This window comes from Phragmites australis, chromosome 9 (assembly GCF_958298935.1).
Source record: "Phragmites australis chromosome 9, lpPhrAust1.1, whole genome shotgun sequence".
NCBI classification, from domain to species: Eukaryota; Viridiplantae; Streptophyta; class Magnoliopsida; order Poales; family Poaceae; genus Phragmites; species Phragmites australis.
This window is the reverse complement of record NC_084929.1, coordinates 16,653,493-16,725,581: the sequence shown is the minus strand read 5'-3', so window position 1 is coordinate 16,725,581 and position 72,089 is coordinate 16,653,493. Positions and strand designations below refer to the sequence as shown.

General features: G+C 44.2%; 1 protein-coding gene, 1 long non-coding RNA gene and 1 pseudogene across 2 annotated transcripts; 1 reads left to right on the top strand and 2 right to left on the bottom strand.

The window, feature by feature from the left end:
* Nucleotides 1–23,213: 23,213 nt before the first annotated feature.
* Nucleotides 23,214–24,197, top strand: LOC133929756 (uncharacterized). Its single transcript, XR_009911644.1, has 2 exons — nucleotides 23,214–23,555; nucleotides 23,720–24,197. It is a non-coding gene; the product is annotated as an uncharacterized LOC133929756 (long non-coding RNA).
* Nucleotides 24,198–48,877: 24,680 nt separating this feature from the next.
* On the bottom strand, nucleotides 48,878–49,531 carry LOC133928028 (kafirin PSKR2-like; annotated as a pseudogene).
* Nucleotides 49,532–50,744: 1,213 nt separating this feature from the next.
* On the bottom strand, nucleotides 50,745–51,281 carry LOC133928027 (glycine-rich RNA-binding protein 10-like). Its single transcript, XM_062374319.1, has 2 exons — nucleotides 50,910–51,281; nucleotides 50,745–50,762 (listed from the first exon to the last, which is right to left on the bottom strand). The coding sequence occupies exons 1-2, from the start codon at nucleotides 51,279–51,281 to the stop codon at nucleotides 50,745–50,747; spliced, it is 390 nt and encodes a 129-aa protein (XP_062230303.1).
* Between the last annotated feature and the right edge of the window lie 20,808 nt (nucleotides 51,282–72,089).

Genomic DNA, 72,089 nt, shown 5'->3' with positions numbered 1-72,089 from the left:
ATTGGGTTATCATATGTGCCACAGTATGCTTCCCACCAGTTCAAAGCTTGACCAGTGAGTTGGTGCGAAGCATAGAGAACCATCTCTCTATTAGAGCACTCTGCAACTTGTAGATTCCTTTCTATGTCCTTCTGCCAATCATCTGCATCCATAGGCTCCACTGCATGACTAAAGAGTGGGGGATGAGTTCTCTTGAATTCTCAAAGTCTTGATGGTTGATGGGGTTGAGGAAAATGAATTGGCTGCTGCTACTGCATCTGCACCATAGTTTGAGCTAAAGATTATAAGATATGAGTTTGCATGGCTATCTGTTCTTCTAAGGTCATTGGGGGAGGCGAGGTGGATTCTGATTGTTGTTGTCATCCTCATTAGTACCGGTGTTCGTTCTTGTGTTAATCATCTGATTAGGGTTGAAAAGAAAGATAGGAGTAGATAAGCAAGACTGGAAAGGATTTAACTAAGGGAACCCAACTATATTATATTATATAGATATTAAAGATGCAACTATGGATAAGGTGACAAAGCATTCCATAATCACATAGACACTCATACAGAAGATCCAAATCACACACTTAGCACCATAACAATTCTCACACTATCATTGTTATCCTTAATGATTACATCGGCACTTGATTCTAACAACTCTAAGACAATTTTACTAAAAGACTATACTACTGGGACTCCTCTCTAGTGTGGGATCCTAAGAAAGACTCGACTGATCCTTCTCCATCTATGGTGGGGGCGTTTGAGGCAGATTCTCTTGTGCGGGGGTGAGTGGATAGATAGGGCTTCTTCATCTTTTGCAGGTTCTTCTTGGTTGGTGCGTTGTTCATCCTTGTGAAGTGAAGTGACAAAATCGAGGTGACGATGAACATCTACAAGCTCTGATAGGGCGCAGTCCAACTCATCTTCCAAGGCCATAGTGAGCACCACTTGCTCATGTAGCTTGGAGCTTTCTTCAAAGGTGTGCTTCATGAATGGTTCATCACTTCCTGGAGTTCTCCGAGGGTAGTAAGCATATGGAGAGTTGACCATCTTGCTATAGTATTGATCTTGGATGCGGGATGCATATGGAGAGTTGACCATCTTGCTATTGTATTGATCTTGGATGCGAGATATGGCTTGGCATGCTACATCTCGAATACCAGCGGTGAAGGTTGCTCTTGGGGGTATTGCTGAATGAATGCCCACAACTCGACCAACATCCAGACCTTCATCATGGCTTCGCTCATAGTTGTAGATGGTGACTTCTACCTTCCATTCCACATATCTAGTTCGTTGCTTCTTAACTCCCCTGTAGATTGCCTTCTTTGTATGTCCAAGTCCAGAAAGTGTTCCTCATAGCACGCTAGGAAGGTGTCCGAATGAAGACCATCACTCTCGTAGACATCTGGAATGAGATCCATGATGCGGAAAGTGGGATCATGAATATTCTTTTTGATTGGAACATGTTGAAGAACGAGCAGACGGCCTCCAATTGACTTGGGAGCAGTGAGCAGTTGCCGAAACATCTATAAAGGAGAAGATAAGATATAAGAGATAGCCTAAAAGATAGCAAGAGATGAGAAAAGAACTAAGAAAAGCTTCTATGATTTCAGAAGAACTAGGGGAAACCTTATTGATGACCACTTTAACTAGGCTTGCGGTCCTATAATTAGTATGCCTCCGATATCACCTCTGTCACACCTAATTTTAACGGACAAAACTAAGTACAGCTTATGTGTGCCCAGGAAGTTTAACACACATAATGACATCACAGGTGAAGTAACAAAAGTAATACTTTAACTTACAACCATTTAACTCTTGACAAAAACTTCACCTAAACAACTCTATTATCTAAAAGATAGCAACTAAACAGCGACAATGGAACGAAAGCATCGGTGATCAAGCAACTCCACAGGCACCGACCGGAACACATGCTCCTAGTGCACCAGATCATCATCTTGAAAGTTTTGAATGTCTTCCACTGAGCAACATATGTATTGTAGGAGATAGCAAGGGTGAGTACATGAAGTACTCAGCAAGTGAGGGAAAATCATGATATAAATGCTTTAAAAAAAATAGGCTTAACACATGGTGTATTTGCATAAATATGAGTAAAGAAAGCATTAATGTAGTTCAAATGCATCATTAAACAGTTATTAAGTGATTGTAACGCGAATGACCCAACCATCATTAACCGAGGATAACCACATTGCAAACCATAACCAACTAACCATCACCAAAATCATAACCATCTAGTACTCTGTGTACTATAACCAAAACCATAATCATTTAATCATATGAAGATCTATGTCTCCGATAATCGCGAGCACGACTGTTATAATAGTTTTTTACATTATGCAGAGGTTGTCCAGCTTTCCCTATGAGTCGTGATTTCCATGTTGTCGTGTTAGCGAAACACTTAACACACGTCAATGGTGTGCCACTAGGAGATCACTACGAGACATTACCAATAACTAGAGCCTAATCCAGTATGTATTTTCCCACTAGGTTTCACCACCATGGTTTACGAAAGCGGACGCATCCCTCTACCCAAAAGCCCCCTTTTGTGCTGACATAACACACATTGGATAGAACTCTAACTAGTATGCCAAGAGTTAGTCTCGTGGTAGGTACGTTACTTTTTAGGTTGTCGCTCCACGAACCAGTCCTTACATAGGTTACTTGAGCAAAGACTAACCTACCAACATAACCATGACCATCACCAACACTCTTTGCTCAAGACCTAAGGTTACATGTTGCTATACCAAATTCATCATCATATTAACCATCATTGTTATATGTACATCAGTCAGGCATATGACTCTTCCCAACATACTAACAGCATGGCTAAGAAAATCTACCCAAAAGGCTCACACTAACTACCACTTAAGCTTCAAGGGATGTAAAGTAATAACTAGGTAAACCCTAACATAGGTGACTACCCATCTAGTTGACATTGCATACAATTTTGTAAAACAAAATATTTAAAAAAACATAGGTTCAGAATGATCAAGGACACATGCCTTCTGCTTGCTACTGCTCAGTGTACTCTAACTCTTGGTCTTGATGTTCCTCAGTTTGATCCAAGGCGTTGATGTTTAATCGCACCATTAAGAACAGAACACAAAATAGAAGAACAACAAGACAAACCTATCTATAAATATACAGCTCAGAAAAATGAATCTAACAGCGCAAGGATCGTTGAAACAGGAGCAAAGATGAATAGATTTACACTCTACAGAGGTTGTACACTGTACCCACACGATATGCTCAGCCTCCAACCATTACAAGCAGAGGAGCAAATCATACCAAGACACTCCAATCACCTTTCCTGCTGGGCTTTTCTATGAGATTTACCCTGAAGTACCAAAGGCCATGTACTCAAGGCCAGCCCTCTTTTTAAGCCTAGGCCGGTTCTAGCAACCTTCAAATAGATAGACAGATGGTCACTTGACTGCTCACTACTCTTAGCCTCCTAGTATGATACCCAACTCAATCCAGTGAAGGAGAAGTCAAGTCCTGCCCATTCAGGATGCATGGTTGCACGGGGGTGGCTAAGCATGATGGTGCAATGACTCAGTCCTTAAATGGCCTGGGCAGGTATCTTCTGACAATAAATACCACATATGTAACTCAAGCCCCCAAGAGCATCCTCGTCCCGAGTATTACTCCACCTGCCTCCACTAAAACAGTTTTCACCTATTTTTACATATCACCCTCCACATCCCACATGACATCAATGATTTCACAACCATCACGGATTCATGGTTTATAAGTTATCATGGATAACAGTAAATCTTATCTCCGAGGAGAGGTGTTTTAAAATTGATGAGTCCGAGGAGATGTATTCAATCCTAAGCATGCTAGATATCAAGTCGTCATCTATTATTAATATAGATACCAACATGTAATCATAGGGTTATATGTATTCTTATTGTAACAATTAAGCCATGAAAATTGTTTGATAGGACACTACATGAAAAATAGACATGCGTGATGGGTCATACCCATCATGGGTGATGGGTCCCGTACCCGTCACCCCAAATGCGACACTGATGACTAGTCATTGATGACGGGTAAGGACCTGTCACCAATGAGGTCATCGGTGACCGGTCATAACCTTGACCCGCCACCATTGAGCGTCTCGCATGTGCTTTGGTGGTAGACATAAGTGACGGATAAACTCTTCACCCGTCACTCATGTACCAATATAAGTGACGGGTGACCTAAGTTACCAGTCTGCCACACATGTGCTAGGTGGGAATACATAAGTGACGGGTAACCTAAGTTACCAATCACTTATATTTAACATAAGTAACGAGTAAATATGTTACCTGTCACTTATTTTTATGTTGTCCTACAAGATTGGCCTACTTTCTGGCTGCATCCTGGAGCGTAGCCATGATTTAGCAGTCGTCTTTTCCCTGCAAACAACAGCAACACATCCAAATTCTTAGCGACAAACACACTTATATAAGAAATCACTTCATCGTAGAATCACAAAGGTTACAAAGTTTCAATCTATTCATTACAGAATCACAAATATTACAAAGTTCTGATTAACTCATATTGCACAAGGCATCACAAACTAGGGATTCTGTAGTGGAACTCGTCATGTGGGATAATGACTTCAGACACCATGAACTCGGCGATCAATCGTTGAATCTCTGGAGTGCATCATTGTCGAAAAAAAGAGAGTCAAATCCCTAGCATAATTGACATGTAACCAATTTCATGTTACCATAGAATTAAACTAATTACTAAATTTAGTTACAAATCATCTCGTATTGAACTTAAATCTGGGGATTTGAGATCCTTCATGCTGAGCGTGAGGAGCATGTTCCACGCAACGTAGAATCCGCAGGCGTTACCTGGTGGTTGTTGGTGGTATTGCTGAACAGAAAATTTAGTATAAGATCAAAAGGAACAAAAAGGAATCAAGGTTACTACAAACTGCTTATGTTACTGTAAACTTGCACCTTAAGATGTCATCTCTCAAAAGAGGTGGCCGAGAAACACAAACAGATAAGCCGAATCAAGAAGTTCTGGTCATTGCAATCTTTCTATCCTAAGAATCATCATGATTGGGCCACACCATGGAAATTTAGTGATTAACTATCATAGGTAGCCGAATTAGAGTTCATATATATATAATAAGTGCATAAATATTAAAAATCCACAAATAACATTAAAAGAGCAAAACTGAACATATATCATATACATCATCATGGAAATATAAGAAGTCCTCACAAAAATAGATTGAGCAGCAATCATGTATAGATCGGGCAAACCTAGTATGAAATCTAACATAAATACAACTCACTTGTACTAAGATTTTGGATAAAGATGCAAAATGGCTAATTACAACTCAAAGCACAACAAATTAACCAAATAGGGATTAGAGGAGGAGGAAAGGAGGAGGAAAGGGGGAGATGCATGCCTTGAAGGACCTAGCACCAATTCAAACTTCCAATCAACAAGATATTAGAAAATCTCTAGTGGGTCCGGTGAAAATCGTCAGCACTGTGCGGACGGAACTGTTGAGTAAATGTTCACCCGTACAGTGGCTAGTGAGATCTTAAAACAGATCTAAGTAATAAGCGACAGGTGATAATAATACTCATCACTTATTATTTGTTATAAGTGATAGGTCATATTACGATTCGTTACTTATGACTGGCCCAGGGAGACTCGACACCTTTGCCAAGTCATAAGTGATGGGTTTAGTCATTACCCGTCACTAATGTTATAGGTGACGGGTAATATTATGATCTGTCACCTATTATCTATTATCTGTGATAGGTAAATACCCAGTCCTAACCTGAGGCGACATAAGTGACGAGTCGTGTAATGACCCGTCACTTATGTGTGTCTTCTTTGTCCTTTTTTATGTAGTGGGATTAACTTGTATAAGTAGTTGAAGAGCAAAATACATAGTACATGAGATAATAAGTTCAATTTTTAGTTGACCATGTAGATTATTTAAAAACATAGATTCAATATGATCAAGTAGATAGGACTTTCCTTCTCTGAAGTTTTCTTCAAGGTCTTCGTTGTAGTCAGGATCCTCCTCTCTCCAGACACTTCCTGCGCAACAGTATCTTGGTTGGGCTAAAATGGGCTGGGATTGAGCCTCGTCTGTGCATGGATGGGTCAGGCTGGGCTTGGTTTGCACAGTACTGGCACTACTCAGTTCGAGCCCACTAGCTCAAGGGCTATAGAGCTGGGCTAGCCCACTAGGGTTGGTCGGCTCAACTAGGCTGCGTAGGCGTGACAACGACATGACCACAAATGCACGTGCGAGTTGGCACACCGTCCTGAGCAGAGCGACGAAGGGGAGATTGATGGCGAGTGATTATGGGGGGGGGGGGCTTTACAATGGATGGTCGTCAGGATTCTACACGTCATGGCAAGTTCATTTGGGGGTTTATCGGTGGTGGGCTGGGGCCGGAGTGGCACCAGACATCGGCCGGACTATGTCTGAGCAGCGGCGCGAAAACTTGGTAGCATCTCCCCCGCTCTAGTGTCCTCTGGGCCACCTGCAAACCTATGGCTAGGCCCACGCGACTAACACGGCGTGAAAACCAGCTCAGAGAGGGCTAAGGGTCACCGGTGGCAAGGAATTATGATGGCGGTGAGGAAAACTCACGACCGCATGTGACTATGCGAAAAGAAGTCATAGGGATGGCTATATGCCAGCTAGAAGGATACGCAAGGGGACAGGGATTCTCACCAAGCTCAAGGCCGACGATAAGTTGCACGGCGGGCGGCGATGCAACGGAGCTGCTCGGCTACCAACGTGAGCGGGCTCTCGTCGGGCTTCTGGTCAATTGTTACACCCTGATTTTCAGAATTTACAATTTTTTAAAATTTTCCAGGATTATTGAATAGCTTCACCAGTAGTATAGGTTTAAAACCTATTTTCATTAACAATCAATCATTATACGTTATTATTTCTTATGTCTTGTATGCTGAGTTTTGTTAGGAGCCAAGTAAATGCATTAGATTCTTTTTCCTTTTCTTTCTCTTTGGTGTTTTGTGTGAAACAAGATTTTAAAAAAGTTTTTACAAAAGTCAATAGTGAATAAGTTAAGGATCTTAATGGTTGAAATTCAAAAATCTTGAACTCATCACCTATTCAATCCTTGATTATACCTGATCCTTCTCCAGTTCAATTCAAATAATATCCAAATCATTATATAAAGCCAATCTCTCCTCTTTCTCAAATTCTACCCAAATCCAAATTCAAATTCCTTATCTACTTCTATTCTTGTTCAACCTCATTTTTCGTTTCTCTTAAATTCACTCCAAACTCAATTCAAATTCTCACTCTATTCAAATTTCTCTGCAAAAGTTTCTTTTTTAAACCCTGGATATACCTAAAGTGTCTTTGATCTCAATCTTGCTCAAGTCCAAACTCGTAGCCAAGTCTTATAGATGGCTCAATAAAAGATCCACGAAATCTATAAATTTTCGCGGAGTCCTAGACAGCCTCATCTTCCCATGAAGTTTCGGAGTTCAAGATGGCCTGAAATGTAAATCTTGAAAATACCAAAGCTCTAGTTCTCGTCGACAGCTTTGATTTGAACCTCTGGAAGTCCTCTTTTGGATAATGGAGGTAGGAGTTATGGCCACCGAAATCAGTGCTGCGCAAATAAGTCCGAGTTTAAACAGTTTACTTTGTGGTGAATTTTTGGAAAACAAGATGGTGGTTTCAGAAGTTCCAGTGAATACCAATGTTGTAGATCTTTTCCATTACTACAATTTAGAGTCAAGAAACATCCAATTTAGAGTCCGGATAATGGAGATATCATCCTCGAAATAAAGAGCTGCGAAAAAGGAAACTATAACTGATTCGAACTCAAATCCAATTCGTGTTCGGCTTGGACTCCACCTCAACTAGCCGCCCCAAGCCCTATAGATATGACTTACATGCCCACTTCTACCCCTATTACAGGCCACCAAACCCTAGAAGTCACTTCTGCCCTGTCCGTGCGCCGCCATTCACCGGAGCTGCCATCGCTGCCGCCCGTGATGCGCTACCTCATCGTCTTCTCCGTGAATCCTCCTTCCTCAACCACCAAAGAAATGTGAGGACCCCTTCTTCTTCTCCCTTACTACTGTTTTAGCATCATAATAAGTCCCTAGCCAAGCCTTAGCCTCGGCCAAAGCCCGATCTACGCCTCCACGGTCGTCGCCATCGCGGACAGCCATGCTATAGCCTATTGGCATTTACGTTCCTGACCGACCAGAGGTCAAATCACCAAGCACTTTCACCGGTGCATGTCCCATGATGTTCCCCACTCCCTTACCAACCAGGTCAGCTAGTAGAGAAGCCAAACCATCAGAATCAAGGTCGACATGCCCGCTGTACGATTTCTGGATTCATTCTACGCGCGCACCGGATTTGCATTCGCGTTCCCCGTCAATCCAAAAGCCATATGGATGCACCAACCATGTCATGCATGTCCCATTGAGTGTTCTACGTGACCCTAGGAGACCATCCCCGTTTGTGCAGCGACACGACCAGGACGTCATTGCCAACCACAGCACGTCGCAGCCATCACTCGTCTCATCTCTGCTGATCGTTCTTCCTCTCAGTGGATGATCTACCAAAACCCATGCTGTAGTATTGTCTTCCTAGGATATATGAAAATCTCTGTTCAAACGGTTTCTCAAATTTCATAGCCAATCTCCTAGAACACGAGCATCTTCGTTGCTGTATCTGTTCACGATCACCACCAAATGTAGCAGCAGTCATTGCTATTTTGCCGCTACCTCGGATGACCCCTTCCAAAACCAACCATACCACTAAGTTAGTATTTCCGCGTTCTATGCTATGCTTCCCTCGTTTCACTGAAACACCACTGAAGCCCGACATCGATGTCAGTGGCCACGTGTTTGATCGCCATCTCCGATAAAACCCGAACCACCACCGCTACATAGAGTCACCAATAGTATTCTTAACCTAGAAGCGCAACCTTTGGCCTTTTTGATCCATCATAGGTGGTCAAGACTAGATCCCGCGTATCCCTTCTTTAATCCAAGATGGTACTTGCATAGCATGCCAAGTCAGCGCCACATCATTCTCCTTAGCCTAGTCAGCAAAGCCTATTCTTCCCTACACTTCTTGAATCTTGCGCAATAATGTTGTCAAACCTGACACATTGATTGTGCAATAAAGCCTTTCCCATAGGAAAATAGTTTCGGAAAATCAGCATTTCCTTTTCAGTCTAATCTATATCTCGAAAGCTGTTCTCTTTTCATCTTAACTCTGATTTAGGCGATTCTTGTGTATAAATGTTTCTAAAAATCATTCCTATACAACCATAGTATTTTTAAATTGTTTTGATGATGTTTGGTATGTTGTTCTTAGTATTTTCTTTTGTGTTGTTTGTCGGTAGTTCTCGCGATTAGTTGATAACGTTCCGGAGCAGTTCGAGGGACTTCAAGACCAAGATTTTGACAACACTAAGCAGCATTGGGTAAAAGGCAAGTGTCCTTGATCATCTTGAACCTATGTTTTTAAATGTTTTGTTTTATAAAATTGTATATAGTATCTATCAATATGATGGGTAGTCACCTATGTTAAGGTTTTCACTAGATTTTTCCTTCTCATCCTTAGAACCTAGATGGTTTATGGTTAGGTGTTTTTGTTGGGTAGATTACTTAGCCATGCTTTGGGATACTGGAAGTGTCATAAGCTTGACTAATGAACATATGCAACAATGGTGGTTAAATTGTTAATGGTCTAGCAACATGGAACCTTAGGCCTTGAGCATAGGGATATTGGTGATAGTGGTCATGGTTATGATGTTGATTTAGTGTTTGCTCAAGTAACCTAAGTAAGGACCGGTTCATGGAGTGACAACCTGAGAAGTTCCGTACAAACATGAGACTGATGTGGATAAGCTTAGCCGATTAATTAGGGTTCTTCCAGTATTGTGTGGGCCAGATGGGAGGTGTGGATGAGGGAAGGTAATTCTCATAAACCACATGGCACAAGAGGGGGCTTCTAGGTGGTAGCACCTAGCGGTGAAACCTGGAGTGTTGGTGACACATACTGGGAGGATTCTTTGTAAAGGCTTCGTAGTGATCTCCTGGCAACACATCACTGGCGTGTATATGGTGCTTGGCCGGCATTACAATATGGAGACTTCAGCATCTGCTTGCAGGTGATGAAATCACGACTCGTGGAAAAGTTGTACAACCTCTGCAGAGTGTAAAAATTGTTATAACAGCTATGCTCACGGTTATGACAGACTTGGATCCTCACATGATTAATGGGTTGTGGTTATGATTTTGGTTATAGTATAGGGAATACTAGACGGTTATGGTTTGCAAGGTGGGGATACTTGTATGCTGAATATTGGACTATATGGGTTACATTCAATTCATAATTGTTTAATTCTTTTGAGTCCAAATATCTTTTCAATACTCGCATTTACGTAAATAGACCATGTGTTAGCTAATTCTTGCTATAAGCCTACATATCATTATCTTTCCCACACTTGCTGAGTGCGTTATGTGCTCACACTTGCTATTCTCCCTATGCAATGCGACATGTGTGCTACTGCTCAGTGAGTGAAGATGTTGAGGATCTTGGGTCATGTGCTCACACTTCACCTGTGAAGTCCTTATGTGTGTTGAACATCCTAGGCACACATAAGCCACATCTGGTTTTAGCCGTTAAAATCAGGTGTGACATCGATGGAGAGCGGCACAAGGACTGCTGCATTCTTTAGGTGCTCCTCAACAGCTCATGGGGGCAGAACGACGACAGTGAGGTCGTAGCCGTGGGAATGGTGGCGGAAGCGGCACTGTGGTGGTGGCAAAATGGGGAAACAGAGAGAGAGGCCAATGTGCTCTATTTATATAGGGAGAGGGCTCATAGAGAGGCAGTGGGCGCACTGCATTGTCCCTAAGGAATAGGACAGGGGCCGACTAGGTTATTTCTCGCGACATGGTGGCACTGCGCCAGCTACGTGTGGGGCCACCGAAGTCGCGGGCCGTAGATGCTTGGGCTGCACGTGGGAGAGAGCGGAGAGAGGAGAGAGAGTGAGAACATTGGCAAGTGGCAGGGCATTCAATGTGGTGGCTGAATATTTCCCGAGGAGGAGGCGACTGTCGAGGTGGCGAGTGGTATGGTGTCACGCAAGAGGAGGAAGGAGAGGATCGACGCGTGCGGGCGACCGGGGGATGGGCAATGCGTGGACGGCTGAGCTTGTGTAGGCGCGGGCGTGGGCACGAGCGCGGGCTCGGGCAAGCAGCGGCTAGCTAGCGCGCACAAGGGAGGCTAGGTCGGCGGCACACATGCGGCCCAGGCATGGGAGAGGGGGAAGAAGCCATGCCGACTGAGGTTAACCAGTTGGTTGTGCCTGTGAAAGGAGAAAGGGAGAGAGATTGGGCCCGGGAAGAAGAAAAAAGAAAAGGAAAAAGGGGTTTGGATTTAAATTCAAATGGAGGTATTTGAATTTAGTTTTAACTTTGGACTTGGCATAAATTCAATTGGGGTTATTTGAATTTACAAAATGGGAGTAAAGATCTAAGATTTTGAAGGTGATTCAAGTAAAAAAGATTTGAATTCAATTTGAATTTGAGCTGACTAAAATCTAAGAATAGATTTTAAATTGAGAGATATTCAATTTCAAATCTCTACAGAAAGAACCATAAAAACCATAAACCAATGCATATGAACTTATTTAATGCATGGATTATTCTAGAGATAACTCTATTGCATTTTAGAAATAATTCTAGTGCATCTTGGAATACCTAATCAACTTAATATATTTTAATATGTATTTTTCCTTGATTTTTGTTGGCTTAATTAGTCACAAAAAGTTTAAATTTGGAGTGAAATTTGCAATTGATTCCGATTTGGAAATTAGGCTCCGGGGTGGTGCGCAAGCTTAAGGTGGATGAACTCGCGTGGAATACGTCTCTGGCGAAGAGGATGAAAGGGATGAGTTCCAAGAAGTCCTCGAGAAGCTTGGGGAAGTGCCCTACGTTGAAATCCGGTCGTCAGGGTCATCTTCTTCCTTCTCTCCCTCGGTTTGTGTGAAGAGATTGCGTAAGAGTGAGAAGTGAGAGAGAGAGTGTGTGTGTGTCGATTTCCTTAAGTGGACGCTCTGCGCTAGGGTGGTCGACCGCGAGAGCTACCGGTCAGACTGCAGAAAGCCCGCATGGCTGCTTCTGGTGATCAGACTGCGGATAATCCCGATCAAACCATGGGAAGCAATTTCCCATGTTTCTCTTCTTTTGTTTTCCTCCTCCTTTCTAAATGACTTTAATTATATCTAAGGTATTTTTGAAGTACATTTAAGCTTAAATTAACAAATAAATGTGCACAACGTAATGTCATGATGATTATACATGTTTAACTACGTAATTACCATTTAGAAACGTGACAGAGCGATTGCTCGCCTCGCGCGCCACGTGGCGCAACGCCAGCCACGCCTTCTCTCCTATGCGCACACGTCCAGTAGTTTTAGAGAACAGTAGCATCAATAGTTTAGTAGCAGTCATGTAGTTGCCTAGTAGTGTTCAGCAGTTTTAATAGTTTAGTAGTGCTTAGAAGTTTAGTAGTCCAATAGTGCTCAGTAGTAAAAATTTAAGTTTAAGAATTGAAAATTGTTCATTAGTGTCAATTGTCTTCAGTAGTTCGATATTCAATAATTTCAAGTTATAGTAAAAATGTTCAATAGTTGTTAGTAGTTGCCAGTTATATTAGTAGTTTGTCAAGTAGTATCAGTAGTTTGTTCAATAGTATCAGTATTTTTAGTAGTTATCAGTAGTATATGTATTTTGTTCAGTAGTGTGAATAGTTTTGTTTAGTAGTTATCAGTGCTGTTGTTTAGTAGTATCAGTATTTATCAGTAGTTATCAATATACGATGCTCTATGCACTGAATGACACTGCTGCCCAAGTCGGAAACTGAGCACTCTGTTCAGGTAAGATCGCGTGACTAGCATACAATCTTTTCCCTCCAAACTAAACCTGTCTGGAGATTACGATATTGGAGAATTACATCAAAAGATGTTAACTGCAGAGATACAATCCCTAATCGCTTGACCATTCTTGTAAGTTTTTGGTAGAGAGTATTTTGACATTTGTATGGTAATGAATGGTTGTCTATTATCATTCCTTGCTCAGTTCATTCCAGCAGTTCTCCTTTTCAATAACCGAGAGGATGACGACCTACGCTTCTTGAGCGATGTGCACCAGCTTGTTGAGGATAGAGTCTAAGACTATCTTCAACCATATTTTTTTATTTTATTTTTTTTATTTTCTTCTTCATTCCTATTCTCTTTATTTTTTCTCATCTCTAACAGTTTCTTTCGAGGAGAATCGCGGAAGGAAAGGAGAGAATCCTGTCCTGAAGAGAATGAACTTGTGAATCCCTTCGTATCGAAAACCGTAAAAAAAACTGTTAAAACGTTAAAACAAATTTTTTCACGATAAGAATCTGAATTATAAAGAGAAACGGTTTGCAATGATCTAAGCATCAGGGCCTTCGCCCGCACGGCAATATGCAGCCGCGATCCAATCCCAAGTGACACGCCATGTGTATGCGTTCCGTGTCCCCGACAGGGGGGCCCGCCGGCCATTAATTTAGCTGGGATGGAAGCTTCCGAGGGCATTTCGGTCATTTGATTTAGCTGTGATCGACACTGCACGCTTGTGCAGACAGCGGCACGGGCACGGCACGCAACGCTTGCCTCTGTCCGAAGCTAGGTTTGCGAGGCAGCTTGCCAAGACGTCAAGCTCATCGATAACCAGTGGGCGTCCAGCAGCCGGATGGAATGGACGTACGCCTCCAATTGGTTCCGCCGAATGCGAGAGCGCCCCTCACCCCCCCCCCCCCCCCCCCGCCCCCGCCGATTGGTTCTTAAATCCTTCCCAGTTGTCATGAAATATTGCGAGTTTGTGACAGCCTGTGCGATTATCGAAGCTAGCGTGTACAGTCCGAAATTTGTCGCAAGCATGACAATTTTTCCTCCACTTATGCTTCCGAACTTTTAATTTTGGAATCTAATTCTCAGAATCAAAAGCTCTATCCTCAAAATCAAAAGCCAAAACACACAACCTGATTCTAAATCTAATTCTCGGAATCTACATTTATTACTAGAATCCGAAAGTAGATCTAGAGCTGCTTTTGTGGATTACGAGAAATGATGTTGCGAGGTTATCAATAAGTTATTACGTATTATACGCTTCATTCACATCAAACTAAAATTAGCTTTTCCAAAAAGTACAGTTAAAATAAACATGTCCTTGCAACCTAAAAAGAACTTCCTGTTCGTGCACCCTTGCTTGTCTGTATGTACCTATCGTCGACATACCAACAACGTTCTGGATCTAACCCAATAGGAAATACAATGATTTATGTGTTAGAGGAATTGTGAAATTTTGAGCCGTATGTTGCTGCCAAACAAGTGGCCCGTGCCAAGCTGGTTGGCACGAGGGATAAGCATGAGCCTTTTGTCCTCTTCATTTCAGATCGTGAGAGATACATCATGTATCGAATTACTTTTTGGTGGCTCTTTCCGACTCGTTTTCATATGCAGAATGACGACCTCTGCCTGACTACATACATACATACATACATACATACATACATATGTATGTATAAATGTTTCAATTTGATATCATGATGGTTTGATGAGGCTTGAGTTATCTGCCAATTTCAAATAAGAGACCAATAGCTCGATTATGATAACCGAAAAGGAAAAGAATAAAGTAACTTGAAACAAACACATCCAAAATAAGAGAATAATTCAACTCATGCTTGAGACATCAGCTCAGATATGTCGTACGAAAATCCGTGTTGTTGACAGGAGAAGACCAAATGTCCTTTTTTTTTTTTTTCTGTTCGTGTTTCTGTTGAATCCACAATCCAGTAGTTACTTCAAACGCAGTTGAAGTCCATGAGACCGAATCAAGCCCGCATGAATGCATGCATGAGTACATCAGGGCTACTGTTCTTTACTCAGCCATGTCTCGCAATTCACGATATTCTTAGAGTTGCCATGAAAGTGAAAACTGAAACAATAATCAAATCTATGCTTTTAAGTAAAACTCCGTTTTTTTTTTCTTTTGCAAGGGAAATAAGACTCTTTTATTGGGTGTTTGAATTCGAAGTTCCACATGAAAGCTTACCACTCAGTATTACTTTGTAATATTTGGCCCCTCCAATATTAGTACTCTCACAACAAAAATGATAGGGCTATGAGGACAAATAGAGCCAGGCGTAAACAGAATTTTTCAAGGGTGCAAAGGAACGAATTAACCAATATCGCTCAATGGAAAAAATTCAAGGTCCACTTTAACAAAAATCGAAGTACATATATATATTTCCTCCTAGAGTCAACACATCAAAGTATCAAAAAAAACAAATTAACTAGGCAAGTCTTTATACTTTGGAAGCGAGGTATTATGGTTCCATCTCCTCTTTTGAGAAATGCAACCGAGCAATCATTCAAGCAATATGAATTTTCAAAAAAACCCATTATTGAAATACTGTAAGATCGATTACGCATAAAATATGCAATCATAGGGGTTAAACGATTGCAGAAGCTGAATTCAAATTTTAATTCACCTAAACGAAAAATCAATTTAATCTCGCATTACACTATAAAAAACCCCTTCATTGCCGACCCATAAAGGGTTTTCACTGCTGGTTTTGGAGCCAGCAGTGGACAACGAGCAGTGATAGTCGCTGACTATCACTGTCGGTTTGGGGACTGACAGTGAATGGGTTATCACTGCTAGCTAAAGACTTCAGTCGGCAGTGATAGTCGATTATTACTGTCGACCGAATTGACTTTTTTGGGGCTGGAAAGTTTGAACAAAAATATGTTTTGCACCCAAGGAACCCCACGCCCGCACCGTCACAAAATACGTGTGCATGTGGCAAGTCACGTGATTTTCACACGAAATGCGTGCGCGTACGGTAAGTTGCACTCGAATCGGAATCTCTCAGCAAGCGCGATACGTCATTACCATCCCACCATAGAAGTAATACTATTAGCATATAGAATCATTTTGACATCTTATATCTGAAACTTCAAACAATTATTTGGATATCTAAATGAAGTCAAATGAAAAAGATTTCAACTACAAAGTTGTAGATTTCGTCGAGAGCTACAATTTTGATATAAAGTTTATCCGCATCCAACTTCGTATGAAAAAATTATAAATTTTTTTAAAATAATCTACCATCCACTATCACTGCCGGTTCTAGTCACAAGCCGACAGTGAAGTATTACTACCGTTGGCTAGAGCCGACAGTAATAATTAAGGTTTCACTTCCAGCTCATAACACGAACCGGTAGTGATACTATCACTGTCGGCTAGTGGCTAGAGCCAGTAATGATAGTGGATTTTTATTGTCGTTTCTTTTGGAATAGACTTTTAGTGCCCGTCCATAATACAAACCAGCAGTGATATTCCATCATTGCGGCTTGTAAGAAACCAGTAGTGATGGGCCGATATATAATCCAGACTGTTATCCCATCAATAAAAATGAACTATAAAAAGATTGGTAGGTTCGATTGCTTGTAAATTTTAACAGTAGAAGATAGACAACTTTATAAAACTAATCCAACAAGAGTCAAGTCAATCGGATCTTTGGATCAAGAGTTACGACCTTTGCAAGAAGACTATGATAGATGGTGGTGAAAATAAATTAAACCATAATTTCGTGATTATGCAAGAATTACGTAAGATTAACCAACCAACATTTTTAAAACCTTACCTAGATGTTCTAGGATGATTTTGGATTGATCAAATCGAGGCAAATTTCGTTGATCGAAGGATCCACCAAAAATCAACACTAAGAGACAAAATGAAGAACACGAAGAAAAAACAAAATTGCCAACTCAACAACTTACAAAATTGGATATTTATTATATAGATGAGTTCACAAGATGCATCGTCATCCCTACTAGATTCTTCATGAAATTCAAAACTCTTGATGGTTCTCCCTCTTTTGCTAATGGAAAAACCAGCCAAAACCCTCTTTTTCTTCTTTTATTTCCCGATCAGCTATTGTACTCTTCTAACACAGACTCCACGCGCCAGCTTTCTCGGCCGTCCCACACGCGCACCTCAACCAACACGCACGCTGCTACTTGCTTGGGCCGTGCTCCCACTGCCGCTTGGGGTGGGGAGTTTTTTTATTTTTATATTTTTTTTGTTAAAATTTAAATAAATAGATTCCTGATAAAAATATTTACAAAACTAGACGCCCGCAGCCCTCTGAGAGGGCGGTTACGGGTCCTAACCGCCCCCTGAGAGGGCGGTAGGCCTAACCGCCTCCTCAGAGGGCGGCAGGGGCCTTGCCGCCCGGAGCTTACCGCCCCCTGAGGGGGCGGGTAGATCTCCTTACCGCCCTCCCACCCCGCCGCGCCGCACCAGCCCCCCGCGCCCTCTCGGCTATAAATAGCCCAAAAAATAGGAAAAAACTCATAAAATTCGGAAAAAAGTGAAATTTGAGAAGAGAGGGAAGTAGAGAGGAGAGGAGAGGGGAGGAAGAGAGGTCGGCGAAGCCCTGCTGCATTTGGGCTGTGGATTTGAAGAAAAAGTTCAGGTAGTTTATTTTTCCTTTTTATTTTTGTTAATTAGTTCAGTAGTAGTATATGACATAGATTTTAGACATTTATGACCTAGGGTTTAGAAAATTGTCAAATTTAGTTAGAAAATGGTACGATAGCAGTTAAATATAGAATATTATTTTTAGTATATTATTTTCAGTATGTTACTTGTAGTATATAGTTTTTAGTATATTATTTGTACCTGCGGACGTATGAGGCAACATTAGATAATAATTTGCGAACAAAGGGTAGCATTTAAAAACTATTTTGTCCGATAATCAGAAATATAGTTTGTTGTCTTAACATGGGTTATATTTGCGGGTGTTTCCAGGGATGACAGATAAATTAATTTTTCAGATATATTATGGTGAGGGTGAAATTAGGTACGGTCCCAACGGTGTAGATCTCTCTGGATTTCGTCATGTCATGAAGGGACTTAGTAAGGCTAATGAGAGGACTACTGTGGGTGTATGCAAATGGCTCATGCGGTTTTTCCAACTGGATCCGCATCAATATGAGCTGAAGTTGAAAGCTGTTCTGAGCCGTGCTAGTCAGGGATACTTTGGTGAGCTTGTTCCCATCGAAGCCACATCAACTTGGAGACAGTATGTAGATATATGCTGTGAACGTGGCCTGCCGCTTGTTTTATTAGCTGAGGCGTACTTGAAAGATCAAAATGAGGTGAACTCTGCAGAAGCAGTAGCAGGACCAAGTGAGGCAGTGGAAGATGAGTCAGAGGCGGCTAATGTAGGGTCCAGGGAGGAGGTTGGTGATGTTCCAGAGCTGCAGCTGATGGGTGTAGCTGATGAAGGGGAGCACATCCCTAGCATCATTGAAGATATGGATTTGGAGGCTGAAGAGTTGGAGAAAGGCCTTGCCGATGGGGATTCGTCTGATGAGGAGGCTAATGCTCCAGTTCCTGCAGAGTGGCGGGATCAAGAATTTTCGAAGTTGGTGGTTAGCGAGGCTGATCAGACACCGTGGCAGTACCATGAGAATGAGGTGTCACCGTGGTAGACGAGCGATGGACCCACAGGTACTAAGAAAATTTGATACGAAATTGTCATATTACTGCTGTTGTTACATATTATTGACGTATTGCAATACTTATAGGTTGGCGGCGGCCGGCCTCCTACTGCTTTGCCGGTTGGTCGAGGCCCGATCGACGGAGAACCCTGAGGTTGCAGCTCGTCGTTTCTACTTCGATCGGTTGCTGATAGCAGCACTGGTCGACCGTTGGAGGCCGGAGACACATACGTTCCACCTACCGTGCGGAGAGATGACCCCGACCCTGCAGGACGTCTCCTACCTCTTAGGCCTTCCTTGCGCAGGAGCTGCGGTTGGGGTCATCGATATGCAGGCTGACTGGATGAACGACATGCATCAGTGATTTGGGCCGGTGGAGCGAAAGGCAGACGCACCCCCCTACGTGCCTGAGTTCTTATCCGATGCACGAGGGCCAACGAAGAAGTGGATCCTACAGTTCCAGGTACGGTAACATGGAACCTATCGAATACTAACAAAGTATGTCGTAATGATCCTTTCTGACACCATTCATATGTGCAGCCGGCGTACACCCACCCCCACGCCAACGCATACGCGGTCTCGAGACATTTAGAGGCCTACCTCCTTTGGTTGTTTGGGTGGGTGATGTTCACTAGTGGCCAAGGCCACCTGGTAACGAGGACATTGTGCCGTACACCCGGTCGATAGCGGACGCTGATGCGGAGGACGTACCGCAGTTCAGCTGGGCATCTGCTGCTCTTGCTGCGACGTATCGGGCGCTCTGCGACGCATGCACGAAGAAGGAGGCACTAGCCACTTTCGCCGGGTGTCCACTTCTTCTTCAGCTATGGTCGTACGAGCATTTCGCCATAGGCAGGCCGGTGGTGGATCGCTCCCCGTACCCAGAGGAATGGTACGGCGAGACAGACGAGGACGCGCCCACAATGGCCTCGCTGTGGTGTCGTCGACAGGTACGTATTTTACATTAACAGTTTCATTCGTACTATGTTAGTCTCTGAATATTTGTATTGATGTTTGTCACTCAGCCACACTGGGCCCACAAGCAGCCTCGCAGCGCATACGAGCATTTTCGTACGCAGTTCGACAGGCTACGTCCAAACAATGTGGTATGGGAGCCATACAGCGTTCGGTCCGTGCATACACGGGCAGGGTTGGGTTTGTCCCCCTTGTGCACCCGCGACGAGGAGTACTGGCTCACCAAGGCGCCCCTTGTCTTCGACATCTACGTCGAAGAGTACTCACCGCACCGCGTCATGCGGCAGTTTTGGCCGTCACCAGGCATTCCCGCTGGTCCCCATCCGTACCGTCCCGTTGCAAGTCCATAGGTACACTTGCAAAATTATAGTTTGAGCAACCTTCATTTCAGTTTGACTTACATTTGCCGTGGTATGAATGCAGGTACACGCGGAAAGGCCAGCCAGCTGGCAACCTCTGGGCGGACCGCTTGGCCCCTTACGTGGCAACATGGGCCCAAGCGCTACAGAACGTCGTTGATGAGGCGCGTCCCCACACCGAGGGAAACTTCAGGGAGTACCTACGGTGGTATGTACCACGTACGCGAACACGTGTCACCTACACCCCTGAGGATGTCCGGGCCCACGTCGCATCGACAACGGAGACATACCCGGTGCATTGGGATGAGGACGCCGCTTTAGCAGTAAGTAACTTTTTGAAGTCCGTACTCCATATTGAATGAACATAACCGTATACTTTAATTGTTCACTTTTGTTCGTTCCCGCAGGCAGATATCATTTATGACGTAAATAGGGATGCAGCTGATGCCATGGACCGCGTCCGGCAAGGGCATCACCTAAGTGCGTCGGATGTTGCGAGCTTCATTAGACGGGTTTTCGACAAGACGACGCGCGCCTTGAAGCTCACCTCCTGCCGATCTACCACAGATGTAGCAGGGCTGCCTCCCAGGACGAGTGGTGTACACGCCGAGTCGTCTCGGCCGTCAGACGTGCACCAACGTTCTTCAGTGTCGGCTCCCACACGACCCCTTCTATCACGTCTTGGAGGGTCCGAGCAACATGGTACGAATTATACTTTTCAATAATATTGACCAATATCCTTTACTTATTGTTATTAAACATTCATTAGGTCCGTCTGCACAAGTCTCGACGCAGCCTCGCAGATCAAGCCATGTGCGTCCACAGTCATGTACTCTGGGAACTCTTCTTCCTAATTTCTAATACTTTCACCAAAATAAGTTAGTACTGTGCTCAGGTTACTTCGGTGACGAGGCCGGTCCGTCTTCGGTGGCCCCACGCCCTACCCCCCCGCAACGTACTACGGCACGTCAGCGTTGCCTTCTTCTGCTGCACCGTCGTACCACGCAGGTACAATTATACATTTTTTACTACTACTTTCAAAACCATATTGTTCGTACCTAACGTGATTAGTTGTTCACAGGCCCCTCCAGCTAGTACACATGGACGCCTGTCGAGCCTTCACAGTCCTCCTACCCTAGTCAGGAGGATGAGGCTAGCCCCGACACCGCATATGACATCGTCCGTGACTTCTTCGGGGGCACACCTGACTACGACATCCTTCAGCGGTCCCAGGTTTCCAGTGCACCGCTTCGGACACAGCCCACGCACGACGAGCCCTCGACACCGGTGGTCCCTACTAGGCCTACTAGACACGTCGGCCCACCCGACCCCCTCACCTACTCCAGGGGTCACGTGAGGGTTAACCAGCGGCATCGGGACCACGATGGGGCGCACGGGCGACGGCAACGAGGGAGGCATGAGTAGCATTTTACATTTTATGTAACTAACATATGCATATTCGCTTCGTGATGTACTCCTATGTATTAAGACACGTTCACTTTGTATGGTCGACTTAGCATTTCGTAAATGCATTCCATATTTAGACACGTTCAATGAAGAAGTGACCACAGCACTAAACTTTAACAATGACTTGACAACACATGTCTCCTGTCGCAGGCTTTAAACAAGATGTGACAACATTACCCAGCTTTTTCAAATCAGTAAATGACAACACGGGTACCAATAAACGTGGAATCTCTGACCATGGACAATGACAAAACTTCCCCATTCTTCAAGATGGAATCCGATGCTCCTCCCACCAGCTACGCCCATGCCCTCACTCCTTTCTTCAAGAGCGAATCCAATGCTCCTGCCTCCCCCAACTATAAATAGCCGAACCTCCTTACAGTGAAGCATCGCTCATTTCTCATATCTCTCAAGTGCAATATCTTCCTTAGCTCCATCGAGCCCACCAAAGAAACATTGGGGGACTATCATACCTGAAGGTCTCGAACCACCAATGTGCTTCTGTGGTGACCTTTGTAAGCTCCGCGAGTCGCAGGACATCTCATACACCTATGGACTGCGCTTCTTCATGTGTGCCAACTACGAGTATGACAAACCTCGCCATGCAACAACTGGTTATCGACCGGTACGGTAACAGATATCCGCATCATCTCTTCCGACTACGCACCCTCTTTTACTAACCGCTCATTTTGTTCCATTTGTTCAGTCCCCTCCATCGCTCTGTGATTTTATTCAGTGGCTCGACAATGAGCAAAATGACTCACAGAAGCTGTGGGTCGACATGAATATGAGGTGGAGAAGGGAAGCCTACGCATGTCGGGAGTACGAACAACAACAAGAGGAACTTCGCCTCAAGCGGGAGGAAGAAGAGCGTATGAGGAAGGCGGCGCACGACCGTACCGTGGCTCAAACTCGAGAGGCTGAGAGGGAAAGGAAGCGGGAGAGAGCCCGCCGTGCTAAGGCGGCAGGTCCCGATGCCCTCCGAAAGGGAAAGTATCCTAGATGCACGCAGTAGAGAGTACCTAATGTAACCCGACATACTTTCCTTCCCTAAGGCATGTTATGATTAGGATCGGCGCACTAATAAGTAGGTCTTAGTGCGAACCGTACATGCCACCTTTGTTTCCTCATCGTGTCATCGTGGTTACAGTGTATTGTAATGTTTTCACCATGTGTTCAATACTATGTTTGTCCTCGTTCCCATCCCATACCCACGTAAAATGCTGCAACTACTAACTACTGATTTTTTTCTCCCGTTATTACATAACCTACTCCAAATTTAATTTCTTAATTTCCTTACACCATTTCTTTTTTATTTCTTTAATTACAAAAATTATACATTTTTAGAGGATAAAATGGAAAAAAAATTAATTTTACACAAGAAAATGGCCCTAACCGCGTTAGCACCTCTTGCCGCCCTCTGAGGGGGCGGTTAGGCCTACCGCCCTCTTAGGGGGCGGTTACGACCCGTAGCCGCCCTCCTAGAGGGCTGTAGCCCCCTGAAAGGGCTGCGGGCGCCTAGTTTTGCAAATTTTTTCACCGGAAATCTATTTATTTAAATTTTAACTAAAAAAATATAAAAATAAAAAAAAAACTCTTGGGTGGGCTCTTGCTTGGGCCGCTTAGCAGCGAACCCCCGCTGCACTGGTGCTCGCGCAGACCAGGCCACCAGGTCTCCTAAACCACTCTTGCCAGTTGTGCCATTCCACGGATTGCCTCGGCCCGCTCATCTTCACGCACCTGGGATGGCCGCCTCATGGAAAATAATTCTATACGACGTCACGTACGCACGCCCGACGTCGGGCGTGCCTGCACCAGATTCTGTCACGTGTCCTTTGTCTCAGGCATCAAAGCGACAATCAGGCGCGGCGCGGCACGACTCGCACAACTCGACTCTGTCGACCAGGCGTGGCTCCATTAGGAAACGAAGCCCCGCTCGTTTGGATCTCATGGCTCTAGTACCTCAGCCCAGCCCGTGCGGCGCTGCCCTCCTCCCCACCACTTCTTCTCTATACCTCGTGACTCCCCTGCTGTCATGGTTTCCCCGACATCAATACCGGATCCCCTCGACCGGTTGATCCACACGGTCGAGCTCTAACACGTCGCCAAGGCGCTCCGCAAACGACACCAACACCGCCTGGCCGTCGAGGTATATGCTGCCCCCTCCCCATGATTGTTGCTTGTTCTGTTTGGCGCACGAAAGGTGTTCGATGCAATGGCGCTAGAATGGGTGTTCTGCTTTTTTCTAATGTTGTTTCACTCGTTGGTCTCTTGGTTGCCAATTGCACGTACTCTGGCACATTTTGGAACCAGGCGGCAAGCTACTCCCGCCTACAAGGAATATGGCAAGGGGCGTAATAAACAAAACTTCAGAGATGGTGGACAGGCAAGATAGGAGCAGCGAACGCGATGCACAACAAGGAAAGACTGCAGGTGTACATATGTTGCTTGGAACATCTGGAAAGAAAGATGTCGGAGATATTTCAGGGAAAATCTCTCATGGAGAATCAACAGGACGTGGAAGCACTCAGGCAAGGGAGATCAGAACTAGGGGCATAACAATGCAGTAGTAATGACCTATCCGGACTAGTAGTAGTAAACATTCAGTTATTGATAGCTTTGAGTTTGCCTGGCACCAAGTCAGGCGGTCAAGCCTCATGATTTAAATAGTTGTTGCTTTTTTCTATAATGCAATGGTAGAACACCTGTCCAAAGTTCAGCAGCATGTATGTGTGAGTTTGTTTCAGCAGCATGTATGTCGTGTCCAGCCGCGGTGTTTAACACTTGTGAATCAATGACTCTATGGTTATTGCAAAGTTTGTGTATGAAGTGCACCTCCTGCTTTTGGTCTACTGTTTCTTACATATCTGAAGCCAAAATAGTTGGCCACAGGTTATGATGTTCTCAAAACACAAAAGAATATGTGTGTAAAGCATAATTATTTCTGAACAAATATGCTTCACATGTTCCGCTTCCGGTCTCTAGGCATTCAGAAACATAAGAAAAAAAGGCATACCGAAACAACTAGTTTTTCTCACATGACAGAATCCAGAAATGCTGAAAAAGAGAACTCATCCCCTTCCCAGTGTTGCTAACTTGTTCGATAACCTTTTTTAACAACTTTAATTACAGGATCATGGTGCCATCAAAATAAATCGAAGAATGCCTAGTCCTTAAACGTTTCATGATTTTCTGTTTCATTGAAATATAATTTTCTAGCAGCTGACAACAGTGTCGCATCCTGATCAACTCCAAGTAAAAGACTTGTATATCCTCCTTGGATGAATGGACAGCCATGGTCGAAGAATCCTGATACATATTGTTTGCAAAGTTTGTAAAAATAACACCTAAGCTTGCATCAAAAGAACCTTGTGTCAAAAAAATATGAAACTATTTTAGAATATATGAATTATTGCAAGATAATAACAAGCACAAGTCATCTGCCTTACCATCAATTGCGTTGGATCTTCTCCAACTTCTCTACGGTCTGTTGCAGTCTTTGGATCTTCTCGTACATAATGCACATGTAAAAAAAGAAGCAAAAGTGTAACTAGCTACACTACAATGCTACAAGGAAAAAAAAATACATGTTAGAATGGGTAGTACTACCTTTTTTCTTAGTAGTGTTCATATTCTTCCCTTTCTTCTTTTCAAGTACATTTCTTGATCTTTTAGCCTTTGGACCTTTTACCACTTGAGGAACTCTAAATGATACTTTACCTTTCAATATGTCTCTAGCACATTCATTAGAACTTCGATAAACCCCACAAGATTTCATAGGCATTTTGCTTAGTGAATTATCTGCTTCGTGGTCCAACTTATCTATAGCTTTCTCCAAATCATCATGAAGTTCTTTCAAAATTGAACACTTCAAGGCAATATATGTCGCCTTTCGAGAGATATGTGCATCATGGGTTTTCAAAGTTTCCTTGTCACTTCCTTGCTTTTCAATAAAGAATCCTCATTTTGCATATTTTGTCCATCTATTAAGTATATATTGAGATGGCCTGATAAAACTTCATTGGTATTGAAGACTCAGAGAGCATGATTGTACAATATACCTATAAGGTAGGTAAATAATTTATTAGCAATTTGTATTGTGAACCCTAGTGTAATTCTAAATGTGTATATATACCAATGGCTTCATACTATCTACAAGAACATGTTATGGTCATATCTACAAAGTTAAAGACAACTATTGCTTCTTCTTAAAATTCCATAGGCATAACCTTGTAAGTCACGATTGTCCCCTCGGTTTGTAACAATTTGCATGAGAAAGAAAATTACTCTTAAAATTCCTCCACAAAATTTGAAAAAACCCTCCTTGTATATGATTCAGCTGCAGTCTACAACATAGGTAAATTTGGCATATTAGTAATCGTGTTAGAGTGGCGTGACTTATAGTCTACATACAACTCATTTTCACGAAGTCTAGCAGCACACTTTTCACATTCTTCTACGAGATCTGAAAGACAAAGTTTTCTATGAAACCTTTTCTTAAAAACATTATTCATACCTTCACTCATTTGAGTCTAGGTCATATTGGAAGTAAAAGAGTCACGGAATACAGCCGCCCACTTCTCCCGCAATTCATATAAGTTTTTTAGCCATGAGTTGTCCTCAAGTTTGTATCTACTCAATAATTCATGCCATATCTTGTTGAAATGTGCCATTGACCTGTTTTCGTAGACACGTCTCTTGAATTCAACGAGAAGCCGAGGATGATCATGAATTACATTACTAAGATGTTTAGCAGCATTATGAAAAATGTGCCACAAACAAAGAAGGTGGCTTGTATTTGGGAACACAATGCTAATTGCTGCTGACATGGCTATGCATTGATTGGTGAAAATTGTCCAAGGATCCTTGCTAGACATTGCTATTAGAAATGTGTTAAAAAGACAAACGAATGATTCAGTGGTCCCATTAGATAATAGTGCAGCCCCAAAAATAATTGTATGCTTTTGATGATTGGTTCCAAGGAGTGGTGCAAAAGGCATTTCAAATTTGTTAGTTTGAAACGTGGTATCAAATGACATGGCGTTACCAAAGCATGCATAATCCATGATAGCTTGACCATCTGCCCAAAAGAAATTAGCTATCCGACCATCTTCCTCATCTAATTGTATGGCATAAAAAATGTAGGATCCTCTAACTGCTTATTCTTCAAGTATTCTAGCAGCGTTTGTGCATCATTGGATGCCAAGTACGTCTTGTGCTCACGACCAATCTGACTATTGCAATCCATCCGTGAGAAGGGTACATTCTCAGGTTCTCCATACCACTCCTTGAAAAACTCATACACTTGGGCTGGCTTTATTCCAGCTTCTCGTATTTGACTAATTAGATGTTTATCCAATTCAATAATACGCCTTTGAGATCTCAACTTGTGTGCCTTATTTGGACTAGCAAGATAATGACTGTGTTCAAGTACTGGCTTTTGCAATGTCCAAATTCCCTTTCGACAGATACTAAACTAAATATGAGCATTGCAAGATGTCCTCGTAGTTGCATTTTCTTTCAAAGTTTCATGTGATGAGTGAGTACCTCGTTCTCCTTTATTACTGTAAACTACACAAGATAATAATATGAGAGCTAGCAAACACCTTTCTCTTGACATGCCACCAATGATTAACCCGAATCCAATTCTGGTTGTCCTGGTATGTGTTTTATGCCTAAGATCGGAACACATGACTTTACAACAAGCTTTATCATATCAAGGATAATAAATAGTGAGTAATGTAAATATATTACATGCCTTAGAGTTATACAAGTCTAACTGTTTAAAGATCAACGAACGCTAGGAGAACAAAATACACAAGTTTCAATGAACGCTACAATAACAAAATACACAAGTTCATCTCCTAGCATGTTAGAGTTACTACTCAGCGGAATTAATATCTATAAGCATCAAAAGAGAAGTGGTGCCATTTGCCCTAAGGCACCACTGAATCACCATGAGTAGGTCACCACTACTCTTGTCCATCACCGACATCGGCGGGTATCAAGTAACCATACACTATTTCTTCCTCACCTGCAAAGAACTTAACAAAATAAGGTGAGTACAAAGGTACTCGAAGAATTATTACATAATGGGTACATATAATAACCAGAATCTAAGGATCACGCATTTGGGGATGAGCAGGAAGAAATCGGTCACAATTTCAAATGAATTTTTACACAAAAGCATTTACTGACTCAAGAGTGTAAGCATCCACAACTTAACAAGTCATGCCCTCCTATCATGAGATCATAAACATAACCATAACCGTCACTTGATCATACTCATCTCGACAAAAACTATCACTAACCACTTCCTAACATACCATACAACCCAACATCGGAACTCTACAATTGATGCCTATGAATAGAAGCATGCTCATAACTGAGAGCGCGATAATTCAAATTGATCTTACACCCAGTAGAGGGTAATTTTTTACCCACACGACTTGGGTCCATCCACTAGGCCCTCGAGACAACCTTTCTCATACCTGAAACTACACACTTAAACTTGCCTCTATGGTATTGGGGTTACCGCGAGCGTGTCCCAGACACCTTTGGCTTCTCGCCACTTTGCTTCTCCTCATTCTTTTTTCTCTTATGCGTCATAGGGTCACAAGTCAAGCGTTACCATGATGTATGATAATCGGCTAATTCATACATTTGTTGAATATGTGGAAGTATGAAAAGTGCTTAAGCCAACGATAACTGCACTAAGCAACTATGGGGTTTAAGTCAAGGAACGGCTAAACACGAATAACTGCACTAAGCAACTATGGCCTATGACCTCAACATCAGGCATCCTATTTATTAAGTGAAGACACAAATATGACAAAAGGATTGACTCATCGGATTCCATCCGACTACTAAGACTCACCAGGTAATTCCATTACCCGACTACCCAGCCAACCATAGCAAACCCTGATTCCAACTAATCCTGAAGAAGTTCAAGTTCTCTCTTAACCATGAGCACGACTGATCAATCAGTTTTATAGTCTACAGAGTTTGCACAGCTTTCCTCACAAGTCATGATTCCCGTGTTGCTTCACACTTCTGGGGTGTGGAGTCGGGGTATCATTACAAGGCCTTTACAAAGCTCCCACTAACCTGCAGGCACCCACTGAGGTTTCACAGCTAACAGACGATGCCATCGCTACAGAGGCACTCTCTTGTGCCACTTAACCTTCCAGCGGTACCCACAAAACCAGAGGGGTGGCTAATTAATTGGCCAGGTTGTACCCATTTAGGCCTCTTGGTTGTGCAAAACTAACTTGGTTACATATTCAAGAATCGGTCCTTAGGACCCCATACAGGAACAACCACAACCAACTGTGCACTACCGGCACACGTGCATTCCCACACCAACATCAACAACCATTCTGTTGGGATCCCTATACCATGTTGCTACAAAATTACCCTTCTCGATTCTTGTTCTATAATCATTAATCAATTTTAACATCTCTCCCGACCATGACTGCACTAGCACAAACTACCCATTATGTCTCATGATGAAACAACAGTGACAAGGAATTATCATTCAAAACTAGTAAACCTTAATGTGGGATTCCATTGAGTCAAGCATGCAATAGAAGGATAATGATCTACACATGGATCCTAAAACAAGGCAAAAATGCTCAAGGACACTTGCCTTCGACGGAGGGTTGCTCAAAATATTGGAAAGCTTGGTCTTGGAGATTTCCGAACTACTCAACTCCTAAAACGATAGACCGGAAAAGAACACAAAAGAAACCTCTAAGGACAATACACCAAACTGTACTAAATCTAGATAAAAAAAACCCTACAAAAGATTCTACACAATGCTACAAACATTTGGGCACGAAAATTGACCAAATCGGAGCAACGTGCAAAAAGTATTGAGCTTTTGACGTTCCAGGGGCTAAACTGCAAGTTTTAGTTGAATTTCAGAGAAAACCTGAATTAATTTATACTAGTAATTCGATTTATGACACAATAAAGCATTTGCTGAATTATTTCTCAAAAGGAAAAACTATGGAAAAGGTTCACGGGACCCGTGGACCACGGCCTTATGGCTGGTCCACGGTCCATGGTGGACCGGGGCTCAAAGGGGTATGGGCTATCTAATTTGATCCACGGTTTAGATCGGGCGACTGGGATTTGAAAAGGGGGCGACGGCCGATGGTGTGGGATGGGGAGGCTGCGGGCGGTCAGAGGCTCGCCGAAGTAGCGCAAAAACGCACTACCAGCGTCGGATCGTGACGGGACAATGAGCAAAAGAAAGAGGAAGGGGCAGGGAACATCACCGAGTGTTTCACAGTGACAGAGAGGCACCGAGGGCGGTCGGCAATGGAGAAGAAGGGGCGGTGGCACTAGGAGCTCGGTGTGGCGACGTCTGGTAGCGTGAGAGGCTCCGAGAAGCGTCGGGATGCGAAGCTTGAGGTCCTGCGACACCAAAGGAGCAATGAATGAGGTCCAAGAAGGCTCGGCCATGGAGAATTAAGGCAGCGGTGAGCTCTTACTGGCAACAATGGTAGAGACGGCGGTGGGCTCGATTCTGTGCACAAATCAAAAGGGGAAATGGGTGGAACAGGTGGAAAAACTCGCAAGGAAGGTGATGGAGAGTTTATATGTGCAAGAGGGGGAGAGGAGGGGTCGAAATCGACGGGATTTGGCCAGCGCCCTAATTGGCAATAATGCAACAGTTTCCATACTTAAGAGAGGGGAAATAAGGGGGAAACGGCCGAAATCAAGAGAGGGGAGGGAGGGGATCGCGGCCATGCACGTTGATTGGAGAGTGATGGTGCGGGGAGGTGGCGATTTGAAACGACGCATGATTTGGGGGTGTTCGGGACCGGCGGCAGGAAGTTAGGGAAGGGGAGCTAGTCGGGCGAGCGGCTCAACTGGCGGCTCAGCTCGAGTGGCTTGGGCGGGCCCACATGGCGGCCAAACAGGCAAGGAGGGGCCGGCTCGGCAAGTGCGTAGGCCGGCCCGACTTTAATGGGATAGCGCGGAGAAGAGATGTGGGCCGCTCGGGAGGAGAAAAGAGAGGGGGGGGGGGGGGGAAGGAGTGGGCCGGAGCGAGAAATCGGCCCAAGATCATTTTTCCAATTTTGAAATGTTTTTCTTTTTATATTTTGCTTCAAATTCAAAAGGGGTTTAAACGAGCGACTTCTAGTGAATTTTTGCAAACTTTTTCCACCCATAAAAATCTATTGCAACTACGACGGCATGAATGCAACAAGCACAATTATAACCTGTGGCCAATTAAATTTAGAAATTAATTCTAGTAAAATTGAATAAAATACAACTCCTATTTAATTCTAGTAAAATTTTAAATTATTCCAAAAATTGAGATTTAGGGTGTTACAAACCTACCCCCCTTAGGCTGAATCTTGCCATCGAAATTCGGAAGGATCAAAGAAGAGATGGGGGGAAATTCGGTCTTCAGATCATATTCTCTATCACAGGTTGCTTCTTCTTCTGAGTGATGTTTCCATTGCACCTTGCACATTCGGACTCGCCTGTTTTTGGTGACCCATTCTAAAATATCAAGAATCTTGACCGTATACTCAGAATATGAGAGATCCTCTCGCACATCTAGTTCTTCTATTGGCAACTATTCCTCGGGAACTCTTAAGCACTTCTTTAACTGTGACACATGGAAAACATCGTGTACTCCCGAGAGTTGAGGTGGTAACTCAAGCTAGTAAGCTACTTCTCCTTGTCTACGCAATATCTTGTACGGACCAATAAATCGAGGTGAAAGCTTGCCTTTAACCTTGAATCTTTTTAGACCTCTGATCGGTGATACTTTGAGATACACAAAATCTCCTACTTCAAAAGTCAGTTCCCGGCATCGATGATCTGCATAACTCTTCTGCCTTGATTGTGCTATTTTCAGATTATCTCTGATCTCTTGCACTTGTCTTTCTGCTTCTCTCAGAATTTTTGGACCAAAAACTTGGCTTTCTGCAGTCTCATTCCAGAACAACGGGGTTCTACACTTCCTTCCATATAAGGCTTCAAAAGGAGACATCTTTAGACTAGCCTGATAACTGTTGTTGTACGAGAATTCCGCATACGGAAGATTCTTGTCCCAACTATTACCATACTTCAAAGCACACGCTCTCAACATGTCTTCCAGAATTTGATTTACTCTTTCTGTCTGCCCGTCCGTCTATGGGTGATATGCTGAGCTAAAATTCAACCTTGTGTCCATAGACTCATGCAGGCGTTGCTAGAATCGTGAGGTAAACTGACTGCCACGATCAAATATAATTATCTTGGGTACTCTATGTAGACACACAATCCTGGACATATACAACTCAGCTAGCTTCGGACCTCGATAGGATTCTTTGACTGGAATGAAGTGAGCTACTTTTGTCAACCGGTCAACTACGACCCATAGGGAATCATATCCTGACTCAGTTTGCGGTAGACCCACTATGAAGTCCATGCTAATTTCTTCCCACTTCCATTCAGGTATTTTCAATGGTTGTAGTAGACATGCTGGTCTCTGATGCTCGGCTTTGACTTGTTGATAGATATCACATAAAGCCATGTATTCTGCTACTGCATGTTTTATTCCATACCACCAATATTGATCTTTAAGATCTTGGTACATCTTGGTACTCCCTGGGTCAATGAAATATGTTGAATCATGAGCTTCCTTTAAAATTGTATCCCGAATAGCTTTTACGTCCGGAACACATATCATGTGTTTGTACCATACTGTACCTTGCTCATCTTTAGTGAAATCTGGGGCTTTGCCAACTTTGATCAGCTGCTTGATTTCCAAAATCTTTTCATCCTCAAGCTGACCCTTCCTTATATCTTGTTCAAGCGTCGAGTCTATATCCATTGCAACTATCTCGGTGTTACACACCATACTTAGATTCATCCTCACGAACTCCTTGCATAGCTTGGGACTCATCTCTTGAAGAGTTATAGCATTGATCTGAGATTTTCTGCTTAGGGTATCAGGCCCTACATTTACTTTTCCTGGATGATAGTTGATTCCCAAGTTATAGTCCTTGATGAGCTCTAACCATCTGCGTTGTTTGAGGTTTAGATCTGGTTGAGTGAAGATATTCTTCAAGCTCTTATGATCTGAATAGATCTCACATCTCTGACAAATCAGATAATGCCTCCAAATTTTTAGTGCATGAACCACTACAACTAACTCCAAGTCATGTGTCGGATAATTCTCTTCATGCTTCCTTAGCTGCCGAGATGCATATGCTATGACATGACCTTCTTGCATGAGCACACATCCCTAACCTTGTTGGGACGCATCGCAATATACTAAAAATGGATTCTGAGTATCTGGCATGATCAAAACTGGTGCTGAGGTCAACCTTTTCTTTAATTTATTGAAACTGGCTTCTCGAGCAGCTATCCACTTAAACTTTGCTCCTTTTTCTAGTAGTTCTGTCATTGGCTTCGCTATCTTAGAGAAACCTTCTATGAATCGACGATAGTATCTTGCTAGACCTAGAAAACTGCGGATCTTGGACACATTCTGCGGTGGCTTCCAGTTCAGAACATCTCATACCATGGACGGATCTACAGACACACCTCCTATTGATATGATGTGACCAAGGAAGGGAATTTCCATCAACTAGAACTCACACTTGCTCAATTTAGCATACAACTGGTTTTCCCTGAGCTTCTGCAATACCATCCTTAGATGTTCCTCATGTTCTTCCTCATTCTTGGAGTAAACCAAGATACCATCAATAAACACTACGACAACCTTGTCCAAGTACTCCATGAAGACTTTTTTCATCAGATACATGAAATAAACTGGGGCATTGGTCAAATAAAATGACATTACCATGTACTCGTATAGACCATACCGAGTAACGAATGCTGTCTTTGGAATATCCGAGGCATGAATTTTCAGTTGGTGATACCCAGTCCGAAGATCGATCTTGGAGAACATACATGCTCCTTTCAACTGATCAAATAGATCTTAATTGCAGGGTAGAGGATATTTGTTTTTGATTGTTACTTCATTCAGGGCTCGATAATCTATACACATTCTTTGGGTTCCATCTTTCTTCGGTACGAAGATTGCTGGGGCTCCCCAGGGACAAGAAATGGGGTGGATAAACCCTTTGTCTAGTAGCTCTTGGATTTGCTCCTTGAGCTCAACCAACTGATTGGCATCCATTCTATATGGCCTCTTGTATATAGGAGCCATTCCATGTACTAATTCAATGATGAATTCAATTACACGATCAGGTGGCATACCTGGAAAATCCTCCGGGAAGATGTCTGGAAATTCACTGACCACTCTGCTATCTTCCACCACATTGGCTTTGTTTAAACTGGCGTTGATAGCTGACTCTGTCGTGGTTTCAAACCCCACCTTAGTACCATCTACATGTGTCAACTGTACTGACTTCGTAGCGCATCCGATGACTCCTTTGTATTTGGTCAACCAGTCCATTCCCAGAATGATATCAATACCCTTGGACTCCAGAATGATGAGGTTGGCAAGAAAGTGTACCCCCCCTTATGCATATACTTATTTTAGGGCATACATGCGTAGATTCCATTTCTCCTCTAGGAGAACTTACTAGCACTCAATTTTTCATTAATGTCCTTGGCAATTTATATGTGTTCACAAAATGACATGATATAAAGGAATGCGTAGCACCAGAATCAAACAATATTGTAGCAGGATGAGAGTTGGCAGAGAACATACCCAGAACCATGTCAAGAGCATCCTGAGCTTCCTCCATTGCAACATGGTTGACGTGACCATGCATCGCATTCTGTCGAGGCTGCTGTTGCTGATTGTTGTTGCCCTGGGCCTGTGCTTGGCCTTGCTGCTTCTTAGAGCACTTGTTGGCAAGGTGCCTAAAGTTTCCACAACTAAAACACGGGCCAATGTTGCCAGACCCCTGACCTGCGTGGTTCTGCTGCTAGGGCTAGTTGTTGGTGTTGGGTCACTGCTGTTGCTGGAAATTGGGGCGAGACTGCTGCTGTTGTTGCTGCTGTACGGGCGGCTTGTATGACCCTGCACCCTGATTTGGCATATTTTGTGGTGGCCTCTGCTACTGATTCTACCCTCCATGGCGGAATATAGGGCCAGTGGCAGGAGGGTTGAAGCGGGGCTGAGTGTTACTGCCAGAAAACTAACCCTGCAGACTACGCTTGCACTCTTCTCCCAGGTTCTGATGTTTCTTCTCCATGATGAACGCTCTGTCCACCAGCTTCTGGAAACTGGGGTACTCATTGGTTGAGAGGGCATACTGTAAGCTAGCGTTGAGACCCTCCAGGAAGATATTTTGTTTCTTTTCATCAGTATCCACGTCATTGGGGGCATAGCGAGAGAGCTGGGTGAACTTGGTGAGGTATTCCCTTACTGCTATGGGTCCTTGCTTCAGACTAAGGAACTCCCTCCTCTTAAGCTTTACTTCACCATTGGGACATGGTGCGCTCGGAAGTTATCCTGGAACTTTGCCCAAGTAATTTCCTAGGGATTCCCGTGAGCAGCAGTGTAAGCTGTCCATCACTCTTGAGCTGGTCCAATCAGTTGATGGGATGCGAAGAGAACGTTCTCCCTTCCATTACACTAGGCTATTTGTAGCTTGCCTTCTATGGTCTTTAGCTAGTCATCTGCCTCCATGGGCTCCACTGCCTGAGAGAAAGTGGGTGGCTGAGTGCTCAAGAAAGTCCTGAGCCTGGATTACGGTTGCTATGGTGGTGCTTGCTGAACTTGGGGTTGCTAATTGATAGCCTGAACCAAACCTTGGAGGATGGTGATCACTTGATTGGCATCCATCAGAGGGGGCGGGGGTGGAAGATCGTGCTGGTTGGCGGTGTTGTCATTGGCGTTGTCGTTGACATTGTCGTTGTTGTTGTGGTTGACGTTGTTGGTGTTGTCATTGACATTGCTTTTGAGCCTGGTGTTCACCATCTGTTGGTCGCCACGGTACGAGTGGGAGAGCATAAGAGAAAAGCAAGGGTAGAAAAACATGACCAGTGTAGAAACGAACAGATTGGGACGGAAAGAAACAGAAGGAAAGGACTCCCAACTATTATTATAATAACTACTGATGCAATGTAGAGGGAAAACCCCTACATCACACCAACACTCAATCAAAGATCCAACTCAATACAAGATTCACACTAGAGACTCAAGCGCAAGCACACACTATCACAAATGACACACGAGACTAAAAGATTTATTCAGCTAAGGGCAACCTCCTAGCTCGACTCTACTCCTGGCCTGCTGTGCCTGAAGGGCCTGCAACATCTGCCTAACGAAGTTTTTTTCACAAAGGAGAATGGGGCGGTGCAGGAGCGGGTGCTGGTGCCGGGGGAACCTCGTCAGGGAGCTGGTCAGGGTCCTGTAGCATCATCTCCAGCTCGTAGATCATTTGCTCATGCTCAGCGTGGCATTGATGTAGATCCTTCAACTCATGAAGTGCTTTTTCCAGCTCGGCATAGAGGGCGGCAGTGAAGCGGACCTGCTCTCTCAGACGGAGATCCGCTATGTTGCCCACAGACACGAAGGTGACCTCCAGGTTGCCTGACGGGTGCTGCGGGAACTTCCCGAACTGGGTATAGCTGAGGTCCAGTCTGTTCTCCCGGTAGATAAGAGCCAGAGTCTGGCGAGCGGCATCCTCGATCCCTGCCTCGAACGTAGCTCTGAGGGCGGTGGCGGTGTGAACTTGGCGAAGACTGTCGTCGGAGGGCTTCTCGAACATGGTCACCTCCACTGACCAGGAGTAACCACGTCCTCCAAGTGGAACCCTGACGCCCTTGAAGAGAGGATTATTGTGGTAACCAAGACCCTACAGCAGGTACCACAGCGTGCGGGCAAAGTATCCGGCCAGCTATCCATCATAGTAGAACTCAGCTGGGGGTTGGTGCCTCCATACTGCACCAGCAGGGATCTCCACCTCAGGAACCAACACGCGCTTATGCGGAGTGATCTTAGAGCAAGCCATCTAAAATGTTGAAGAGGAAAAAAAATTAATAACCATTTTATAAAGAGCAATAGACAGAGAAAGGAAAAACTGGAAGAAAAATAAATTTCCAAAAGTAATTTGTACAAATATAAATCCTGAATACGTCCATTCTATCTAGGCTGCATCCTACGGTCAACACGGCTCCGATACCACTTCTGTAACACCTAGTTTTAAAGGAACAAAACCGGACACAACACATGTACGCCAGGATCAAGTTTCCATACATGTGCTACATCATCAGTGTATCATCACAATGCCAATATTACAATGATATTTAACTTATTACAAAAAGGACCCGAGGGTCTAAAGCAAACACACAACGGAAACTAAAGGGGTCTTCAGTGCTAGCGGGGCTTCAATCTTCCACAGTCGTCAACCGGGGGCACACCATCCTAGAACAGTAGCTCTGGGTCGAAGTCGTCCTCATTGTAGGTTGCAGCTTCATAGACGGCTTATGAACAGCGGTAGAATGCAAGAAAGGGGACAATGGGTGTGAGTACAAAAATGTACTCCGCAAGTGGAGGGGAAACATGATATGGGTTTTAAGTCAAGGAACGGCTAAACATGGATAAATGCACTAAGCAACTATGGCCTATGACCTCAACATCAGCCATCCTATTTACTAAGTGAAGACACAACTATGACAAAAGGATTGACTCATCGGACTCCATCCGATTACCAAGACTCACAAGGTAATTCCATTACCGGCTACCCAACCAACCATACCAAACCTTAATTCCAACTAATCCTGAAGAAGTCCAAGTTCTCTCTTGACCGTGAGCACGGTTGATCAATTAGTTTTATACTCTGCAGAGTTTGCATAGCTTTCCCCACAAGTCATGATTCCTGTGTTGCTTCACACTTCCGGGGTGTAGAGTCGGGGTCTCACTATGAGGCCTTTACAAAGCTCCCACTAACCTGCAGGCACCCACTGAGTTTCACCGCTAACAGACGATTCCATCGCTGCAGAAGCCCCTTCCTGTGCCACTTAACAGTCCAATGGTGCCCATAGAACCAGAGGGGTGGCTAATTAATTGGCCAGGCCGTACCCATTTAGGCCTCGTGGTTGTGCAAAACTAGCTTGGTTACATGTTTTAGAACCAGTCCTTAGGACCCCACACAGGAACAACCACAACCAACTGTGCACTACCGGCACACGTGCATTCCCGCACCAACATCAACAACCATTCTATTGGGATCCCTATACCATGTTGCTACAAAATTACCCTTCCTGATTCTTGTTCCATAATCATTAATCAATGTTAACATCTTCCCAACCATCAACTTCACTAGCACAAACTACCCATTATATCTCATGATGAAACAACGACGACAAGGAACTATCATTCAAAACTAGTAAACCCTAATGTGGGATTCCATTGAGTCAAGCATGCAATATAAGGATAATGATCTACACATGAATCCTAAAATAGGGCAAAAATGCTCAAGGACACTTTGCTTCAACGGAGGGTTGCTCAAAACCTTCAAAAGCTTGGTCTTGGAGATTTCCGAACTGCTCAGCTCCTAAAACAACAGACCGGAAAAGCACAAAAAAGAAACCTCTAAGGACATTACACCAAATAGTACTAAATCTAGATTAAAAACCCTATAAAAATATTCTACATGAGGCTACAAACATTTGGGCGTGAAAATTGCCCAAATCGGAGCTACGAGCAAAAAGTATTGAGCTTTTGAAGTTTTAGGGGCTAAACTGCAAGTTTTAGTTGATTTTAAGAGAAAACCCGAATTAATTTTATACTGGAAATTTGATTTATGACGCAATAAAGCATTTTTTGAATTATTTCTCAAAAGGAAAAACTATGGAAAAGGTTCACGGGACCCGTGGACCATAGCCTTATGGCCGGTCCATGATCCATGGTGGACTGGGGCTCAAAGGTGTATGGGCTATCTAATCCAATCTGTCGGTTTAGATCGAGCGGTTGGGATTTAAAAAGGGGGCGGCGGTTGGCGGCACGGGACGGGAAGACGGTAGGCAGCCGGAGCACCGGAGTAGTGCAAGAACGCACTACCAGCGTCGGATCATGACGGGAAAACGGGCAAAAGAAAGAGGAGCGGGTGGGGATCATCACCGAGCGCTTCATGATGGCGGAGAGGCACCAATGGCGGCTGGTGATAGAGAAGAAGGGGTAGCGGCACTAGGAGCTCGGTGCGGCGACGTCCCGCAGCGGGATAGGCTCCAAGAAGCATCGCGATGCGATGCTCGAGGTTCTGCGACATCAAAGGAGCATGGAATGAGGTCCAAGAAGGCTCCGCCATGGAGAATTAATGCAGCGGTGAGCTCTTACTGGCAACAATGGCGGAGATGGTGGCGGGCTCAACCGCGCGCAAATCAAAAGGGGAAATGGGTGGAACGGGTGGGAAAACTCGGAAGGAAGGTGATGAGGAGTTTATATGCGCGAGAGGGGGAGAGGAGGGGTCGGAATCAACGGGATTTGGTCGGCGCCCTAATTGGAAATAATGTGACCGTTTCCATACTTAAGAGAGGGGAAAGAAGGGGGAAACACCGAAATCAAGAGAGGGGAGGGAGGGGATCTCGGCCATGCGCATTGATTGGAGAGTGATGGCGTAGGGAGGTGGCGATTTGAAATGGCGCATGATTTGGGGCTGATCAGGACCAGCGGCGGGAGGTTAGGGAAGCAGAGCCGGTTGGGTGGGCGGCTCGGCTCGGGTGGCCCGGGCGGGCCCACATGGCGGCGAGACTAGCTGGGAGGGGCAGGTTCGGCAAGCGCGCAGGCCGGTCCGGCCTTAATGGGCCGGCGCGGAGAAGAGATGTGGGCCGCTCGGGTGGAGAAACGATGGGGGGGGGGGGAGAAAGGAGTGGGCTGGAGCGAGAAATGTTTTTATTTTTATATTTTTCTTCAAATTCAAAAGGGGTTTAAACGAATGACTTCTAGCGAATTTTGACAAACTTTTTCCAGGCATAAAAATCCATTGCAACTACGATGGCATGAATGCAACAAGAACAATTATAACCTATGGGCAATTAAATATAGAAATTAATTTTCCATCTAAATTGAATAAAATACAACTCCTATTTAATTCTAGCAAAATTTTAAATTATTGCAAAAATTGAGATTTTGGGTGTTACAGTAATGCAGTTTTGTTTTGGCACATGACTAAGTTAGTCAGGATGGAGCCAGATCTGGATGACAGTGAGATGATCATTGAAGATGATGCTTGGGTTGACATTGTGCTGAAAGGCAACAGATTGAGATAGTGTCAATCATTTCATCCTTCTGGAAGACGGTGTCGACCAATGATGTCAATCATCTCGTCCTTCTGGAAGATGATGTCAATAATGTCAAGCATTTCATCCTTGTGAACAATGTGTGATGTACTGATGTATAATATTCGTAGCCTTTGTGATATGTAAATGTCTATGTTGAAGTTCTGAACAATGTGTGACCAATGTTTTGAACAATGTGTCAATGTGTGATCGATGTTCTAAACAATGTGTCAATGCGTGATTTGCAAATAGTGTCTGTGATTCCATATCATGAGCACAACTAGAAAACAAAATGGTTTCTCAAGGGGGAAAGGGTCACATATATGATTTTTCAGAAAAACTCTATCTATGACACTTTACCCACACGAGTTTCAATAAAAACCATATGTGACCATTACAACTCACAAACAGGTTATTAGAAAATCTGTTAGGGTGTATCTTGTGTTATAGACAGAGTTGTAACAGTTTGTAATAAGGTCGATATCACAGACACTTTTGTAGAGATTGAACCTTTAGCCGTTTGTAATAACCAGTTTTGAGGTAGTGCTCCATCTTCGCCATGCTGGTGCAAGTGGCACATGTGGCTATGTGCACGGTCGAGAAAGTGGGGTCTGCCTACTAGCTACACCAGCAAGATGGAATGAGCAAGTGTCGGCATCGGTGAGGTATGGCCCCATATGATAAGGCATGGTGTGGGTAGTGAGGCGGGCCAAGTGGAAGCCAATCTGCGAAAGGGAAGGCATGTGTTGTCCATTCATCAATTTGTTCTGGGTCTTTCATTTTGGATCCCTAGGGACATCACGAATGACGCTGCTACCACTACGAGGTAGATGCTACCACTGTATCAGTGCTGGTTAGGCATAAACTGATGCTGATGAAGTATCATTGCTAGTTTTTCAATATTCTGAGCTCAATCAATGATTGAGCTGGGTTGAACCAGCACTGATACTTTTTATCACTGTCGGTTCGTTAGTAAGACCAACAGAGAAGTCTTTGAGTTGGACCCAAAATTTTAAGGAGGTAAAATAAACTACCACTCTGAGTCCGCGTACAACATTACGAGCTTAGCCTTATCTCCTCACCCCACACCGTGATGGAGCTTTGTCACACCCGATTTTAACGGACAAAACCAAGTGCGGCTTATGTGTGCCCAGGAAGTTTAACACACATAAGGACGTCATAGGTGAAGTAGCAAAAGCAATACTTTAATTAAATAAACATTCACTTCTTACAAATTAAAGACTTCACCTAAACAACCTCAAATATTAAACTCTAACACTTTTTATCACTTTCGGTTCATTAGTAAGGCCAGTAGTGAAGTCATTGAGTTGGACCCAAAATTTTAAGGATGTAAAATAAACTGCCACTCTGAGTATTCTTGCTCCTGGTCTTGATGTTCCTCAAATTGATCAAGATGATCAAGGACACTTGCCTTCTCCTTGCTGCTGCTCAGTGTATTCTTGCTCCTGGTCTTGATGTTCCTCAAATTGATCCGGGACGTTGTCGGCTAATCGCATAATAACCGGCAAACAAACAAACAAGATACACTAAGAACAGGGCACAAAATAAAAGAACAACGAGATAAAATCTATTTAGAAAGAAAGAGCATTGAAAAACGAATCTATTGGCGCAAGAATCGCTTAAAACGGAGCTACGATGAAAAAGTTAGGGCTAAAACAAACCTAGGGTTAAATATGAAAAAGAAAAGGGCTTATTTTGAATTAAACAGAAAGTTGAGGGACCTTTTTGTAAAAATAGGGGACCTAATTGTAATTATGGAAAGTATAGGGACTTAACTGTAAAAAGACAAGGCTCTTTTGTTATTACAGAAAAGTCTAGGGGTCTTCTGCAAAATTACCAATTTCCAGGAATTATTAGATTTATTTTTATAGTGGAAAAGCTTGAAATATTGACTGGGCTGTTTTGGCTGACGTGGCACGGTGATAGGGATGACACATCAGCAGAGAGGGCTAGGTGGCAGCTGAGGTGGCTGGATGACATGGCGTGGCTGCTGACTGGTTTAAGGAGTGACATGTGGTAGCTTCTGGTTGGTTAGCCGAAGGGGTACGAATAGATCTAATCTGGGCCGATGAGGATGGATCCGACGGCTGAGCTCAAAGGGGACGGTCGGTGGAGGAGTTCTCGGCGGAGCTGAGCTCGGCACGGTGGCGACAGGACGGAGTAGAGGGAAAAGGGTCGTTGCCGGCCTCAAACTTCGACGACGAGCGACGGATTAACTTCAGGAGGGAGAGAGCATCCCGTTTGAGGGCTTACCAAGAGCGAATCGGCACTTGAGAAGCTTGGCGGCGACGAGGGGCGACGAAAGGCTTGGGTCTTCGTCGGAGAGGGCGCTCTGGCGACCAAACGGCGAAGATGACGGTGGCTAAAGCTCCGGCGGGCGGTTGTGAAGCTCGGAGGTGGCTAGATCGAGGCTAAGCGGCACGGGAGCGGCGCAGCGGCGAGGGCAGCCAAGCGACGGCGCTAATGGCGTCGGGGAGCTCGGATTCGTCGATTTGGCTTGGGTTTCGGCGGTTTTGGCGATGTGAGATCCGAGGGGGACGGCCGGTAATTATATAGGCGGCAAAAAGGAGGTCAGGGTGGGCTGGGATTCTCAAAGGCGGCGGCAATTCGACTCGGATATGGTGACGGAGTCCGGGTGGAAGACGAGTCCGACACGCGAGCCCCACGTAGTGGCGACTCGGGTGAAGGCGGCTCGGCGCGGGGCGTCTTCGGCGCGGCGGCTGACGGGCGTGCGTGGAATTGGGCCGAGGCGGACGAGCACGGCCCAGGCGGAAGGAAGACCGAAGACGGCCGGCTGGATTGAGGCCGAAAGAGAGACTGGGCCGGGGGGGGGGGGGAAGAAAAGGGCAGCCCACAAAAGGTTATTCTTTTCCTTTTTTCTCTAAATTCAATTTCAAATTCAAATTCAAATTCAAGGAAAAACCTCTTCAAATAAAATCCATCAAAAGCCAAATAAAAATCCTATTTTCCTAATTTAGCATGAATGCATAATAATCAATTACATCCTATGTCAGATATATTTTCTTTTATATAAAATAGGATTTTACTCTTTTTAACTAGTAAACTCATATTAAATTCAAGGTTGAGCTTCTCAAACTCTTTCCATAACCCAGGTTGACTATCTTGAACCATCACCGAATTGCTGTAACCCTTCCAGCTCAAAGCATCGGCCACAACATTTGCTTTTCCTGGATGGTCGTGAATCCCCACATCATAATCCTTAATTAACTCCAACCATCTACGCTGACGAAGGTTTAGATCCGGTTGAGTGAAAATATACTTCAAACTCTTATGATTCGTGTATATTTCATTGGTAATCAGCAATATTCAGATTGCATCTACCTATTCTTGTTTGTGTTCTCGATTCTCTCGTAGGAAAAGACTTCTTGGTGAGGTCAACCGTGTTTTGGCATGGTTGATAACCATGGAGTAGTGGTGTAGTGGTTGTGTGGGTTCTTGATCTGTTCTGATTGGAGCATTTGGATCATCAACGTCGAAGCTCCACAAAATTGACTTATCATATTACCTACAGAAGATCGGGCATCCCCGCATCAGAAGGAGTATTTCCAATTCCTCAAACCTTAGCCTCGCGTGCATCTAGGGTGCTCCTTGTTCACTAGTGCCAAGTTTAGCTCATCCTTCTTCCTATCTGCCCTATTAGAGCCTTGGGAACTCTGGGCATGAGCATCCATAATACTTTGCATCACCCCTTGATCTTTTTTGTTTCTGATGCATAGTTGGCCTTCGTGCAAAAGAGTCACCCCCTCGCGTACAAATAGTGTTTCGCTCATGGAATCCATTGAGCCATCATAGGTGTAACCCCGCTGTTGGCTAGTTCTTCTTCCTTCTTCTCCTAGTTTTTCTTCATGTTACTGCGTGTGCCTAGTCTGTGATGGTAAATGTTTTCTTTGGAGTTGACCTTGTTTGCCTCACTTTGCATAATTGCTTCCTCCGACTGCTTGTACTACGTGAATTCATTCCAAAATCTTGCAACTTATTGTAAACGTTAAAGTCTAGTGTTCGGTTGTTCCTCACATAATCTCTATACAATATATCTTTGAAATTCTTAAATGAGTTTGCCATTATGTTTAATGCACGAGCCTTTGCTCACTCAGGGTTGAACCCCTCAAGGAACTCGAACTTATCTATTAACTTCTCCCACAAAAGGTTCTTCATCTCATTGGGAACAATCCACTAGTCATCTAGGAGGCCTCCACAACTTCTATAGATGATTTGGACATGATCCATGACTAGAACCCCGCATGTTGTCTTGTACGACACCATTACATTTGATGGCTTCAAAGGCTCCATGACTGTGTCAATCTCCATGATGACAAAGCGTTCTGTAACCAACATGCTAGGACCTCAGCCACACATTCTCTATACTTGGGACGTCTAACCATCTAAGTTGAGGTACTCACTTCGGCTTCCGTTTCTTGGGCTATCGCTTCTTATCAGTTCCATATTCACGTGCCAATCTCCATTCAAGGCTCCACCCTAGTTCAAGGAGGGGCGACTTGCTTTTGGAGGTGCCATTCCAACATACAAATTAATTTCCATCTTATGGACTTCTTCATGATAGCAAAACAAAAATACATTTATGAAAACTAAGATAAAGGATTGACACCACAATGTCCATAGGGAGTTTCACTTGATATTTCCACAACCATTGTGATAAATGTGAACATAAATTACAAATATGAAACTAAGACTAAGGATTGACACCACAATGTTCTTCACTTTGCGACGTGTACAAACTAAGCATCACACTTGAAGAGAATTTTAGATCTCCAATTTAGTTCTCCAAATTTGTGGTAAAAATTCAATATCAAATTAAATTATCAATGAATGAGACTTGTACAACCTAAGAATCACATTCAAAGACAATTTCAGATCTCCAATTTAGTTCTCCAAGTTTGAAGATAAATTAACATTGGACACGGTGAATTTCAATCCTCCTTCATTGATACAAATTCACATTGAACTTAGTGAATCACATTTGACAGAACATCATACAAAATCACATCTTGCCACACAAAGGTGAGATAGCTCGGTTGAAGCCCACAAAGATAAGAGGCCTAACCATAATCCTGCAAGGGTGAAGGAGAGCCAACTGGGGTAGCGAAGCACCAAGGTGGAGAGAGTTGGGGCGACCGGACACTAGGGCGACAGACAGGTTTCGAGGCGGTGGGGCACTAGGATGATGGACGGGCATCGGGGCACCTGGGCGATGGATAGCTAGGCACCAGGGCAATAGGCGGTGGGGCAACTGGGCATAAGGGTGGCGAGTGCCAGAGTGACCAGGTGCCGAGTGATGGGGACCAAGGTGTCGAGGTGGTGGGAGTTGGAAATTTGGGTGTTGCGGCTTGGGGTTGGGGTCGCCAAATTTATATTCAAAAGTATCATTGTCGGTTGTATATAACAACCAACAGTGATGTTACGGGTATCACTGTCAGTTCTTGTATACAACTGGCAGTGATGTTAGAGGTATCACAATCGGTTCTATACTACAACTAGTAGTGATGCTAGGTATTTTTTTTACAGTTTATTAAAAAATATTGAGAGGCAATTTTTAAGTTTATTCATGTAGTTTATTAAATCATAGAATTTAAATTAAAGCATGTCCTCAATATTTTGTATAGTATTTTTGTATTATTCATATATTTTCCGAAAATAGTATTTATATTAAAGAATATATATCCTTAATTAATTAATACAAAACAACATGTCATTAATTAATACAAATTGAAGCAAATCCTTAATGAATACATCAAAGCTTTTTCAGTTAATGACTAGACTTTCGTTATGATCATGGCATATCTAAGTAGCTTCCTTAGTGTCTTCTATTTGACTTAGGTCGACGTTCTCTTTGAAAGATGGGAGGTCGTCGAATTTATTGTAATCTTCCTCGTCGATGATATTTTCAACTACGACAATCCTTCTTTTTCCTTGAATAACCGTGTGGCACTGCTTGTCAGCCAAGTCCTTCTCATAGAATACTTGTGTAACATCATTGGTAAGTACGAATTGTTCTTCTCTATAACCGAGGAGTTTGAGGTCCATAGTAGTCATTTCGTACTTGTCGATGTTCACTCCTCCTAGGAGTTTGACCCATTAGCATCGGAAAGTAGGGACATTCAACGGTCCATACTGGAGCTCCCAAATCTCCTCTATAAATCCATTGTAGGTCTCCCTATTGGCATTGCTATCATAGGCATCGATACGTACATCGCTATTTTGGTTGGTCCTCTTGTCATGCTCTCGTATCAAATTTCTATCCATTGATTTTGTTGTCTTCATCGGCCATAATATTATTGCCTCTATCTTCTTCGATAATGGGTCACCCTTCATGTTCAAACTCCTCGTCTTCACCATGTTTGGTCTAACGGGTATAGCTAGGCTTCAAACCGCCCATAAGCAAGTGTGCACGAATCTACTCTATGCTTGAAAATTGCTTCTCGTTCTTGCAATAAGTGCGTGGACAACATATATAGTCATCACAATTATTTTACTTGTACGCTGCGGCAATGCTCAAAAAAGCTTATGTGCTGTTAAAAAACTCTGGGCCACTACGATCAGCATCGTGTATCCATATTCGGTCCATCTGCAATTTATCAATTATTAGAATTCCATTGTATCAATATAAAATAACTATCAATTTAATTAATTATTATAAAAAATAGAATATAATGCTAAATAAATTCATATCTAAAATATGAAAACCTAAAATCGATTATTTAAATTCACTAAGTCAATTGGAACTCTGGCTCCTTCAAAATCATCATCATGGAACAAGCACCTATTTTCAAAATCTAGAGCAATATAGCAAGTAAATCTAAGTACAAATAAAATGTAGATGAACTGACTAACCTAGATAATTGTTGAAGCAAGAGTTCGTCTTGCCCCAGCAGGTACGGTGAGAATTTCTTCTAAGGAGGAGACTCAAGCTTGGAGACGAAGTTTAAGAGGAAGGAACACCACGAATGTATTGATGGTAGAAAAAATGAACCGATCTGGGGGGAGTATCATAGCGTGACTTGGTATTTTTTTACCTCTATGTCTTTCTGCCCTCCTGCCCGTGTCTCTCGCCCAGGCGACCAGGGCTCCTATTTATAGGGCTGTGCATAGCTTGGTGTACAAGTTTATCACAATCTACAAATATCTGGGATCTGACCGAATTACTGGACCTTATCCCGAATAATTACTTTCTACCCTACCTGAGAGATAAATATCCATTGTAGTAACTATCGTGGTGCCTGCCCCCTAAAGGGGGCAAGCCGGTCGCCAATTGTGGCTCAGCGTCGCACTGTCAGGGGTGTCAGGATAGCCTCCCTTATGCCAGGGTGTCAGAGCGGCGTCCACCAGTCTAGGCATTTAGTGCCGGTCACTTCCTTGCAAGCAAAGTATGATCGATGCTCCCCTTCCGGCAGATCTTTCATGAGGCCTGATGACTCACCCTGTAGCCTCTGGGAAGCCGGCCCGAGTAGCTAGAGACGGGGGCGTCGGGAGGCATGGCTCCAGGAGGTGAAGGCTTCGAGAGGCAGGACTCTGGAAGGCCGGGGCTTCGGGAGGCTGAGGCTTCAGGGGATCGAGGCTTAGGGAGACCGAGGTTTCGGGTGGCCGGGCTTCGGGATGTTGGGTTTTGGGAGGCTAAGCCTTCGGGAGGCCAGGCTTTGGGAGGTTGAGGCTTTGGGAGCCTGGGCTGGTTAAGCCAAGGGAAGGCTTTGCAGGTACGAAAAGGTGGCACGAAGGAGCCCGATGGCTTCGGAGGTTGAGCCTTTAGCCGAGGATTCAGAGATCAAGGCTCTGGAGGGACCTGGATAGTAATCTTCAACCATTATCCTCAGGCTGGTTTATTTTCCCCCAACAATAATGTATACTGAAAGTCTATTATCTTAAATCACTAAGCAATTGGAGCTCCAGCTCCTTCAAAATTCATCATCATGAAACAAGCACCGATTTTCAAAATTTACAGCAATCTAGCAAATAAATCTAGGTAAAAATGAAATGTAGATGAACTTACTGACCTTGGCGCATGTAGGTCACATGAATTCCACCAAATTTTCAAGCCTCGCCATGCAAGGTCGCTACAAAGAGCCATTACTGAATAGAGTTGTCAAGTAGAACATAGCTCCTCTATTCTGCTCAGACTTGTGGGCCAGAAAAATGACTATTTACTATGACATATCACTGCCGGTTCTTGAAACCAACTAGTAGTGACAACAAAAGTATCACTGCTGGTCCATTACAGTAACTGGTAGTGTTGTATCCCTGCGGATTTGTAATAAAAACCATCAATGATAGTGTGTTTCACTGCTGGTTCTGAATGGCTCATCAATTGATTGGCCGTTGGACCTTATGAACCGCCAGTGATACCTTATCATTGCCAGATATTTTTGAAGAAGCAGTGAAGAGGGGAAGCGGATGACCCTTTCTTTGGTAGTGAGAGACAAACTTCGGATCATTCAAGCAAGTTTAGTTTAACCTATGTAATAATTTTCATAACAAAGCTAATATTTCCACAAAGATGGAAAGAGCAAGTGTGCAGCGTCAGCGAGGCACAGCCCCACAGGAGAAACCACTGTTTAGGTGGTGAGGCGGGCCAAGTGGAAGCCAACCTGCAAAAGGGAAGGCATGTGTTGTCCATGCTTTGATTTGTTCTGGGCCTTCCATTTTAGATCCTTCGGGGCGGCGTTAATGATGCTGCTACCAATATGAGGTAGATGCTGCCAAAACATGTGTTGGTGTTAGCACCTGGGTGAGATGTACATTTCTACGCATGTGTTCTAGTACTACCTCAGCAACATACACTTATTTTAAAGGGTTTTTAAATGACTACCCCATTTAGTATTTACTTTTAATATAAGCGAAACATGTTATGAAGATCTTGTTGACAATGGTGATGTCTCTTTACAACTACTAGCCATGGATGCTTAGCAACCATATATATAACCATGTGAAAATTTAGACATACTAGAGCCTGGATGGTTTAGAGCTACAGATGAACACCCACCTCAAAAGATTTGTATGTGTAATATATACTTATTCCAATATGTCTTATGCCTATATATCTAATTTATAGTTTTACGTTCTTAATTTTATGATAGACAATTACGAAACATACTTGGATAAAAAAGATCAAAGGATGTCATATCTTATTCAATACCTATCTTATTTCTAATGAATCACATGCCCAAACATGTGAAACTTATTATTGGATTACAACTCATATATAATCTAGAGGGAGGCCACTAGCAAAGATTTGAAGAGTTGCTGCTGTTGTTGCCAGTAAGAGATGGGGCTGACTACGGCCAGTGGGTTAAAGTATTGTTGTTGTTGCTGCTGCTGGCTGTAGACAACAAGGCTCGTCTTGGCTAGTTGGTTGAAGAGTTGTTGCTGTTGTTGCCAGTAGGCGATGGGGCTCGCCACTGCAATTTGGCTAAGGATTTGCTGCTGCTGTTGTTGCTGCATGTTGGCTAAAGGACTTGCCACAACAAGTTGGTTGAAGATCTTCTACTCCTGTTGCTGCTGCAAGTATGCAGTGGTGCTCGGCATGGTCAGCAAGTTGTAGAGCTGTTGCGGCTGCGAGAGGGCCACAGAGTTCACATGGGCCAGTGGGTTGAAGAGTTATTGCTGCTCTGTGGTGTCCTGTATCGTCAGATGCGTCGAACTTTGCTGATGTAGGAAGTCCAGTTGTTGTTGGGTGATCACAGCCGATGAGGGTGAGATGCCTAACACAAGCGCAGCATGCTGTAGTACGTTGTACTGCATGGATAGGTCTGTGGATCCCAAAGCACTCACCGACGGGAAGTATTGCGGAAATGTGACAGCGGAAGCGGCACTCACCGAAAGAGCAAGAATAGCAAATAATACAATTATCTTTGCTGCCATTGGTTTTGAGATTTTGCAAGTGAATTTTACTTTCTACCTCGGTACGTACTTGTTGTCAATCGTAAAATTACGTGTGTGAAAGCCTTAGCTACGTAAAATTGGTTTCTTGTGTTTAAAGTGAGTTTGTAATGTTGTGATTTGTCATGTTGATCTAGATCCTTTTTTAACTGAATTGTTAACTTGTATAATGTGTTCCACTTCCATAAGTGTAACTCACAAAAGAAATATTTCACATCCAACAAGTTTTTCCTTGCACTACTACATAAATGATTTTTTTGGGATGCCCTTGTACAGATGGTTCTGTGGAGCTGTTTGTGAAAAAATTATAACAGACGGCTCTCAAGAAGAACCATTTGTGATAATGAGGAGACCCTTCTAGAAGTGGTGGGGACCTTTTAGTACAGACGATTCCTATTGGAAACCTTCTGTATTAATATTACAGACAGCTTGTATTTAGGGCCGTCTATAATAAAACGAATATTACAAACGGCCCTAAATACGAGCCGTCTTTAATATGAATATAGAAGGCTCGTATTTGGAGTCGTCTGTAATAAAATGAATATCACAGACGGCTCCCAACACGAGCCATCCGTAAAAATTATACAGATGACTCCAAACACGAGCCGTCTGAGAAAATACCCAGGGAAGGTGGGACACAATAGTACAGACGGCTCCAAACATTAAGTCGTCTGTACTATTAATAGTACATCATTCCCTACCTCCACATCGAAGCAGAACAGTGGTGGCCAAATAGTGAAGAACAGTGCACAACTTTTGGAGGGAGAGGGGGCGATTTTGACCAAAAATTTGTTAGATTCGTTGCAAACTTGAAGATTCATTGGCATTTGTTAATCTAAGGTAAGCATTATGTTCTATTTTGGTTTAGATGGTCTAAATTTTTGTTTGGAGAGCTAGCTAGATCTAAATCTAGATATTTTTGATAATGAGATAGTTTTGTTCTATTCGTTAGATGATATGTAGATTTGTGTTCTAATTTAGTCTTGATAGATCAACTATATCTAAATCTAGACTTAAATTTTTTCATGATGATCTAGAATATATTAGTTGTCCTAGGTATATATGAAGCTAGAAGTATAGATGAATGTTTACCATGTGATAGTACACAATTTTTTTCTCATTTGGAATTTGTATGGATTATTTATCAATTTTGCAAGTTTTAATGATTTGTCTAGAAAATCAATAATACAAACAACTAGGAGTAAAAAGCCATCTGTAATATTTATACAGATAGCTCAGAGTTATAACCCATCTGTACAATTTGTACAGATGGTTTTTTTATTAAAAGCCATCTTTACTAATATTATTAGTACAGACGGCTAGGAGTAAAAAGCTGCATGTACTAATGCTGTATAAATACCATTTCGTCTCCTCCCCGCGCCGCACCATGTTCCTTCCTTACAACCCTAGCTGCATCATCTCCTCCTCCCCGGCCGGCCCTCCTACCTGATGACTCCTCCACAGACGGCCCTCCACCCTGTTGGTCCTCTGCGCTCCTCGACGGCCCTCCAGGTGAACTCCCTCCCCGGCGGCCCCCCGCGCTCCCCGACGGCCCTCCTCCCTCCCCGATGGCCCTCCCGGTGAACTCCCTCCCGACAAACTCCCTACCCAACGGCTCCTCCATCACTAGCATCTCCTCCATCCCCGGTGACCTCCCTCCCTGGTAGCTCCTCAACCCCTGGTGGCCCTCCTTCCTCCCCAACGACTTCTCCATCCCCGACGTCTCCTCCATCCTAGAGCTCCTCCCCGGCTGGCCCCCTCCTTGACAACCAACCTCCCTGATCCTCTCTTCTTCATGCACTCTCAAATGTTTCGTTATGAGTTTTTCCTCTCCCTTCCTCTGGATAGTAAGTGGCTTGCAGATTATTGCTCTGTGAAATGATTGTACTGAGGTTGAGAACAATATCTAAGTACAATAGTGTATAGCCCAGCGTATGGTAGCCTTGGATACTTGTGTTGGTGATATGGTCTGATATTTACTTGTGCACCGAGGAACATATGTACTTGGCTATCAAAGGGCTGTCTGTTTTGTTTCCTGGTTGATTACTACTATGATTCAGAAGCAGTTTGCTACGTTGTTTTTGAATGCTTGTATTGAGTTAGCCCTTTAGCTTTGCTAGTCTCTGTCTTTGGCTATTTTCGTTTAGTTTGTGCAATCTGTTAGTCACAGCAGTGTTATCTAGAGAGATTTTTGAACTGTGACCGGGCTATACTTACGTTGAGAACTTAGATAATTGCCCGATTGATGATGTGCTCAACTGGACAATTAGGGGGCAGAAAATCTAATTTCTTGAGGCAAATTGTCTGGAAATAAACTGAGAGCAATTTTATACATATTTTGTTCTTATTGTCAGGTCTTTGAAGTACAATTGTGGTGGTATGAGCTAAGGCAGTTTTTGTGTGTGATACATTTTATGGCCTTAAAACTTGGTGCATTTTTTATATATCCTGAAAATTATTGTAGACTTTTTTATGTACATTTTGAGTCCTTCACAGTGTTGAGAAATTGTCTTCTATATATTATATATGCTCATAGATCTAGTTTCATTATAGATAGATATTATCGGACATAATCCTTTTCTTGCAGTGATGTGGTTAGTCCTGTAACTGAAGTACCAGAAGTGAGGCATATCTCTACCTAGGCTCATAGTTTGCCTCTCATATTTCTAGATAATATTAAAAGTATGAAGGTCAACTGTATTTATTCGTGAATATAGATCCCCTTTCGTGCATTTCTTTGCTGCAAGGGTGGTCTACCTGTCTCTGGCAAATTACATTTATTATTAGAGCTATGGCAGCATGAAAAACACCTCAATACAATTGCAAAATTTGAACCTTTGATTCTAGAGATATCAGTCCATGTCTTTTTACTAGTTGATGCTTACGAACATTGCCCAATTGACGATAAATTCGCTAGGAAAATTAGGGAGCAGCGTAATTTTTTACATAATGGATGATGCTTTTCCATATGAACTACTGGCACATAAATGGTAACCTATTGCTGAATTCAGCGTATCGAATGTGCAGATACTAATAAGATCCATGTAGTACTGCATAATCAGACAATTTATTGTAATAAAATCAATCTCTATTTACCGTATCTATCCTTACTCATTTATTTGTATTTCTAAATGATTATACTTTTACCCATCCATTCCATAGTCCATCAGAGTAACTCCACATTTGCAAGTATCTAGAAATATGTCTAAATATTAAACAAGAAAGATATCATATAGTGTCCTCTCTCAAGGTAGGAGAAGTACACAAACCCCTATTCTTTGCTCAAATGGTATTTGAATCAATTAAATCTCCAAATATTATTTGAGGGAAGAAAATCACTGTCTTATTAGGAAATCATTAAGAATATACAAATATCATTGTAGTAGGTAATTTTAGCCTTTACCATTGTTTTTAGTGCAGTTGTGAGTAAGCTTCAAGTTGATTACTAGTAAATGACCATATTTTGACGTATCTTTCTATTTGATAATATGCACCGCTGGCAGTAAAATAGGCAATTTATCACCACAAAAGAAGTGTTGTCACGAGCAACTCAACAGAATAGTCTTCTACCATTTACGTGTTCTGACTTTTAAAACACAAACCTTGATTCCTTTTCTTTCCTCTATTTCTGTGAATAATCTTCTACCATTATAACAAGTTCCAAGCATGTGAATTCTCCTATTTTGAAGATAGTGTCTAGATGAACTTTAACTACCTCCAGTCTCTTCTCCTCAACAATAAGAGGGGGTCACTAGTCAACAAGATGGAGAGGCCACTTCTCAGGAACAAACAGAAGAAACCTAGGCACAGAAGCGAAAGCGAGGTGACCGAGGCAAAAACCAAATGACCACAGGTCACTACAACATAATTCATGTAAATGAGGCAGGCTTGCCAACACAGCCTCAACAAGCTCAGGCCGCATTCCGGAGAGCATGCACCTCACTTGGATGGACAAGGGTCAGGATAACCTATCCAAACTAGAAGACCGTGCCGCTGAGCAAGAAAAGATTCTTGTGAGAAACAATTAAAACCCAATTTGACTTCCCTGAAGGATGCTCCTTGGAGGATGTGGAAAGACATGCAATAGCCAAGATGGGCAAGGCATGGAAGACCTTCAGGAGCGAGCTGTATAATATATATGTGAAGCAGGATCTCGTCCCCAATATTATTGCTTATGTGTACTTGGCGGATCAATGGGAAGAGTTTGTGGTGAGGTGCCTGTCGGAGGGTGAACTCCTTGAGCAGGGATCCGGAGGGACCCCCTTTGAGATTCGGCCGGGGGGATGATTCTGAATCTATTTTGCGGGTGAAATAAATGAGCATAAATACGATGGCAGGTGGAATGGAAGGATCGGATGCGGAATGCAGTAAATGCACTGGAGGGATTTTTAGACAGGTTCAGGTCGCACTAAGCGTAATACCCTACTTCTGTGTGTATATTATAAATGCTCTGAGAATGTCTCTCAGAGATGTTTGCTGGTTACAAGAATGTTTGTCTATCCTAGAGCTTCGAGCTCCTTGTTCTTCGGTGGTCTCACCTTCTGTGCTTGTACTGGACCTCTGTCTTCTTCGGCTTCCTTCGATCGAATGAATCGTTGTCTGAACCCCCCTTCTCCGAGGTGCCCGCCCGGCTTTAAATACTCACCGGGCGATAGCGTGCCCAGAAAGGGGATGGTGCGAGCTCCAAGGCGCCATAAATGGAAAGCAACCGTCATGGGCTGCTGTGCGAAGTGACGGGGAGGGTTGAAAATGCGCCCTCGTCTGGTCTTGTTCGTCATGATGCTGTTTTGCAACGGACGCCGCGGGGAGTGCCCACCAGGCAGCCACCGAGCAGCCTGACGTGCCCATTCGGTCTTGTACTCCTGCCACAGTAGGGCGGCAGGCGGGGCTCCTTGGGCTTTGCGATGTTATCCTGAGGCACGCCGGATGTCGCGGGATGGGACCTGTGCATTAAATGTCTCCACGCCCCCCTGCCAGAATGTGGCAGGGGCTGTCAGGAAGCGTGGGGGGAGCAATTGGAGGCGACAGGCCACACGCCCTCTTAAATGCGGCATCGGGCCTTTCACTGGTTGACACCTCACCGCTGGACCTCTGTGGGGGTCACCGGCGAAGGACTTCTGAGGTCCCCGAGGAACCGAGTGCTCGAAGGCCACTGTTCACAGCCCCGAGCACTCTCTCCCGGATATGCCCTTTCTTGGTCCTCGGGGAACCGAGCGCTCGGGGGCCACTGCTCGCGACCCCGAGCACTCTCTCCCGGGATCTGGCTGATCGGGTCCTCGGGGAACCGAGTGCTCGGGGGCCTATTGCTCGCGACCACGAGCACTCTCTCCCGGAACTGACTTCCTTCGGGTCGTTGGGGAACTCGGGTGCTTGGGGGCCACTGCTCGCAGCCCCGAGCACCCCTTCCCGGTACTCGGCTTTCCTTGGTTGTCGGGGGACTTGAGTGCTCGGGGGCCACTGTTGGCAGCCCCGAGCACTCTCTTCCCGGCACTTGATCTTCTCGGGTCATCGGGGAACTCGGGCACCCGGGGATCACTGTTCATGGTCCCGAGCACCCTCTCCTGGGACTTAGTCTTCTCGCATTTCGGGGAGATGATCCCCGCGGGAGGGCACCATCTGGCAACCTGCTGATCTGTCCTCGGGACTCGGGGACCCCAGGTTCCTGTGTCACTAACAGTGCCGGTCAGAGGAATTTCAGCAATAGAGTCAGGCTAACAAGTTGCGCCAGTCATGCAACACGCACCACCATAGGCTCAACACCGGTAGGTACATGTGCATGGAGTTGGACTGGGACAAGGAAGATGAGTAGGCAGCTCGGGAGAACCGCTCCACACCATTTTCATAGATCCCAAAGAGGCAGGCCTTGATCTGGTTCCAAGGAAGGGCTTTACACTCTGCCAATGGTTCCGTCACATTTAGGAAGCAAGAAACCGAGCATGTGGATCAAAGGATCCTGCAACTTTTGGAAGAATCCACTAAAGGATCATTCCAACCATCTCGAGAAAAAGACATACTGATCCCGGCTCTGGGGAACAAAGAGCACCCGGGTCGCACGTGTGGCATAGGTGTTTCTGTTCCATGGAAGTTGGGATTCCTTGACAGCGTCGATTCATATAGGAGCTGAAGGAGAAACAAAGTTGCGCCTGAAGCAGCCGAGCATGAATGGATGAGAATGGAGATTGTCGCTGAGGTTGAAGCAAGGATGAAAGAATAGATGAATATGCATGTAGAAAGGATGGAACAACGGGTCGAGGAGTGAGTACGGGCTATGAGGTAGCAGGATGCAGTCTTGACACTTGAATCTCCACTCGCTCGGCACCAAAGCAACTGCGCATTTTCACCAGATAATGCTCCAGATAACATGTTCGATCAACATGAATTCCCTATCGGTGGATTTGAAGGTGACCCCCCCCCCCCATCGACGATATCCCAAAAGAGGTCCCTAGCGAGAGATACCCCATCGACGATATAGAGGTGGCCACCAAGTGCAAGCTCCCACTTCCCACTACTATTGGCTCTGATAACATCATTGAGGTAAACTGGTGAAGTCCCCCTCCCACGTAAACTGGTGTTTTAGAGTCCTCTACCATGTGCTGGAACTTTTGATGTTGTCTTTCATTAGTGAAGTCCCTCTCCCCATCGTGCAACATTTTCTCTAAGCCGTCTTCATTGCTGCCAACAAAAGTGTCCCCTCCACTGTTCTCAACAAAAGTATCTTCAAATGTCAACATATCAAAGTCATATCGTTGCTTATGTCTCCTTCGACTATTTGTTTCCCTTCACACCCAACATCTTCAAGTTCACCGTGCTTAGTCCAACGGATATAGCCAGCCTTGAAACCCCTGCGAATCAAGTGTGCACGGATCTACTCTATGATTGAAAACTGCTTCTCGTTATTGTAGTCGACACATAGACAACATATATAGTGATCAGCACGCTTCCTTTTTGGCTTATTGTACACTGCAGTAGCCCTCAGAAAATCATCAACACTAACAAAGAACTCTGCCATCAATCCTTGTACATCTATGACCGATCCATTTGCAAATCATTATAATTAAACACATTCAACTTATAATCATTGAATATTTGAAAATCTAGAAAAAAATCATTGAATTACCTCGTATCTTGATTGATCCCTATTTTAGGGCTCATCTCCTTCCGGTACTTGGGCCGAGTTAGGGGACCTGCCTTCCAAAGGCTGTCGTGTCCAGTTGCGACCTGTGGGTGGATGTGCCATCCCTACAACACAGTATTCTATCAATTCTGTTAAATTGACTATATTATTTAATGAACAGAGAAAATCCACTGGATTATTATTTAAATTCAAGACTTTAAAAATATACACAAACCACATACTAGAAAATTGGAGCTAGATTTTAGGAGTATTTGCAAATACCTCCCTTATTTTTTATTCTTTGCAAGAATGCCACTCGAATGACAGTTCTATTGGTATTTTTACAATTTTTTAATGGTAATAACTGTTCTAGTAGTGGCAAATTTGTAATTGTCCATAAATTTTAATGTACGTACCCACATCTATTTACATGTGACTATTAATCTACTCTTAAATCATCTACAGTGACAAAATATCGATCTTTCTCTAATTTATATCATATTGGAGCTCTTGCTAATTCGAAAATTCAACACCAAAGAACAACCATCTAATTCAAATCTAGAGCAATATAGCAACTAAATTCAACTAAGAATTAAATGTAGATCATCTCTATACATCTAACAATAACAAAGTTGCAAACTTTTCCTAAATTAGATCTCAATTGCATCTCTAAATCCAAAACCGTAGAACAAGCACCAAGCATCAACCCTAGAGCAATCTATTAAGTAAATCTATCTAAAAAAGAAATATAGAAAATCTTATTAACCTTAGAGCACTTGACTCCTCCAAATCTTGATTCCTCCAACCGTGAAGATGGCAAAATGGCGAACGAGGCTGTTATGATGGGCTTGCGACGGCTCTAGTTGCGCTTGGGGGATGAGAGCTTTGTATTGTAACGCCCCATCAGTGCCGGTTGGTATATGAAACCGACACTAATAGATACTATCAGTACCGGTTCTTAACTCCTCAGTGGTTATTCACCTGCGGAAGTTTAAGAACCAGCACTAATATGTCAATAGTAACGTACCAGTTACTGTTGAACCGGCACTAATAACCAGTACATATATGGTGTTCTGTAATAGTGTTTGTGTCCTACCAGCTGCCTGTAGCATTCACCCTGAGCAGATGCTTTGGCATATGCACACGATTCGTGCTCATTTTCACCCGATCTCTCACCCTCGACTAGATTTTAGAGTGGAAACCAGGGACATAAGGGAAGGACGAGTGAGTTTGTAGCTGAGTAACGACGAGTCGGTGCTACAAATATATGGCAAATCTTGTGAGACCTCTGATATGAAAAAAGATCAAGAAAGTGGCACGGATCAATCATGCTTCATGCACGAGTCTGACGTAGAATCCCGTCTGAAAAGAACGGCCAGCGAGAGGAAATGTAGAACTGTATGCGTGCATCAATGAGAAATGCGTTTTCTCCTTCCTTCCAAGCCCGAAACGCATCTGCATAATTCCGAAGTGTAGCACTCTGTTCACCATACATAATCCCTAAGCGGATGCTAAACCTACAAACTATACACAAACTCATAGTTTTGAGGTCCACAAAGCCACAAGAGCTTCACAAGCGATCAGCACCGCACTGCCATTATAGCCCATGCGTGGGAGAGACTACTACTGATTTATTTGTGGGGAACGCCTTGATTAAGCAACTGGGTGTGCAATCCAAGGGATCAAACCTGACAGGCTAGAAGAGTAGCTTCTACTATGTCAAATAGCTTATTAGTGGCATGTGATAATCCTTATTAGTGATGGGTAAAATCCCTATCACTCTGAACGCGTCACTAATGTGGACACATTAGCGACTAGTTTGCACCTGTCACTAATGATATATATCAGTGACGAGTCTAGATTTAGACCTGTCACTAATGGCTATACATTAGTGATAAGTCAGGTCTAGACGCGTAACTAATGGCTATACATTAGTCACGGGTCAGGTCAAGACCTGTCACTTATGAGCACTTGAGAAAAAAAAAGGAAATAGCCCATATTTTTTTCCTCTAGCACTTCATATGACTAGGTTTTACTATCTACTATTAAGCTAAGTTTAGACGGGAATGTGTCTAGTTACCGATAACTAGCACGAGTAAATAGGAATATGACTTAGGTTGTATTGTCTACTATTAAACAGAGATATAACTTAAGTTTAACAGTCTACTGTTGAACAGAGATATAGCTTAAGCTTAACAGTCTACTGTTATCAGCAAATAGCTAGTTGCAACATAAGTCATGACTAGGTCAGATGGCTATTCTTAGTGCATGTGTCAGACTAAGGTATAATTTTAAGTTTTGATATTGTACTGTTGCTAGTGAATAGCTAATTGCAGTAAAATGCAGTGTAAAGGTCGAAAGTAAACAGCGATGCTGAACATGATGTAGTAGTGGTGGGGCGTACCTAGTGACATTAGGAGTTCAAGTGTGTTATCTTAGGCGCGTGTGGCCAGAGTCCTACCAGGCCGAAGGCGGTGCCGGCGAGGCCAGAGGAGCTCGTACACGCTCCTGTAGGGGGTCCACCAGTTTGGTCCTTCTGAAGCCGGGTTTCAACCACTCCTTGCTCCCAGGCCCACTCAAGGTCCTCCTTTCGGCTCCTGAAAAACAGAGAAAATTATGCATGCATGCATATATATCACAAAAAGAAAGAGCTACACGCAGGCGTGGCATTCGTGGCCTAATGCCCTGCTTCTTTTATGTGTGAGGAAAAGAGTATATGGCTGCTAAGCATTAAATACACATGCTACACTCAGACGCCTAGCACATGTTGGTCGGTCGACGATTTTTTCAGCCTGCGATGGGCATGACCATGCACTAGTACTACCTTGTAAAGGATATGCATGCAAAGAACATGCACTAGTAGGGTAATACACACCTTGCAACGGAATGCATGCAAAGACTATGCACTGGTGGTCTATCACGTACCTTATTATAATGATTATGGATGTAGCCAACCTACCCTATGTGGCCCAGGATGCTAATTCGCATTGCTACTCATGGGTTGCAGGGGCAAGCTAGCTCGTTTGAGCTCCTATGATAGCCGGCACAGCCTGAGGAGGCGGGTTTTCTCAAGCGACGAGTACGGAGGGTGGCGGCCAAAGAGCGGCCTCTATTGAGGCGTGCGGCCGGAGGGAGGCCCTCGGCTAGGAGCTTGGCCCCCGACATGGTATATGGCCAAAGCACCTCCTTTGGTGAGCAGCTCGGAGCCCGCGGAATGTGCATGCACAGGGAAGCTAAGTGCAATGATGATGGCTAGCAAGAAACAGACATTGGAGGTCTAATGCATGAGCGCCCAGGGCGAGGACGTGAAGCTCTGGCGGGGAGCCTGGCTCTGGGTGAATGGCCTCCGGGTGAGGCATCCGTCGGGAGCACGGAAGGCCTTCGGTGAGGTGCGCAGAGGGGTTTCCACCATGCAAAGCTTCGCCTCAGGCGGAGAGTCAGCCGATTGGCAACTCGGCCTCCGACGCTAATGCCCGAAGCACTACCTAGCCTCGATGAGTACACGTGGCCTCTGGTGAGGTGAGTCAGAGCTCCGACTTCGGCATGGAGGTGGCTGGAGCAGGAGGAAGCCTCCAGCATGATAGAAGCTTGGAGAAGGTCCCCGGCGTGGTAGTGAGTCTAAAGGATCAAATAGCCCAAGAGGGGGCTGAGTTGGACAATTAAAATTTCTATCAAAATCTAGAACAAATTGCAACCTTAGCCTAGATGAAAAAAAATGCGACTACACAAATAAGCTAGGAGAGGGCAACAAAGCAAGCAAGCAAATACACAAAGAAAATGCGGAATTTGAAAGCTTGCAAGAATGTAAATGCTTAAATTAAATTGCAGAATAGTAAACAAATGAACAAGACAACACTGGAACTTGTTCTGAGGTATTGAGGAGTTGGCACTCCCCTAGTCCTCGTTGGGTCATCCACCAATAATATCGCTCTCCCTTGAGTCACTAAGACTCAAGTGCTCCCAAATGATTGTCACTTCTCTATCTCTGGATTGGCGAGCATCAAACCAAGTATATAGCTCTTCCCGGGGCTCCCATAAGAACTCCAAGAGCTCATCGAGAACACCTCCAATCACCAAGACTGGCTAGGTGTTGCCAACCACCAAGAGTAACAAGCCAATAGCTTCACTTGACCAAGATGAAGCCTAGACTATAGCTAGGTGCACACTTGTTACTCTCCAAGAACTAATGATGTCCTTAATCTTCACTTAGGGACGTGGAAATCAACTCAATTGCTCTCTCTTGCTTCTTGATGACACACACAGTGTACGAACTCCTCTGGGTCGCAAGAGAGCCATGTGAGACCAACTGAGGGGGTATTTATAGGCTAGAGATCCAAATTTAGCTGTTGCCTAACCACCCACTTTTTTTGTTAACACTGGATGATCCGGTGAGTACCTTCTTACTCAAATCGGACAATTCGGTGAGTACAAACTTCCATTGCCATTATACCAGCTATCATTAGTCGTTACTGCTGAGAAATAGTCCAGTGCCATCGTCCGGTGAACACCGACCTAACACCAAATCATCCTATGCGTACAAACTAGCCAAACAGCCCATTGCAACCCTCTCTGGAAATATGCTTCGGTGGTGATTTCAATACCATCACCGGACTATCTAGTGGGTTGAACTTATTCTACCCTAAAAAACTTCTCTTGTAGAAAAGCTCTAGTGTACACACTTGACCATCACCGAACTATCCGGTAAGTGGAACTTCGTCAAACCAACCGAAACAACCCTCTTTGAAAATATTGCTCTGGTAATCCTTTCTTGCCTTCACAGGACCATCTGGTGATTGAAGTTTCTTCTGCCACCAGAAACTGTTCATTGCAAGAATTGGTCCGGTGTACACACCATGATCATCGGACCATTCGGTGAACTAAGCTTCAAACTTCTTCACTGGAATCACCTCTAGAATAAATAGTCTGGTGCTATCATCATTGCATCACCGGATAATCCGGTGAGTTGAACTTCAATTTTTCCTAGCAATGCCCTTTCTGCTGAAAATAGTCTGGTGCGCTCACCACACTAACACCAGACTATATGGTGTAACACTTCTAACAATTTTGGCCACATGTCACCTAGAAAATCATCCGTTGATTACATCACTTTGTTCATCGGAGCATCCGGTGCATCTAGAGTGTTTTCTAACTTGAGATAACCATGTGCTCCAGTGAGATCACTTCACATAGACTAGATCATTCAGTGAGGTAAATTATCTCTTAGCTCGTCCAATTCAAACTTTCTTGAGCTCTAGCTTCTCGACATGTCAACCACGGGCTTCTATTAGCTACCTGGGCTTCTATTGGCTACCTAGTGCTAGAATTTCACAGGTGTGCATCAAACTACGTCTAGACTCATTAGGTGAAGCGACTACTTTTAGCCCCTCTTTATAGTACGGTCAAAAGACTAAGTAAAAATAACCTATACTACTATAAGTGTCCTTCATCTCCTTTGTGACACTTAGAACTAGAAAATCCTTAATCTTGATGCACAAGTCCTTTGATCATCCACATAATCGCCTTAGAGACCAAGAATATCCAATTATTATTGTGAACTAAATTTGTATTCCCTTCAAAACAAATTGTTAGTCACAATGATACGATTGTCATTAATCACCAAAATACTTACCACTTACCTAGGGGCCTAGATGCTACAATCACCCCTTTTGGTGATTGATGACAGCACATATAAGAAGATATAGATATGAATTGAAGTACACCCTATCATACTAGGTAACTGACAACATATAACCAAAAAAGGAAGAGAAAACCTAGCACTAAAATAACCTATCATGCTAGTACAAATAGAATTAAGTACGCATGAAATGAAACACAATGTGATAACAAGCTAAACACGTCGATTAAGAATCAAAAGGCCTATAATTAAATTAAAATCCATAAGATCCAGCAAGCCGAACCTAGCTACCCAAAAGCTAAACTAGACTTTCCCTGAAACTAGCAAGCTCTCTAGATACTCATGACTAACTTATCTCTCTCCAAAACTCCCCCTAACACTAGACACCCTCCCCCTTTGGCATCTAAGCACCAAAAAGAGAACACATCTACACATCTGGAGCTGGAGGAGACGAGGGAGCCGATGCTGCCGAAGAAGGCTGCACCACGAACTGAGAAGCATCAGTCTCAAAGTCGGACACAGACAAGATAAGTTCAGCATCAACATCGTCGGTAGGTGTGGACGCTCTTGCTATAGGCTGACTCTGCATAGTGTCTAGAGGAGCGTCGAAGCTGGAGGTGTTGAGACCCTGGACAGCCATCTCCTGGTCAACCTGACTGAGCACCACTCGAAGAGTAGGGTCTACCTCATCAAGCACAGGTTGTGAGATAGCTGGAGGCACAACTAGAGGATCCTGAGCAGGGATAGACGGCTGTGGAGAGTCCTCAAAATAGAGAGGTCTAGTGGGTAGAAGTGATGACAGTGAAGTAAGCATGGACCTCAAAGATGTTCTGACAGGCTGAGAAGGTACTCTGGTGGGGAAGAGAGCTGATAGTGGAAAGTCTGACCCCGAAGTAGTCAAAAGACCGTTGACACTGTCCGGGACTAGCGGCTAGGCTGGAGGTGCAGCTAGCAACTGAAGACCGGTATGCTAGAACAGGAATGAGAACATGCGAGCATTGTTCTCTCTATTTGACTGAAGTGCTGAGAACATGGTCTTCTGCTGCTACTACTGGAGAGACTACAAAAGCAACATCTGTTGCTCCTGCTGGTGAATCATGTCTGCTTTAAGCTTTATCTGCATCTCAACCTGTGCTGCAAGCTGCTATTGAATTTGCTGCTGCTGAACTATCTGCTGCTGCTGCATCTGCTGAAGAATCAACACAAGCTTTCAAGACTGTGCAACAAGGGGTACTACAGGAGCTATTTTGGGCATTGAAGTAATAAAAAGTAAGGTCTAAGGAGTAGTTTGAGAAGAACCTCCTGCCTCGACATCATGTGACCTAGCGACCGGAGGAACGTACTCAATGTCGTTCGAGTCCGAATCACTGTCCACGTCAAAGATATACTAAGGTAGCTCTGCCTTAGCCTCTGCTAGGGCCTGGTCCTCAGCTACTGCTCTTTCTTGCTCATCAACCAGGATCAACTCCTAAGCGCGATCCATGGCTCGCTAACCATGGTGTCTGTCTACGAGACTAGAAGGAGCATACTCCTTGTAGCATGTAGCAGACTCCTCATAGGTCTCGAGGAAATCGGGATACCTGATGGCATGAGCAAGCAAATGAGAGATGAAGTGCGCATATGACTGCTATCTGGCCAGGGACATCCCCTCTGCTATAGCATCCTCAATCTCACACAGGATCAGATCCACGATATCAAAATGTCGGTGAGTAAGGATAGAAAGAATCAACCACTGGTGCAAGTTGGTGATAGCCTCTTCGTAGCCAATGCTTGGTAGCAAACTGCATCTCGAGGCCATGTGAATGGTCTTAGCTACAGTTGTCAGCATGTCTAGCGGTCGCGGTGAACCTGGAGCGAATGGTTGTTTGAAGAGCGGCCTGATCACCTCATTAGTGGGAAGATGCCACCAACCAGAGGATGGTGAGGGGGTTCGGTGTTCGGATGAACAACCTCATGCAGATACTTGGAACTCCCCAGAACCCCCAAAGCCTCAGTAGACTATTCTTGTATAATCTGTAAGTGTCGCAGTGGAACATGAACTGAATGAAGTTCCCCTCCAGTGCAATCCATATTGTGGCATAACACACTCTGACTTAGTCCTCTACATATCTGTCCACATCAATGAGCATAGCTAAAAGTCCATGGAAGGCATCAAAGTATTGCCCCAAGTTCACTCCCCCTGCAGCTGACTGCATATAGTGCCAGTTGAGTGTCTTGTGCTAGCTCAACCTAACCTTCTTCGTGCTAGCTCAACCTAAACTTCTTCCTAAGATAAGAGTGGAAGAAGCTCTCCAATAGGACTATCCAGAATTGGAGATCAACTCCCTCATCCCTAACCTTAAGAAACTACTCCTCAATGGGCACAAATCGCAGCTTCTCAATCCTCAATGACTTGTAGGAAGTCACATTGATGAGCCTGAGCTCTGCCTCTACCTGTGGCTGCTATGTCTGCTGTCTCTCTGTCTGCTACTCCTCCTCATGGCTCTAGCTCCCAACGAGCCCTCTTTCAGCTGCCTGACTGGCCAGAAAGCATCGGGCCCAACCTCCCAGCAGGACGGGTGCTGGTGGACCGATGCGGAGTAGTGGAGTCATCTCGGATCTGGAAACCTTGCTGAGTATTTGCTGCATCAGCTGCTACCAAGGCTCTATCCCACTCCTTCTGAGCCTTTGACTTCCTCTTTTCCTACTCAACGGCCTTGCCCTTATCCTTCTCAGTGTCCTCACGATCCATCTGGTAGAAGATAGATGATAACAAGATGAGCGATCGCAATGGGTATATAAAATTGACATGAAAATGAGCCGAAATTGAACCATAGGCATGAATTGGATGAGAATTTGGATGAACATGCTACGGATTCAAGTTTGCGATAGGGTGATGATCAATTTCAAAGGATATGACTTTAAATTGGATGAATTGATCAAAAGGCATATGAGTTTGGGAGAAATTTGCAAGATTTTGATCTAGATTTGAAAGAATTAAGCACATTAGCAAAAATTTAGATCAACATGCCCTAAAACATGATCAATGTAAAGGATATGGTTCTAATTGCAGCAATTGATCAAGAAATTGCTCGTATTTTCCTTAAATTTGAATCAAATTTGAGCAAATTAAGCACAAATTTGAACAACATGTACTCAATTCATGACAATTGGATGGAATAGCAACACATTGTAGCAAACTTGCACTGAATTGATTGAAATTTGGATGTATTTGGGCAAATTTGAATGAAATTGATCTGTGGTTTTGCAAGATTTTCAATTTTTAGCCAAAATTCATGCTCACCACTGCAAAATAGAGGGAGAGGCCGGTGGTGAGGAGTGGGCTCGTCAGCCAGCAGCTTGGACAGCTCTGGACATGGCGGTGTGGCACTAGGGCACACGGTGGCAGTGAACTGGGCATGCAAACAAGCGGTTGGGAGGTGCAGGTGGTGTGCAGCTGAGCGGCGGTGGAGTGACGGCGAGGTTGGTGGCGATGAGTAGTGGTGGTGGTCGGAGGGAGCATGACGCCGACTCAGCAAGACGGCGAGAGCTGGTACGGGTGGCGAAGATTGAAAGCAGAGAGAGGAGAGGAAGCCAACCGAAAACATATGTGACATGGGGCCTGCAGAAATAGCAAACACCGGAAGGTCCGGTGAAGGGCATACTGATCACCGGACAAAATTTTCCAGAGAGCATCTCAAAATGGAGCCGAGGCAACTTTCAAACACTGGATGTTCCGGTGATGTTCCACTGAACACCGGATCTTCTTTCTGAAGAAATCCAATTTTAAACACCAGATACTCTGGTGAAACTCCACTGAACACCAAACACTATCACCAAATAAATTTCAGAATTTCTGATTTTCGCTACCATTGACTGAACACCGGAAGGTCCAGTCTAGACCACTTCACAAACACCGGAATTTTTCTGAGTGCCAAACCATTTTTCAAACACCGGATTGTCAGCTGCAACTGAGCTACTCATCGTATAAAGCCACCGGACCTTCTTCAGAGAAGCTTAATCAAGAGAACAGAAGACCGGGTGATCCGTTGAGGAGAAAGAAGGAGTACTGGATCATCCGGTGAGAAGGAAAATATTTTGATGAACTAAAATCTCGCAATAAGACCAAACTTCAAACAAACACCTAAAAAACTCATGTTTGGACTAGTTTGAGTGAAATCCTTACCCTCTCAAACACTTATTTTCAAATATTTGCCAAATGGCTATAACATACATAATTTTACAATCGGCAGTAAGAACCAAATAAAAAAGAGGAGAAAACTCCAAGGAAATGTATGAGTCACATTGCCCTATGAACTTAAAGATTAAGGTTTTATATTTGATAGAACATGAGTCAATAGGCATTAAGCACTTACATCATTATAATCACACTCATAGAGGTGTATATTCACATCGAGAGTAAACAACAATCTCAAAGAGTGATATCCTCCTTTGTGATCTCTCTACCGCCAATGCACATGCAATGCATACCAAGTGCATAAATTTAAACATGAGTGTAAGTTATATGGCATACGACTGCTTAGCATAAAATAAATCTATCTTGTCATATTACTTCTCTTCTCAAGCTTCTTCATGGTGAACCCATCAATATGCCTTGAGAGAAACTAGGGGACCACCATCTCAAGCAAAACCCATGTTCATCAATATCTTGAAAAGGTTAGACAAGCACCTATCATGAATGAATCTATATGACAAGGCATCACGTGACGTTAGAAGCATCTAACACGTTCAACTCACTTTGCAATCTACAAAAGGTTGCTTGATCCAGTGGTTTTGTGAAGATATTCATCAATTGATCTTCTGACTGAACACCATTAAGAGAGATATCATTATTAGACACATGGTCTCTAAGGAAGTGATGGCGAATATCAATGTGCTTTATGCCAAAGTGTTGAATGGGAATGTTTGCAATTTTTATGGCACTCTTGTTGTCACAAAGGAGTGGAACCTTCTCTAGACGAACACCAAAGTCTAACAAGGTTTGCTTCATATAAAAGATTTGAGCACAACACGCTCCGGTGGCTATGTATTCGGCTTTCGCGGTGGACAAGGCTATGGAGTTTTGCTTCTTAGAAGACCATGAAACTAGGGATCACCCTAGCAAGTGTCACCCACCCGAAGTACTCTTGCGATTCACACGGCATCTGACAAGTCCGAATCCGAGTATCCCAAGAGTAGGAAACTAGCACATTTCGGGTACCGCAAGCCTATGCTAGGTGTATGCTTTAGGTATCTAAGGATTCTTTTAACCGTGATAATATGTGATCCTTAGGATTAGCTTGAAAGTGAGCGCACATGCATACACTAAATATAATATCAGGCTTAGATGCGGTAAGGTAAAGAAGCGACCCAATCATAGAACGATAAAACTATTGGTCAACTGGTTTACCCATTTCATCCAAGTCGAGATGTCCATTAGTAGGCATGGGGGTCTTGATTAGCTTGCAATCATCCATCTTGAACTTCTTGAGGATGTCCCTCATGTACTTCTCTTGATGGATGAATGTCCCTTCATTTAATTGCTTGATTTGAAAACCAAGGAAGTAGTTGAGCTCGGCAATCATTGTCATCTCGAACTCTCTAGACATCATGTCACCAAATTCCTTGCAAAACACTTTGTTTGTGGAACCAAATATTATATCATCAACATAAATTTGACATAGGAAGAGTTCATTATCGATGATTTTTGTGTACAATGTAGTATCCACCCTCTCGATCTTGAATCCTTGGTTGATGAGGAAGTCACGTAGGCATTCATACCAAGCTCTTGGGTCTTGCTTGAGTCCATAAAGTACCTTGTGTAACCTATAGACATGATTATGATATCTAAGATCTTTGAAATCGGGGGGTTGTTCAACACAGACAAGTTCATTAATGAAGCCATTTAAGAATGCACTCTTCACATCTATTAGATAAAGCTTAATGTTATGATGTGAAGCAAATGCAAGAAGGATATGGATGGCTTTGACCCTTGCCACTGGAGAGATTGTTTCACCAAAATCCAAACCTTCAACTTGTGCCAAGCCTTACGCAACCAGTCTTGCCTTGTTGCGTACCACCATGCCATGTTCATCTTGCTTGTTGCGGAAGACCCACTTGATTCCAATCACATTCTTGTCTTGAGGCCTCTCTTCAAGAATCTATATTCATTGCGGGTGAAGTTGTTGAGTTCCTCTTGCATTGCCATCACCCAATCTAGATCCTTAAGAGCCTCATCTACAGATGTGGGCTCCAAACAAGAGACAAACAAGTAATGTTAACAAAATGAAGCATATTGATGAGAGCGAGTTCTTACTCCCCTTGATGGACTCCCAATGATCAAGTTAATTGGGTTATTCTTGGAAATATGCGAGTTCTTCAATTGTGGTTCTTGAGGTGTATCTTGTGGTGGGAGGTACATCTTCAACCTCTCAAGGGTTGATATCCCCGATTGCCATATTATTGAGGTTTTTCTTGTGGTGGGAGGTACATCATCATCATCCTCCTTAGGCTTGATATCCTCAATTGCCATATTCTTCATTGCATCTTGTGCGGTGAGAGTTTCTTCTAATGAGGAGACTCAAGGTTGGAGACGAAGTTTGAGAGGAAGGAACACCATAAATGTATTGATAGTAAAATTTTGGACCGGGCTAGGGGGAGTATCATAGGAAGACTTTGTGATTGTGCTCCTTGTGAACTTCTCCCTCCCAGATGACCATGACTTCCTATTTATAGGGTGGCACATAGCTTAGTGCACAAGTTATCACGATGTGCAAATATCTAGGACCTGGCCAAATTACTGGGCCTTATCCTGGATAACTAATTTTTACCCTACATAGAGGAGAAATATCTATCATGGTAACTATTATGGTACCTTCCCCCTGAGGGGTGAGCCGGTTCCCGATTGCGGCCCGGCGCCGCTCTGCTGGGGGTGTCAGGATGACTTGCATCATGCTGGGGTGTTAGGATAAGCACCGCTTGCATCGGCGTCAATCGCCTGTCACCTCGTGTTAGGTCGGATGCAGAGGGTGGCCTTTCTTCCCTGATATTATCTCCAAAGGCTGGCTGCATCTTTAGGCTTCGGGAGGCCGCATGGGCATCGGACGGGTGGCCCAAAGGGGTCCGCAGCCTTCGGGGATAAGGTCTCCTGCTAAGTCCAGTGTCCGAAGGCTCTGGAGCGACTTGCTGTAGCTTCATGTCTTCGGAAGGCCACGTACGTGCCGAAGAGGTGGCCGGAAGGGGTTCGCAGCATCCAGGGATAAAGCCTCTTGCTGACTGGATGCTAGGATGGGGTATGTCACTGGCGCGTTCTAACTAGATAATGCGTGGGTTCATTTAGGGTCTTGTGCCCACACCCCTGTCTTGCGTCAAAAGGAGTCTAGGTCACTAACGTGTTGGGACGTTCGTGCAAGAAAATGAGGCGTTGCCGTGGGATGTTGCCATGTGTCGGTGGAACGATCGGGATATGGCCATGGGCCCCAAAGATAAATGAGGGATGCCATGGAGCGACACCGCATTGGTTCTGCGTCTCCAACTGGGCGTACGTGGCTGCTCGGCCAGGATATAAAGCTGGGGTCATCCGACTGGATTTACCACCGCCCCACGAGAGAGCACTCAACTTGACTTTGAATATGGCATCATCTTCCTCCCCATCCTCTTCAGAAATGTCGATGATCTCAACTGCTTCTACTGGGGCCAGGCTATCTCGGCCACCGATGGTGGCGCCGGTGGCCATCCGGCTTCCGTCCCTATGGGGTAGACAGCTACCTGTCGCCCCTACCCAACCCCCAGTTTGGGAAACCGTGCCTATCGAGATCATCGATATTTTTGTATCGACTGAGATCTCCTGTGGAGGAAGACTGACAAGGAGGAGCAGGCTTCGACGGTGAGATGGGGGGCCAAGAAGACGCGGGAGGAGGCCCCATCGGTGGCTCCATCGGTTTCTTCCTCGTCTTCCGACAGCTCGGGGGTTGGCTACTGCATCAGCTTCCGTGGTGGTAGGCCGCGGGTGAAGTGCACATGCCGCTCCATGCGCGGCCCCTGCCGGGATCCGTAGGAGGCGAAGGTGGCCTTCAAGTGGCCTTCGGGTGTGCTTCATGGCCATCAATATTTTGCCATTCGACTATGATCCGTAGGAGGCGAAGTTGTCTTTTGCCACCTTGTACTATTTCTCCCCCTGGTTTGGTTCTTTATACGTGTCCTCCGGACGCTCGATTTGTTTAATAATATAATTTGGATCTTTAGGGGCGATTGTATCTCTTTTTGTGCTGAAGTGTAAGGGGATCCTTGGAGCAGGAGACCGCATGTCTGTGTGCCTTCGTGCCTTCGAGCTGCACTTCTTCGTCCCCTTCATAGGCGATGGCTAGTTTTTTGGATGGTCGAGGTACCGAGCCTTCGTATAGATCATAGTCGGTTTTGTCCATTCTAGGGGAGAGGTGGCCTCAGGAATCTAGTGGTGGTAGACACGTAGGGTTACTTAGGAGGGCCGCGCGAAGCAATGGCGACCTCATCGTTCCCGGTCATCGCGCATTCCCCAGGTTAGGCGTTGGTAGGGCCTTCTTCCAAATTTGTTCCAGATTTTTGACCCAACGTAGTCCAGATGGAACCTTTGGGGACAAGCTCCAGAGGTGGTTTGCACCCCTTCAGGTTCTTATCCGTTGCCCAGCTTCTAAGGCGATCCATTTAAAGCCTGGCGACTGCGTGTCAGAGGTGAAGCCGAAGACTAAATATGAGAGGTGGTCCTTAACCCTCCTTGGCCCTTAGCCACTGCCTGTTCCGGAGGTAATTCGTTCGCAGCTTGGTGATGGCATGTCAAAGGCGAAGCCAAAGATTAGATGGGAGAGGTGGTCCTCGACCCCCTCAACCCTTAGTTGTTGCTTGGCTCGAGAGGTAATCCGTCCGAAGCCTGGTGACGGCGCGTCAGAGCCAAAGCTGAAGACTAGATGGGAGAGGTGGTCCTCGACCCCCTCTTCCCTTATCCGCTACCCAGCTTGGGAGGCAATCCGTTTGAAGCCTGGCAATAGAGCATCAGAGGCAAAGCCGAAGACTAGACGAGAGAGGTGATCCTCAACCCCCTCGGCCCTTAGCCACTGCCCGGCTCCAGACGTAATCCGTCTAAATCCTGGTGACGGCGCGACAGAGGTAAAACCGAAGACTAGACGGGAGAGGTCGTCCTCGACCCCCTAAGCCCTTAGCCGCAGCCCGGCTCTGGAGGTAATCTATCCAAAGCCTAGCGACGATGCATCGAAGACGAAGCCGAAGACTGGTGCAGCATGGTCTTTGCCATGGAGAGGCTGGAGGGGCTCCATGCCATCTGGAGTTTCTGTACTGACCTAAGGTTCTAGGTCGGTCAAGGTCAGAGGAACGCCATCCCATACGGTAGCAGGGCTGGAGGTATATGTGGTGTGCACGGCTGAGACAACCATGCATATGGTTGCATGGTTGCAACGGTAGATATGGTGGCTAGCGCTTTGGTGGTTTTTCTGGTGGATTTCTACCTCTCTTCAGCACTTCTGTGTTTGAATCCCCACGAATAGCGCGCTGTTGGAGCGAGAGATCTTCTTGCCCCATCAAGTACGGCGAGAATTTCTTCTAAGGAGGAGACTCAAGCTTGGAGATGATGTTTCAGAGGAGACTCAAGCTTGGAGAATATGTTGATAGTAAAAATATGGACCGGGCTAGGGGAGTATCACTACGTGAAAACAGACATGGGTGATAGGTGATGTACATGTCACCCCCGAATGCATCACTGATGACTAGTCATTGGTGACGAGTACGGATCCTTCACCAATGATGAACAAAGGTGATGGGTA

Bases quoted from the DNA above. Each gene is read 5' to 3' on its own strand.
- LOC133928027 (XM_062374319.1), bottom strand. From the start codon at position 51,281: ATGGAGGAGACGTCGGGGATGGAGAAGTCGTTGGGGAGGAAGGAGGGC.